This window comes from Prunus persica, chromosome G5 (assembly GCF_000346465.2).
Source record: "Prunus persica cultivar Lovell chromosome G5, Prunus_persica_NCBIv2, whole genome shotgun sequence".
NCBI classification, from domain to species: domain Eukaryota; kingdom Viridiplantae; phylum Streptophyta; class Magnoliopsida; order Rosales; family Rosaceae; genus Prunus; species Prunus persica.
This window is the reverse complement of record NC_034013.1, coordinates 6,227,308-6,282,831: the sequence shown is the minus strand read 5'-3', so window position 1 is coordinate 6,282,831 and position 55,524 is coordinate 6,227,308. Positions and strand designations below refer to the sequence as shown.

At 38.0% G+C, this 55,524-nt stretch overlaps 6 protein-coding genes and 1 long non-coding RNA gene across 14 annotated transcripts; 4 read left to right on the top strand and 3 right to left on the bottom strand.

Moving 5' to 3' along the window:
• On the top strand, window positions 9,705-16,478 carry LOC18776357 (CCR4-NOT transcription complex subunit 11). The gene is made up of 12 exons (XM_020564481.1): window positions 9,705-9,992; window positions 10,333-10,443; window positions 10,866-10,961; window positions 11,464-11,517; window positions 11,685-11,830; window positions 11,907-12,057; window positions 12,137-12,274; window positions 14,157-14,228; window positions 14,324-14,397; window positions 14,526-14,667; window positions 15,862-15,940; window positions 16,222-16,478. The coding sequence occupies exons 1-12, from the start codon at window positions 9,831-9,833 to the stop codon at window positions 16,317-16,319; spliced, it is 1,323 nt and encodes a 440-aa protein (XP_020420070.1). The 5' UTR covers window positions 9,705-9,830; the 3' UTR covers window positions 16,320-16,478.
• On the bottom strand, window positions 17,383-19,344 carry LOC18776254 (expansin-like B1). The gene is made up of 4 exons (XM_007209442.2): window positions 19,101-19,344; window positions 18,553-18,659; window positions 18,079-18,396; window positions 17,383-17,833 (listed from the first exon to the last, which is right to left on the bottom strand). The coding sequence occupies exons 1-4, from the start codon at window positions 19,234-19,236 to the stop codon at window positions 17,636-17,638; spliced, it is 759 nt and encodes a 252-aa protein (XP_007209504.1). The 5' UTR covers window positions 19,237-19,344; the 3' UTR covers window positions 17,383-17,635.
• LOC18777618 (ATP-dependent Clp protease proteolytic subunit-related protein 4, chloroplastic) lies at window positions 20,773-26,117 on the bottom strand. The gene is made up of 8 exons (XM_007209328.2): window positions 25,607-26,117; window positions 25,223-25,426; window positions 24,135-24,190; window positions 23,886-24,012; window positions 23,638-23,715; window positions 22,863-22,976; window positions 22,671-22,778; window positions 20,773-21,097 (listed from the first exon to the last, which is right to left on the bottom strand). Exons 1-7 carry the CDS (start codon window positions 25,868-25,870, stop codon window positions 22,704-22,706), a joined length of 918 nt encoding a protein of 305 aa, XP_007209390.1. The 5' UTR covers window positions 25,871-26,117; the 3' UTR covers window positions 20,773-21,097; window positions 22,671-22,703.
• LOC18776065 (ankyrin repeat-containing protein BDA1) lies at window positions 27,492-32,826 on the top strand. Its single transcript, XM_020563580.1, has 5 exons — window positions 27,492-27,574; window positions 28,221-29,731; window positions 29,987-30,171; window positions 30,474-31,050; window positions 31,984-32,826. Exons 2-5 carry the CDS (start codon window positions 29,138-29,140, stop codon window positions 32,725-32,727), a joined length of 2,100 nt encoding a protein of 699 aa, XP_020419169.1. The 5' UTR covers window positions 27,492-27,574; window positions 28,221-29,137; the 3' UTR covers window positions 32,728-32,826.
• LOC109949229 lies at window positions 34,541-35,547 on the top strand. The gene is made up of 3 exons (XR_002271778.1): window positions 34,541-34,677; window positions 34,847-34,948; window positions 35,156-35,547. It is a non-coding gene; the product is annotated as an uncharacterized LOC109949229 (long non-coding RNA).
• On the bottom strand, window positions 36,226-39,632 carry LOC18777236 (heptahelical transmembrane protein 4). Of its 2 annotated transcripts, none has more exons than XM_007209130.2 (4): window positions 39,067-39,632; window positions 38,270-38,507; window positions 37,752-38,073; window positions 36,226-37,471 (listed from the first exon to the last, which is right to left on the bottom strand). In XM_007209130.2, the coding sequence occupies exons 1-4, from the start codon at window positions 39,089-39,091 to the stop codon at window positions 36,818-36,820; spliced, it is 1,239 nt and encodes a 412-aa protein (XP_007209192.1). In that variant the 5' UTR covers window positions 39,092-39,632; the 3' UTR covers window positions 36,226-36,817. The 2 variants fall into 2 exon arrangements, with proteins under 2 accessions (XP_007209192.1, XP_020420074.1); XM_020564485.1 differs by having other exon boundaries at window positions 38,270-38,459.
• LOC18776331 lies at window positions 39,647-46,639 on the top strand. Of its 7 annotated transcripts, XR_002271840.1 has the most exons (6): window positions 39,647-39,767; window positions 40,171-40,254; window positions 40,400-43,887; window positions 44,454-44,522; window positions 45,164-45,682; window positions 46,181-46,639. XR_002271840.1 is itself a non-coding variant. In XM_020564484.1 (3 exons), the coding sequence occupies exon 2, from the start codon at window positions 40,438-40,440 to the stop codon at window positions 43,846-43,848; it is 3,411 nt and encodes a 1,136-aa protein (XP_020420073.1). In that variant the 5' UTR covers window positions 39,647-40,254; window positions 40,400-40,437; the 3' UTR covers window positions 43,849-43,887; window positions 46,181-46,639. The 7 variants fall into 7 exon arrangements, 2 of the variants coding, with proteins under 2 accessions (XP_020420073.1, XP_020420071.1); XR_002271842.1 differs by having other exon boundaries at window positions 39,647-40,254; window positions 40,400-43,869; XR_002271843.1 differs by having other exon boundaries at window positions 39,647-40,254; window positions 40,400-43,869; window positions 44,454-44,593.

Genomic DNA, 55,524 nt, shown 5'->3' with positions numbered 1-55,524 from the left:
TTTTTTTTAGGGAGAAAATACCATAATGTAAACGGGACCTTTTTTTGAAAAAGCCGACCCCATTCCCCCCCCCCCCCCCCCCCCCCCCCAAATAATATTCCAAATTACCCCTTCTTCATCCTTTTTCTTTTTCTTTCCCTCTCGCCACACTCATTATGTCGTTGGAAACACTTGCTAAAATATGAAAACTATGAGAGAATATTTGTTTGTGGGAATTTTTTGTGTATTCTTCTCCTTGTAGGAGGTCATATTTATAATACAACAAAACCTGAATGGGTAAGTAAATAATAAATTCCTAAATCTATTTACAGTAGGAAATCAGGAATTAAAGTAAATCAATTACAATTATAATAGGAATTCTTAGTGTGTAAGGAAAGTAAGTCAATATCCACAAGTCACGCCAACACTCCCCCTCACGTTGGTGCATAGATGTCGCCAATGCCCAACTGATCCAGTGAATTGTGGAATGCTTTACTGGAAATTGCCTTTGTCAAAATATCCGCCAATTGATCCTCGGATTTCACAAAAGGAAACTGAAACACTTTAGCCTCAAGCTTCTGTTTGATGAAGTGTCGATCCACCTCAACATGTTTAGTACGATCATGTTGAACCGGATTTTGTGCAATGGCTATAGCAGCCTTGTTGTCACAAAAGAGATTCATTGTGGATGTAGGTTTATACCCAAGTTCAGTAAGCAGCTTTCTTAACCAAAGAAGTTCACAAATCCCTTTAGTCATGCCTCTGAACTCGGCTTCTGCACTGGATAAAGCTACTACATTCTGTTTCTTACTCCTCCATGTCACCAAATTACCTCCCACGAATGTGAAGTAACCCGATGTGGATTTTCTATCTGTTACATTACCTGCCCAATCTGCATCTGAATAACCATCAATATTTAGATGACCATGCTTTGAGAACATAAGTCCTTTTCCAGGTGCAGACTTCAAATATCTAAGTATCCGAAGAACTGCATTCATGTGGTCTTCACTTGGAGAGTGCATAAATTGACTGACAACACTCACTGCATAAGCAATGTCTGGTCGAGTATGTGACAAATAGATCAATCTTCCCACTAACCTTTGGTATCTTTCTTTGTTAGTTGGAACTTGATCCGGATATTCTCCAAGATGATGATTCTGAACAATAGGAGTGTCCGCAGGTTTGCAATCTAGCATTCCTATGTCCGTCAACAAGTCCAAGACATATTTCCTTTGAGAGAGAAATATGCCTTGCTGCGATCGAGCCACCTCAATTCCCAAGAAATACTTGAGTCCACCTAGATCCTTCATCTCAAACTCAGTAGCCAAATAGTCTTGTAGCTGTGATATTTCCTGTTTATCATTCCCAGTAATAATCATATCATCAACATAGATTATTAATGCTGTTACCTTCCCTTTTCGATGTTTCAAGAACAGAGTATGATCTGAGTTGCACTGTTTGAAACCATTGTTCTTCATTGCCATGGTGAACCGTCCAAACCATGCACGTGGTGACTGTTTCAATCCATACAATGCTTTTCGTAACCTGCAAACTGTTCCACTCTGAGTAGTATTATATCCAGGAGGAATGTCCATGTACACCTCCTCCGTGAGTTCGCCATGTAGAAAAGCATTCTTTACATCAAACTGGTGTAGTGGCCAATCCAAATTAGCTGCAAGGGACAATAAGACTCTGACGGTGTTTAACTTTGCAACTGGTGCAAAAGTTTCTTCATAGTCTATACCATAGGTCTGTGTGTACCCTTTTACCACAAGTCTTGCCTTGTATCGCTCGATAGATCCATCTGCATTATGTTTTATAGTGAACACCCATCTACATCCGATAGTCTTTTTTCCTCGTGTTATAGTCTCCAATGTCCAAGTCTGATTTTTCTCAAGAGCTTTCATCTCCTCTTTTATAGCTTGGACCCACTTAGGATCTTTCAATGCTTCAGAGACCTTGGTTGGAATATGGATAGCAGACAACTGATGCACAAAAGCCTTGAGTGGTTCAGACAGCTTCTCAGTGGATACATGATTTGCAATTGGATACTTGGATGTCTTGCCAATATCAGGTGAATAACGGTTTGGTGGCTTCCCACGATTTTGCCTGAAAGGTAATTGATATCCAATAGTTTTATCCTCTAAATGCACAAGTCTAGTAGGAGTATTTACCTCAAAGATATTCTCAGGAGATTGGTTCGTTGGTACTGTTGAATGAGAGGGGGGGTCTTCATCTTGTTGTTCTGAGTTATCTGTAAGAGTATGACTCGCATCAAAAACATCTTCGCAAGGGTCAGGCGATCGATCGTTGTTTGGCAGAGAGCATTCGCACGTGCCAGACTCGGGACGATCGATTGTTATTGTTTCTTGGCCGAGAGCAATCTTCGTGCATAGATGAATATCCTCATGTTCCAAGCTGCTCCAATTGAGCTCTTCACTCGGTATCTCCCCCTGAAGAGTAGAATTGGATGCTGGGTCATAGAAGAACATATCTGATTCTAGAAAGGTGACATCCAAAGTGACATAGGTTCGCCGGGTAGGAGGGTGATAACATCGGTAGCCTTTCTGATGAGTGGCATAACCCAAAAAAACACAACGAAGCGCACATGGATCAAGTTTGCTTCGTTGATTTTTGTGGAGATGAACGAAAGCCACACAGCCAAAAATGCGAGGGGTAAGCACCAAAACAGAGGGCAGAGGCCCGTGTTGCGCGAGCACTTGTAATGGAGTTTTGAAGTTCAAGACCCCAGATGGCATGCGGTTGATAAGGTGGACAGCAGTGACAACAGCATCATCCTAGTGATGACGAGGAACATGGCCACCAATGAGAAGTGCACGGGCTGTTTCAAGGAGATGACGATTCTTCCGTTCGGCAACACCATTTTGTTGTGGTGTCTGGGGGCAAGTTGTCTCATGAATAATGCCATGTGTCTGGAAGTAAGTCTGAAAATCATGATTAACAAATTCTCCACCGTTGTCAGAGCGAAGAATCTGGATTCGAGCATTGAACTGTGTTTCCATCTGTTTGTGAAAAGATTGGAACACGGAAAATACTTCATTCTTATTTTTCATCAAATAAAGCCATGTCATCCGTGTACAATCATCTATGAATGTGACAAACCAACGAATACCGGAATGAGTAGAAATAGGTGAGGGTCCCCAAACATCAGAATGAATTAAAGCAAAAGGAATAGTACTTTTATTCATACTTAAAGGATAGGATGCTCTATGACTCTTGGCTAAAATGCAAGTGTCACATTTAAAATCTGAGTCCTTAAATACAGAAAACAATTCAGGCAATAAGTGTCTCATATAACCAAAAGATGGATGCCCCAAACGTCGATGCCAGAGCCAAATTTGTCGGTGCTTGTCATCAGACGGATGCTTCACACTATTGGCACGTCCCATACTGAAGTCATCCACATAGTACAGCCCCCTCTTTTAGTACCACGCCCAATGATCTCCTTGGTGAGAATATCCTGTAGTAAACAAAAATTGGGATAAATTAGTGCACAACAATTTAGTTGTTCAGTTGCCTGACTCACAGACATTAATTTATTGGACAAAGATGGAACGAGTGGAGTATTAGAAAGGGACAGAGAAGGTGAAAGGGCAACAGTGCCGGCCCCTGTCACAGGATAGGTAACTCCATTTGCATTGGCAATACTTGTGCGGCGAGGTGTAGTGGTGTGCAAAAAATCATTCGGATCAAAGGTCATATGATCAGTGGCGCCAGAATCAATTATCCAACCAGTAGTATCTCGTAGATCAGAAGTATGAAATGCATAACCACAGTTACCTGAGACATCCGGAAGCGCAGGACGATCAGGAGAATCTACCTGCGGGAACAAGGCTAATGGGGGTTCGGTAGAGACAAGAGCAGCACGGCCAGAATTACTAGCAGTTTCTTTGAGCTTGCGAACGCGGAGGTCCTCCCACCAATCAGGATAACCATTTAGCTTAAAACAGGTGTCACGGGTATGTTTGAGGTTGCCACAGTGCGTGCAACCACTTCCATCAGTCGGAGCCTTGGGACGGGAAGGTGGGATAGTTTTAGGAAGTGGCGCACCAGCAGCAGTAGCATATGACTGGATCTGAAGGTGGGCTGCAGTGGAGGAATTATGGGGCTGGCCGGCACGAGTAGGGGGACCTGATCGAGGCGCACTCTTGGCCGCTAAGCCAGCACCAGTGGCTCGATCGGATGAACCCATCATCACTGCTTGTCGAACTTCTTCACGGCGAACATAGGCATAAGCTTGGTCAACAGTAGGGAATGGAGTCATGTGAAGAACATCACTTCGGGCCTTATCAAGACGATCATCAAGGCCATCCAAAAATATGTAAACTCGATCTTCCTGCAGAATATCATTATAGCGCTTGATATCACTTTCATACTCCATCATATTTGGACGACGAAAATCAATTTCTCTCCATAAGCTTTGGAGAGTATTGTAATAGGTTTCAATGGAGCCACCAGCTTGTCGCATACGAGAGACTCGTCGTTTCAGATCATAAACCTGAGAAGTGTCAGTGCCATCATAGTAAGTTGTGGCAATTGGATCCCACACTGCTTTTGCCGTTGAAAATCGAATGAAATTGCCAATCAAGCTCTGCTCCAGAGAATTGATAAGCCATCCCTTCACAATAGAGTTCTCGGTGCGCCAGCGAGGAAACGTTGGAGCAGTCGAAGGAGGTTGCGGAAGATCGCCATTAATATATCCCAATTTGTCTTTGCCAGAGATATACAACTTTACAACTTGGGACCATAGGGCATAGTTGGTGCCATCCAACTTTATGCCAATCTGTGCAGCGGAAGCTTCATAGGTAATTGTCGTCGGAATCGTTGTCTGATTCGGGTTCAAGGTCGTCGTCTGATTCGAGGTCGGGGTCGTCGTCTAAGTCAAAGTCGGGGTCGTCTTGGTAGGATCCTGATTTAGGATCAATTTCGAGGTCTGAGTCTGCATCTGCATTAGTTGAGCCACCTGGGCACTCAACTCGGCTATGGTTGGTTGAGAAGGAGAGGAGGAAGCAGTGGTGCTACCGCCATGAGGATTAGAAGAGTCATCCTCCCCCATGGTGGCGGCTAGGGTTTAGAAACTAGAGTCAGCAATCCCAAGATCGCCGCTCTGATACCATGCTAAAATATGAAAACTATGAGAGAATATTTGTTTGTGGGAATTTTCTGTGTATTCTTCTCCTTGTAGGAGGTCATATTTATAATACAACAAAACCTGAATGGGTAAGTAAATAATAAATTCCTAAATCTATTTACAGTAGGAAATCAGGAATTAAAGTAAATCAATTACAATTATAATAGGAATTCTTAGTGTGTAAGGAAAGTAAGTCAATATCCACAAGTCACGCCAACAACACTCACCCGACTCTAGCGATTAACACAATTCGAGGTCGCATGAGGAATAAAAAGATAGAGAGAAAACACAGAACTATATAAGACAAGAAGAAAGAAAAAGAAAGGTATGTGTGGACGATAGGATCTTACGCTTATGGGAGACCGGCTCTATGCAAGCCACATCCGGTATTGGTGGGGAGAAGAGCGAGGCGATGGTGGTGAAAAAGGATGGGGTTGGTTATAATTATGACATATAATGGCTCGTTTGAGAGTGATTCTGGATAGGCCAATAATCACTTCTCCATATAATCAACTTAAGTGATTTTAAGTGATTATGAGAAGAAACACCTCCCATGTGCTTCTCCATATAATTACTCATGCCACCTTAGCACTGTACCCCTAAAGGACTTGTTACTAGTGAGGCTCCGTGTAATTGCTTATGAAGCTCAGATCGACCCAGTAGTTTACTGATAAGGGACTCACACGCCAACATGGGGTGTTACATTCTCCCCCACTTCAATAGCTGACGTCCTCGTCAGGGCCCATAGTCAGCTTGACAATCTTTGTCAAGATCCACACATGTGCCCCCCTGAGCCTACATAGTAAAACCAATTGGGTTGGCTCTGATACCATATATCACGACCTAGTTGCACGCCACTTCGACACTATATCCTAAAAGGACTAGTCACTATTGAGGCTCCATGCAATTGCCTATGAAGCCAAATAAACCTAGTAGTTTACCGATGTGTGACTCAACACGCCAACCTTAGGTGTTACATTAGATAATTTGCAATGGTTGTTCAATAGTTCAATTTATTGAACTATTTTGGCAACTATTGAATTGAACTGCAATTTTACTTGCAATGGTACAGTTCAATAACTTCAGTTTATTGGCATGTGGGTCCCATGATTAGCATATTGCAATTCAATAGAGGGTTCAACACCATTGTAAGTGAGATTTTACTGTTTTAATTCAATTTCATGCAATAAAATTGCATTGATCGTAACCATTGCATATGCTCTTGTTGGTCTATCCCCAATCACTATCAAACGAGCCCTTACATGTTACTGGTATTTGAATTATTCTCATTCTTAACTTTCCCATGCATTTACTAACACATACAAAATAAAAGAGTATGTGAATTCCACGTTAAAATTTGTAATCCAATATTGGAAAAGTAGGAATTAGATTGATTATGAGGGAATAGATAGTTAATTCCATACCTATTCTTGAAATTTTTTTAGTACAAGCGATAGTCTAAACTAGAGGGAGTGAAGATTTCTCATACACACACACACAACTATGATACCACGGGGATTCAAACCTGAGACTTCTGGTTTGCAAGTCAAGGCCCTTTCCAGACTAGATCCCGTTGGCTTATTCCTCACTTTTATTGAGTCTTAAATATCAGCCTTTTAAGTAACTAAACATGTCATTAGGCCTAAAGTTTCTGATCATACAACCACCACATTATGGGATGAGCCTTTTGCCATGTTAATAAGTTACATATGGTATCTAAAAATTTCTACATTCATGAAATACCAAATATATCGTTATTATTTAAAACACCAAGATAATATGATAATTGTATGGCGAAATGACAGTTTTGGTTACCTAGTTTGATCATGATTTCAATTTTGTCTATGAATAATTTCAAATCTAGTTAACCGAAACTGAAATCATAGACAAAATTGTCAAAGTCCATGCAAATATAACAAAAAGACTTCGAACTTCCTATAATAAAACTGCCATGGGTTTTTTAAAACAAGCCCAATCCAAAAACCTCATAAAAAAAAATCCAAACCACTCAATAAGGCATCAAAGTAATTTAAAAATCAAAATTAAATTCAATAAGGTCAACAGTCCTTTTTTCGGTGTTTTTTTGGATTTGTTTATAGAAATTAGATAGTGTAGGGTTTATCTATATTATTAGTGCTAAGATATAACTAACTATCTTTATTTTTATTGGGTTAATTACATAAAACCCTAAAAACTGTAGTCATTTTAAATTAGCACCTGAAATTGTAAGTCCCTACATGAAATCCCATAAAAATGAAAATTCAACATAACCGAGCAAGCCTTGCCAAGTTTGTCCTTTATAAATTCCATTGCTCACACCTAACGACGTCGTTCTGGCATAACGCAGTTTACAAGTTTCCAAGTTTGCCCATTAACCGTTACTTGCAAATCCATTTTGATGCGGTTTCCATTTGCTATACTTCTGCCTTACTGTTGTCCTAACTTTTTTACTAGTGTACGTTCCAAATCTCCATTTTGACCTCCAATTGCAATAAATTTATGAACTGTACCATCATCTTCAACCATCGGGAGCTGTGCATCACTCAGAAGATGAATCGACACATCGATTATGTGTGTTCATCGTCATCTCGTTGATATATGAGTTTTCTATTTCAGCTGGATGCTTTGAAACTATTCATACTTGAAGAAGATATTCAAGTATTTTTTGTTTTTTCATCTGATTATTTCAATCTGTAAATTAGATTGGGTTCCTTGGATTTTGGTTTCTGTTTGGGTACTGAGAAAGTAGTGGGAAAATGAACTAGATTACCTTATGCATCAATATTGAGTTGTTTGCATAGTTAACGTAGTTGATGAGGGTGATTTCGGCAATATTTATCAGATATCCTGAAATATGGCGAGATGGATGAAGAAATATGACCATTCTCCAACTCTTCATGTACAGAGAAGATGAAGGAGGCAATCACTGATTATCTAAATCTCCCCTTTGTTATATCCTTTTGTTAGCACTTTGGGATTTAATTAGGGTTTGGATTCTTGGGCGGTTTAAACATTGTCTTATAGTCCTGTGGATTATGAGATTTGTAGCTTTTACTCGATTCATTTTGTTGTTAGCACACTGACGATAGCTGTGTTCCTAATGATTACTATGGTTTTAGGTTTTTGAGCATTCACTACATTGGTTTTGGAGTTGGAATGGGGGTCGTAGAGGCAATGCAACATTTGTTACTAACAGTGAAGAAACAAAAAATAGATTGATTGTGAAAGTTATAAATCTGTTATATAATAAAGTAGCTTTTATTGTATTGTTTCAAATGGTTGAGATCTGGTATATGAACATTTTCTAGAACTCACTGGGCATAATTATTTCTTTAATTACTTTAGTTGTTACAATGCATTCTAAGAGGTCATTCTATGATCCATCTGTAGACAAAGTTATGGTGGGAATATAGTTTGCTTGAAAGGAGGATATTGATAACCTAATTTTAATGCAGAGCAGGAAGTTGGACTTCGAGTTGAAAGGATTTGGCAGCTTCATTTTTTGAAGGCCCAAGGTATCTCGACATGGCAACACATATCGGTAGCAAGATTTACATTTTAAACGATTTTGACCTGAAAAATATAAGAGTGAGAGCTTTCGGGGACAATGAGAAGGACAGTCATTTGAAGGTGGATTCGTAGAGAGCTTGCGTTGCTAGAAAGACATGGAAGTTATTATTAAAAATTTGTACATGGTTCCTGCAAATGCCATTGGAAGCACTTTATAACTCACTCAGAATACACTTTTAACTATTGCTGTCAAAGCTATCGAGATTTTTACTTTTAACTCACTCATAAGTAAAAATTGTGGTAATTTCATTGTACTACCTTTTATGCTGGGAAATAAAAATATTAAAATGTGAATAATTCAAAGAAAAAAGGAAAGGAATTAAGTTTCCATGACACATGTTTCTTTAATTTTTCCCTAAATCCTTTTGCTTTTTAATACTTTTTAGTCAATCTTATTTTTTTTGTATTTTCTCCTACATTAAGGTTTTGATAACTGAAATTAAGAAAAGTTAAATAAATAAATAAATAAAAACCCCCCAAGCCCACCCATTAATCCCGACGCCATTCCTATCCCAAGCAATCACCAACCCCACCCCCACCCCAAAACCCAGCTGCACCTGAAAAAAAAAAAACTAAATTTAATTTAATAGTTTATTTTTATGGTAAAGTTAAGAAGGGGAGGAAGTTTTTCTCACACACACTGGTAACGTGGATTTCCAACTAAAATCATTGTTGTACAAGTCAAACCCCTTTCTTACTAGGCTAGGCCCCGTCGACGATAATTAATAATTTTTTTAAGTACAAGTGATAGTCTAAATTACAGAGGAGGAGAATTTTTTTTTGTTAAATTGTTAAGGACTGGATTAAGGTGCTTTTTTTTTTGTTTAATTTTTTCTTCAAACAAAAGTTGATGAGTAGAGTACTTTGGGTTTTTTTTTGGAGATCCGAACCGAAACAGCCTCACCCAAATAGAAAATGGGTAGCCCGTTGAAAAGTGAACCAGTCCAGTTGCTAGGTTACACAGTGCACAAGCAATAAGACTTCCTTCTTCCCTTGATTTGAACTACACAAATAAAATAACAAATAAAATAAATAAAAAAAAGAACAGAGAAATTTTTGTTTCTTTTTCTTTTCGTGTCTGAGTCTCTTCTACGTGTGTGTGAGATAAGAGTTTGGTAAAAGCTCAAAGATGAAGAAGAGGGCGACGCTGGGGTTCGAAGAATCGAAGGCCGTGTTTGGTCTGCTGAGAGCAGAGCAACGTCCACTTGAAGAGATCGTCTCAGACTTCAACTCCTTTTTCTCCCATGGCCGCCAATTCATTCCCTGCTTTTCTATCTCCATTCTTTTACAGGTCTCTCTCTTTCTCGCTCTCTCTCTCTCTCTCTCTCTCTCTCTCTCTCTCTCTTCTTCCTTGTGCCTGCTTTAGAACAAGCATTTTGAGAGTTGCCCATTTTCAATTTTTTTTATTTACAAAAATGAAGGAAAACCCTAGATCCCGTATCATCACCCCTGTGGTAGGGTTTATGTGCAATTGGGTATGAAATTTATATAATAAACATGTATAATTGAGTGAAGACTTCAATTGGGTATTAACTGTTCTGGTATTTATAATTCTAATGTGTTAAAAGTATTGGTTCTTTGACATGTGTTGTGACGGGCAATTCTAACTAGTTGAATGCTATGCTTCTCAGGATAAGAAGATGCTGAGTTCCACTCAACGTTTGATTGCGTTCGCTATTCTTCAGCAGGCGTATTCTTCCCAGAAACCTTCTGCAAATCCGTTCATTAGTTTACTAATAAATGTAAGCATTGCGCCATTGTTATTCTAGCATTGGTAGTTCATTAGTGTTGGTTGCTTTAGCGTTCATAAAGGATGATCCGTACCTGATTGAAATCGGCTTCTTGATATTTCGTTACTATGCTTGTCACAATCAATATGAAAAGTTGTAAGGAATATCAATATCTTCCAAACAGTTCTTTTGGATCATTTATCATGTTATCAACGTCCTCCTCAATCTTTAGAGCACTCTGTTTGCCTAATATATGATAAATCCTCTTTTATCCCAAACTCTGTGGTCATCTAGACTTGTTTTCATATTTCTGCAATGGATATGATGCTGGTTCTTTTTCTGTATTCAAAGTATAATAGCTTCATTGTTTGTTTTCTTAAATAAAAATGAACTTCAGTATTTTCTAAGGCGTGCTTTTAACTCTTGGGTTACAGGCTGCATGTGATGTTGAAGCTGAAAAATATGAGAGGGCACTTATTCTTCAGCTATTACAGCTATTTGGCTCTGATGGCTCTAGTGGTGGCAAAGAGGTTCTCATTCTTGATTAACCTTTTGATCCGTGAAGTGGATTTATGTTGTTGATTTAGTTTTACCAAAATTTCCTTATCCTTTTGCTGCGAATACAACTGCAAACAAATGTCAATTTTGTAATTTTGGTCTTTTCCCCTAGGAATGTTTGTGGATTAAGAACAGTTCAATTAATTGGAGCTAACCTATTGGATGTGTGCGCTTCTTGGGGGCAATTAGCAGCAATTATGGCTTCTGATTTTTTTATTTATTAGCCTGTAGTATTTGGTACTTTTATATGTAATATCCCCTTTGGAGGCCTAAAAGAATACCCATGGTATAAGAGTATAAGAAAAAAAAAGAAGATTAAAAAGAGCCTTTCTATCAGAAACAATTTACTACACCAGTGTGAACTGTAACCAGCTGCTGTAATTATTTTACTTCATTTTGTTACTGCCTCATCATCTTATCTTGAATGCGTCTCTTCAATATTATGAAAAGCTGAAGGAGAATCTTCTGTTTCAGCTACTTAAACAGTCTGCTGCAGATTACATCAAAAGTTTTGATCCTTCAGTGCATGTAAGTTATACCCTATGTGTATTTTAAGATCAAATATGCTCATGATTTGGTAATTTTGTTCAAGCCTACAAAGGATTCCCACTTCATTCAGGGATTTTATTTACCAATGTATTGAGAAAAATTCTTAGTCCATGCCCATGATAGATATTTTTCAATTGTCTTGACAGGCCTTCCCGCAACATGAACAGTTGCAGCAGCAGTATGCTGATAAAGTCCATCCTGAACGATATAATTCTCCACTAAAGGATAGTTCAGTTAGAAATGTGATCGCAGATCCTGATGTTCCTCGCGGTTTTGATGTTAACTCATCAGAGTATGACCTTGACAATAGACAATTTCTTTCTTATTTGCTTCTTCTTCATTATATGACATTGAGGATCATGTTCTAGGTTTGATCTACAACCAGGAGCAAATCCTAAGCTTAGTTCTGGAGATAGAGATGAGACGGTGCTTGGTTTGCTGTCCAATTTAGCGCTCGAAGGGTTAGGTCCTCACTGGAAGAGGCCTATTCCACCAAGGCTCCCAGTACAGGATGATGAAGTAAGACTTAAAGTTTTATATATTGATAATTTGTAGGGCTTACTTGTTTACTCGATTTTTCTTGCAAAACATGTTTCAGCTAGTCTGGCTCAACCCTGTTGACAATCATGAACTTTTATGGGATGATGGTATGTGTGTTGATACTAGCAGAGGGGCAGCTGTCAGGGACTTGATTGCAAAAGCTTTGAAGGGACCACTTGCACCTGCACAACAAGAGGTGCTGATACATATATTTAATTGCTTTATAATCAGTTTAAATATACGTACACATGTGTATTTGTATCTATCAGTCCAAAATGTTGAATGATTTTTTTTTTTCCATATCAAGTTGTCATATGTCATGTGTCTAGGCAATTGGCTGGTGCGGGTCTTAAGATTTAGTGTATGAACCAGTCTGGTTGGTCTTTATATGGTTCTGGTACATACATGAATGAAATAGTATAATATATTATGACTGACTGCGGTAATATTGATGAACTATCTTGACCCATTTTCAACCTTTTCTATTTGATTCGGAAGGCTGAGAGGTACATTGCAAGGTTCATATTTGGTTTGCATGATTGCTCACAGGAAGATAATACTTATGATATTGTTTCAACAAAAAGGCGCAGTGATTTTATCTCTCTCTTGGTGTGTTATGTGTTTAATAGGAGTGGAGAATATTGATCATCTTTTCCTCCATTGCCCAATTGTCAGTTCTTTGTGAAATAATCTTTTTTGAGGGAAGACTGAACTGGGCACTCTGGCTTCTTGTGTTTCATTTTTTGTTGAGAAACACTTTTGGGGGAAAAAGGGCAAATGCTTTGTGGAATTGTTGTAATTTGGCTCTTTTGTGTGTAGTTCGTTACAAAGTAACATAATGTCGCAGAAGGAAGTGGTTTCATTGTGGGAGAGAGTACCTTTTTTGTCTTCATTGTGGATTTAATGAGTTCAGAGATATTCCATTCTCATTATTCATGGGTCAGTAGTTGCAAGTTATTCATCTTCTAGGCTATTTCCTTATTTTTGTGTTGTTGTCTGTGGTTATAGATAGAATAGCTTTGTATGGAGATAAACACAAGCAGCCCTATCGAAGTTGTTAGAGTTCAAAGTCGATTTAGGACCACACTGGATGCAGACAAGGCTGTTTTCTTGTGTAGAAACCCACTTGAGGCAGAGGGGTTTCAAAGATTATGGCCGGTTTTTTATTATTTTTTTATGACGGATTACTGTATCATTACAGATATCAGAGCTTTGGTACATTTCAGTTAGTAATAATTTGCCTTCTTTGGGAGGTTGATTGGGATTGTAGGATTTGTTCATTTATCCTTTTTGTCTCGAGAGATCTCTGAGTGATGTGGAGGCCTTTAGAGGTACATATAAGATAGAGGTTGTGCCAAATCTGTTTGAAGCAATAATTAAATATGGGAGTATAGAAAATGGGTTCCCCCAATGGGAGTTGGAGATCAATTGTAATGGGAAGAGATTTTAACTTGAAAATTTTGGGCAATTTCAAAGCTTTCTGATAATCTTGGTGGTATAGATTTTTGGTACTTTCATTGGAAGGTTGAAGAGTCTGTAGATATTGATATTGGGCCTCGGAGTCCCCAATCTATTTAGTGGGTAGGGGCAAAATGATTTGGGCCAGGCTTAAAATCATAGTGATATTGGGCCTTGAACAAAACACAGATAAAACTGAAAGGAGGTCCATCCCTTTCCGACCCCAAGGTTCATATGAAGTACGGATCTACTAGACCTGAAGTTAGTGGTAGGGCCAGGGAATGTTGGAGTCCAATTAGAACTGACACCGTGTAGGCACCTTTGAATTTAGTAATGTTTAACTTCAGTGATTTCTAGCGATTAATAGGTGGCTGAGGTATAGTCCAGTTAGTAATTTCACACGTCCTCTTAAGTGGTGGTCCTAAGTTATAATTTTCCTCTACGAAATATTGTAATAGTTAAAATAAATTATTTTATAAAAATTAGAGTTTGTTGAGGCCTTCATTTTTACATTACTTTCAAAAGAAAAACTGAGTAATTCATGTTATTTATTTTATATCGTGTTACATCAGTCATTTTGAAGGAAGAGATGACCCAATGCTTGCCCTTTCATTGTCCAGCAAGTCTTGTTGGAGTTGGCAAATGACCCGAAACTTGTATATCACTGTGGGTTGACACCAAGAAAGCTACCGGTATGTGTTATTTTAATATAAGTCTTAGTCAACAATGCAAGTAATTTTTTGTCCAATTTTTTTATCATTTATAATTCCTCAATTCTTGTTTTCAGGAATTGGTGGAAAATAATCCCCTCATTGCGGTTGAAGTTCTCACCAAGTTGATAAATTCCCCTGAAATCGCAGAGTATGTCTTTGGTTTCTATGATCTACTTTCTGTGTCTAATCTACAGAGAATCAGAGATGACTTTTTAAGCCTGTTCGCTTCCTCATTATAGATTTTTATGCTTTATTGTCATTTTATTTTGGCCACAGATACTTTACAGTGCTTGTCAATATGGACATGAGTCTACACTCTATGGAAGTGGTGAACAGGCTTACAACAGCAGTTGAACTTCCTTCTGAGTTCATACACATGTACATAACAAATTGTATATCATCGTGTGAGAATATCAAGGTACTTGCTTCACCTTGCCGGCGGTTATTAGTATTTCTGAATACATTGCCTGTGGTTACTAGTATTCCTGACTATGTTCTGAGATGCAAAGGCACAATTCAAATGTATATATAAACAGTCACATTATAATGGGTTTTTAATGTCTCCTTTGGTGGATCCGTGCATGCAAGACTAAGATGAATAAAAGTGGGAGGAGCTTGTTAGGAGAAGAAATAGTTAGTAGATTCGCTAGATTCAGTAGGGATGAGCATGGTGGTAGGTTCTGGGGATTTTTCCCCCACTCTACGTGATTGGCTTTTGTAGGTTAGTCAGTGCAGTGGCCTTGGTGGTGGCGGTTGCTGAGTGAAGTTGAAGTGGTGTGGGTTTGGGTTTGGGAAGAAAATCATGTGGCTGCTTGTTTCAATGCGAAATATGATGTGCCAGCAAAGTCCATCTAATTTTTTAAAGGTCTGTCAATGGAAAGGATTGAAGTATGAACATGACAAGGATGCTTAAGGATCAATTGGTGCATACTGAAGTTTAAGGATGAAAATGAGAAAGAGACTTTTTGAGTGATGAAATTCATGCAATTTGTGTTTTGCCTACTTGTAATAGCTATATGTTTTTTTAATTTTACAGGAGTGCTTGTGATACTTTGAATGCCAAATAAAAGTACGACCATAAATGATATAGCTTCTGTAATTTTCAGTTAACTAAATAGTTTTAAAGAATTCATGCAATCACAAATGCATTCTGATTTGTACCCTACTCATGCTATTTTCAGTTCCTGAATATAATGTAGGTCTTAAGATTTTTGTGGCATTTTCCTTTTGTTTGTTGTTGTCTTCGATTTAAAATCTGAAGTAGCGTTATCTGGAGATTCCTTGTCAAATAAGCGATAGACATGTTCTGCTTGTCTTTTGCATTCAACCAAAATATAGGAAGCTGCGAACGTGCAGTGATGTGTGAGCTCATAAGAACTCATAGTTGCTCCTTCCTCATCAGCAATTTCCGTTGCCATGTGTATAGGAGCTATATTGTTTATTTATCATAACATTTAAGAAGCTATGTAGTGAAATATTGCATGCCAGGGTTCAATTATACAAAATATTTAAGTAGAAGCCATTAAGATAATGTTTTTTATTGTTTGCTCTTATTACCAAACTCTTTTTAGTATTTACTAATGACTTGAAATTTTAAATTTCTTCCTTCCAGGACAAGTACATGCAGAACAGACTTGTGAGGCTTGTTTGTGTGTTTCTGCAGAGCCTTATCCGAAACAACATTATCAATGGTCAGCATCACTCTTTATTTGCAATGTGTTCTGTTATCATGGCCATATGATTGTGATTTAATGTGCGGACGTTAGTGGCTGCAATCGTGTCCATCCGCATATGCATATGTGCTTGAAGTGTGTTATTCATGATTATCTACTTGCTTTGCATGTTGAAATGGTTGATGGGATTCGAAGTTGAAAGGATTTTTTGTTGTTGTATGAACACCTGAATTCCCATTTGAACAAATTTTAATCTCAACGTTATGTTGCTGACTTTTGGTCAATGGTTGTCTTTGCAGTTAAGGATCTTTTCATCGAAGTCCAAGCGTTTTGCATAGAGTTTTCACGGATTAGGGAAGCAGCGGCACTCTTTAGGCTCCTTAAGTCATTGGAATGAAATATGTTCCTATTTTTTTTCAATTTCTTTTTAAATCCATATTACAAGATGTTACTCTTTTAGGTTAAGCAATTATTTTTCTTTCTGTTTCGACTGTTTTCTCTGCTTGTAGATTGTATCTTCATTTAGAGGTCATTTAGTGAATTATTCTTTTCTTCATGCTGGCAGTGTTGGTATTTTCCCTCCCTCATGTGCATAATAAAAAAAAAATTGTTATATTTATAATCGTGGCCATTCAGATGAAGAATAATTATAGCTCTTGCTGATGGAAATATTAAAGTTCCCTTCAAATCTGTTAGCCATGGAGATTGAATGTGCTATGGCGGAACAGATGGAAATATTGTATGTGCTATCCCCAAAAGGAAGGAAAGATAATCGGGAACTATTCAAAATACCCAAGTCAAATTGTCGACGCTCAATTCGCTTGTAGGATTTAGGCTTTTCTCCATGTCATTCATTCCACTCCCTGGAAAAAATGCAAAACCGGTTGTAATTTGTTTTAAAAGTTTTATTTAGCATTCTTTAAAGCTACTTCAAACAAAAAACCATTGCAAAGGACCTACAATTGGAGTAATTCCTCTCTCAAGCAAGGTCTTGAATTTGATTCTTAACATCCGTGTAGTGTGTATAAGTTTAGTATGTTATCGCTCCTCTTAATAGGAAAGGTCTTTAAAAAAAACATCGGGGAATTTGAATGGTGGTTTAAGCAAAATCTTACGGTGGATTTTTTTCGGGTAGAATCGCAGCTGTCGTAGAGTTAGGATTTAGGGCTAAGTTATTGAGTTCAACAATAAATCCCAAGCAATGAGGGGGAAGTTGAGTGGTAGAGCCATTCTTCTTGGTGGGGGCGGTGCTCTTCCTACGCCTGTGGAGATGTTGCATTCTTGCTTGGTCCCTCCCTGGTGTGGCACTAGCTACTCAAGTTGATTGAGATCTTCTGCCGACCTAGTGGTATGCTTCTAAAGAGTTGTATGTGTTGTGAAAGCACATATTGAAAGTACACCATCCCACTAGCTAATAATCATATTGGTTCGTGACACTATGTGTTGTGAAAGCACACATGGAAGGATCCAAAAAGTTGGAACTTTATTCATATTATATCCTCACAAATTGAAAGTACAACATCCCACTAAATGGGGGGGCAAGCCAAGTGCACTTGCTCCTACCCAGCATACAATAACAATAGTTAATACATCTCCTAGACATGACAAGCAAGCAACTAGCATTACATGGAATAATTATAATATATTAACCAACACGAAATTTCTGTTCTAATATTTGGATAAAAGTTTGGGATGATCTCAAAACATGTGCAGTTAATTGAGCTGAATGTCTGTCTCATAGGAAACCCCAGCTTTCCAGTCTCCAGGGATGACTTGGTTTGCCTGCACGAATTTCACCCCTGCACTGCCACTCACTAGGAACCTCAAGTTAAGGGAGCCACTAGGTGGGTTTGGAGTGTCAAAAACTGCTCCATATGCTCTGCGCATGGCCCTCCATTGTTTGCAATCCTCCTGCCCCAAAAAAAACATATTATATTAGACGAGTAATGCTATGTGTATCACATTTACGTACTACATTATAAATCGTATTAATAAATCACATTGTATAGAGATATTAAGTAAGTCTCGTCTATGTTAGAGATGCATATTCGGTTGTCAATGACCTTTTGGCCTAGTAACACCATGCCAGCTTACACTTTATTAGAAGAGGTTCTAAGTTTAAATTGAAGCAGCATTCCAAGTGAAGTATAGTTTACCTGCCACAACTCAACAGATATGATGTCATTTTGGCCAGCTACATATTGAATCACTATAGCCAAATAGTCAGGATATCTGCTCTGTTCATGGACTTTGAACTCAAGGTTGGCACGACCAGAGAACCGGCAGGGGATCCTTCTGTATTCAATTTCAACCACACCATAAGCAAATAGCCTTTCAGCTGCAGCTGGGTTACTTGCCAACTTTGCATAGGCTCTTCGGCTGAAGATGAAGTCTGTTCTGTCTCCTTCCCCATAATCTGTCACCACCGCATTCACCCCATCACTACTGCAATGTTGAGGTTCTCTGCACCTAACCTGAATCACAAGCGAAAGACTTGATTAAGCAAATTAATTAGGGTTACAATTAAATTAATGGAGCCACTTGTTTAATTGTTTAATATTGTTAGTGCTAACCAACATAATTAGTGTTCATCAACTTTGTTAAAAATGATCGAGTAGATTCAAGAGTACCTGGTAACATGCACCACAGCCAGTTCCATTCCGATACAGCCTAGCAACTGCGGCCACTTGGCCGTCGTTGACTGTCCTTCCATATTCTCCATAGCCACAAGCTCCAGCTACATGAGCATACCATTGCAATTAGTAACTACCCCATTTTCAAGATGATAAATACTATTTAGGAACTTTTAGTCGCTACTATCATTTTGCTACCAAATAGGTAACTTAATGTGTAGTCTTCGTGCATGCATGATAATGTTTTCTTTTCATACTATTTGACATCATAAGATGCTTATCTTGTTAAACTGTGAAAATCATTAATGAGGTTAGTTGTATCCAGACTACGTGGCCAAGTCCACAGTCTAGTAACAAAAGTATTTGACTCGAAACATAAGTATGACTAGAGAATATTTATTTTTGCAAGACAAGTTGCCGCGTCGGATCAATCAAGATCACGTGCTCAAACAATATTCTACTTAATAATGCTCATGATAAATAGTCTAGCAACATGACATACACATGAATGAATGTTTACATTTAGTAGGAAAGGTTATACATACTTGGGGTCCCATAGCAATCTGGGCTACCATAATAGGTTGCTCTAGAGCTTGTAAATGTGTCTTGAGAGGTACACAGTGCAGGCAAGAGCACCATGATACAAAGAAAACAAATTTTGTGCTTAAGGGAAAATTCCATGTCTCAGTGATGACAAAGTTTCCTAAGCAATGAGAGGAGGTTAATTGTAGAAAAAGGAAGCTGATCAAGTAGATTAAGCCAAAGGGTTTAGGAGGAGAGTTGTGAGAGCAAAGATAGCTGAGTCCAATATTTATAGTTGAGGCTGGGGTTAGTGCATGCTGAGGTGGTAAATACCTTTTCTTCTTCTTCCACTTTGGAACTACAGGGTACAAAAGAAATCGGAGCTGGAGGCTTGGGATTAGGTTGATTACGTGTACAATTTATGTGGGACCCCTTTATTGAGCCCTTATTATATAAAACAAAAATATTTTGTTAATGGAGGTTGGAGAGAATAGAATACATACTCACAAGAAGTGTAGTCCAACTTTTTCTCTCCTTCTTTGAATCTACAAATTTGATTAAATTAGGGTGTTCTTAGGTTATCATTACAATCGGGACCATTCTCTCTTTATTCTTCCATAGGTTGGACGAAAACCATTTCGTATTTTGTGTACAAATTATTGTAAATAAACAATGAGAAATCTTAGATTCATACAATAAGTTATCTCATTACATAACTAATAACATGACGAAAAAAAATAGATACATTATTGTATGAAACCGGTGATAGTAACAACTCTCTCTAATTACAACACCACGTGTGGATGCATTTAGCAAGAGAAAGAAGAGATTGTTTTGATAATCAATGTAATTTCTGCATTTTCTCCTGATATGAAATTAATCAAGAGTGGGTGGACACCATTTGTCTTCTTTGGAAGAAAATATTCTTCATCCGTGCAAAATACAAAGAAATTTTTTTGCACACATATTAAACTGTGATTGACAAAAATTATAAATCCGTACTTAACAGAGAAGGCAAGTATTTTCTGAAAACAACTCTCTCATTTGGCGTTGTAATGACTCAAATGGTAGGTTTCAATTTGGAAACTACTAGCTCCTCCGATCTACTTCAATCCACTAGGTCACTAGCCTTCTCTAGTTTATCTAAAAAACGCTATTACATATATCCTGGGGAAATTTAATTGGGCTTTCAAGTCAAATACCAAGAGCTATGGGATATACACAACTGGAGTAATTGAAACCCACCAAAGCCATCACCAGGTTTGGTTGTAACGCACTGAGGCCTATTAGACTGAGATAAAACTAAAAGCACATAGGTCTTCTTCGTGTCAAAGTTTAGATTAAAAGAAGAGCAAAAGAAACTTGTAACCAACCAAAAGAAAGAACCTTTATTGGAAAAGTTAATGTAATGGGGTGGACTTTGACATGTCTAAAACAGGTGAAGTCACGTTTAAATCACACGTTTTGTGTGTCCTGGCCAAAGAGGTTGATATTGGGGGTAGGTGAATCTTGATCCCCGCCCTCCATTTGGTTGCTTCCAAGCAAACCAGGCACGAGGAATATGAGCTTAATTAGGGATTATTGCCTTCATTATCCTAACCATTATCACAAACATTCTACCTTCAAGTATTTTCTTCAAGATTGTATAGGCATAAACAATAGAAATACCAGAATTGTACAGCCACGGGCGAGTCCTCCGTCGAAAATATGGTTTTCATTTAATAACAAATCAACAAACATCTTTAACAAGTGTAAATTAAAAGAAAATAAAAGAAAATAACATGTCACTTTTGTTTTTTCAACTGGTTTTACACTCAATCATGCTAGAACTAGATGTATCTTTGACCAAAGAAGAATACAATGACAGTTACTTGTACTTGATACAAATTTAGGTTATGTATTATGCATTCCTTTGCTGCACTGGAAAAATTTGTGTTACCAACTGCAGCTCTTGACTGGAAATATTAGTGCAACTCTTGTTCCAGAACTCTTGAAAGCTAATCGACACATAAACTTCAATCTGAAAAAGTTGGTTTGAAATCACAAGTTAAAATGCACAACTGGCATTGAAAAATGAGACATCACAGACCTCATTAATTTGGAGCATAACTACAATATTATCCTTTAAGCACCAATTTACAAACATGTAGAAATCCTATTTATATTTATATCAACATTGCACTTTGAGGTTCACTAGTCTTCAATAAAAGTAATCAGCATTTAGTGCGTAGACACCATTTGTTTTGTTATGACCTCAGCGAAAGCATTTTTTTTAATTAGCAATCGCAGACAAATAATTTTTCTAACTTAAGCTTCTGGATCCACATTTTAAAATAAAATTAAATAACTACTACCAAGATTAAATTCATCTACGCCATAATAACATATTTGTATCAACTACAAACGACGAAGACTTTCTATCATAATAACTAATTCATACTGTCATAATTCCAGGAATGTGACTTTCACAATAAATGGGGCTCAAAAATGACATCACATCCATAAATGGGACAACCACTTAGAGCGAATAATGGACGAGAAACTGTAGAGAGTGCACTGAAATATGTGTAAGGTTCATATCTTCAGATGTGCTACTTTGACACATCCCTCTCTTACACTTGTAACTTGGGATGACAGGAAAAGGGCAAAAGGTTAAGTTTTTGGTTAATGAAACCAAAACTACAAGCCACGAAGCATACCATCAACCAAAATTGCCTCATTAGTCATCTTCACTCCCAATTTTGGCAATCAACAAAAAATAAAAGGCAAATGTAAGCTGTAAAGCAAGCTAACCATATGGTCAACCCAACAACTTTAGACAGCACCTATTCCAGGTGTCGCTTTCAGAATCATAAGGAAAAATAGTGGTAAAGGTGGTATGGCCACGAAAAGAACACACATTTACATCCCAATTCCAGAATAATCTATACTCATACTAAAGCAATGTAATGGTTAATAATTGAAACTGGGAGTGATTGTGAGCACTAAAATGTTTGAAAAGCATAAAAACGACATTAGAGAGCAAATTTCTCAGTAAACAGAAAGTACATATCCAAACAACCCAGTTCCTCTTCCATACTAGCCTGTTGAGTTTAATAAAGGCCATCATAGCACAGCATATGTGGCGGTTCCAACATTACACTAAATATGCTAAAAAGAACTATAATGTCAATGTTGTGGAATGATGTGCTGTGGTACACTATCCAAGAACATGGGTTTCCAACCTCATCAGGGGGTTCATGTGGCTGAGTGAAGGGGACTTTCCACTCTTTCTCAACTACCAGAACTTTTTATGAAACCAGAACTTTACACCCTTTCTCAAATAACCAGAACTTAACGCACAACAAAGTCAAATCCTGTAGTTCTGAATGACAACCCAACTAACTGGACTCTCCTGAAGCCGTCAAAATTATTGAACAACAGAAAACATGCATTGCATAGAAGTTCAGAAAGTTTAGGACAATTTCTGACAAAATTCCACTTGATTTTCATACTCAAATATTAGCCATTATAAATTTCATGTAATGAAAATAAAAATAAAAATTGAACATCACTAACTTACAATCTGACAATAACTCATTATTTCCCTGTACCTGAATATTCCTTCTGAGGATCATTCAGTCTTCCTACGGAATAAGTTGTGCTTTTTTCAGGTCTGAGACAACTCCTCTGTCTTCGGTAGTCCTTTCATTGTACAGTACCTGGAAAAAACAATTGAAAATGGGTAAATATTGGTTTGGTATGAATTAGACTAAAAATGTAATAACTCTTTCTATTGGAAGTACCTTGTCTATGATGCCATATTCAACTGCTTCACTAGGACTAAAATATTTCGGACGTCTAATGTCTGCTTCAATTTGCTCAGTTGACTTTCCAAGATGCTTTGAAAAGAGCTTAACCTAGAACACAAATTAAACAATAAACATTGAGTTGATAAGTCACCTCATGTTCAAATGCATTTTATTGTTTGCATGAATGTCAAAATGCACATTCAAATGAAAAGTTCATAGAATTATTCACTTATGGACTCAACACACAGATGTTTAACATACCACCGTATGTTCAAAGAACATTTAATAATATATTTATTTGAAAAGGAACGAGGGGGATGCTCTCCGTAAAGAAGATTCTTTTTGTTATTGCTTGTTTTAATCAACGGATTTGTTTCATCTATTTGTCTATTCATCAATGAGGACTGAAGTAGAAGCTGAAGAAATAATGAAACCAGTCTTTCCTTTTTCCTTCTTTTTGTTTACTTTCCCATTAATTATTACACCTGAGCTAAATTCTGTAATCTTATACAGAGAGCAAATTGTTTCATGGTAAAATATAAATACTCCCAAACTCAACAAACATTCAAGAGAGTAAATTCTGCAAAATTAATAAACATGCTACAGAAAAGAGAAAAATGGAAGAATAGAACAGAAATGAGCTCAAGCAACGAAGAAGTCTGCGATTCTTCGAAAATTTTAAAACTCATAAGCAATCTAACCAGCATTCAAACCAGTCAATGAGAACACAGTGAAGAAAGGGAGACATGCTGGTGACCATCAATCTTACCAACTCATCTTTAACATTCCTCACTTCCCTTCTTGCAAGTTCAATATCTGTTGCTTGACCTTGAAACCTTGCAATTGGCTACAAATAGATAAAGAAAGAAGACAAAAGGTTAATGTAAAATTTAAACCATGTATAAGTTCCACTTAACAAGATAAAAAGTACTAATTCCCGCCTTGCAATAAAAAGTAAGAAACATGCCAGATAGTACACAATTTTAGAGCTAAAAAAATTTGTGATAAATATAGAACCTGCTTCATCATGATTGTTGATGAGGGTAAAGCAGAACGGTTTCCCTTCGAACCAGCAGCCAAAAGTAAGGCAGCTTCTCCCCAAGCGTTACCAACACAAAGAGTAAATATAGGTGGTTTGACATACCTGCAGCGGTTAGAAATTAGTTTTAATCTTTCGGGGAAAAATTCAGATAATCTCTAAAGTGATGGAAACTAGTATTGATCAACATGAATGCATGACCTAACAGAAGAATAGAGATGGATGACCTCATGACATCATATATTGCAAAAGCCTCTGTTTCGTAACCCAACTTCTCACCACCCTGAAGAATACAAGAGAAGAGTCATATAAAATGAACAACTATTGTATGGAAATAAAAGAAGAAAAACAAACAAGGCACAATTTTTTAACAATCTTCATTGTTCTATTAACAGTAGATGCAGAAGGGACGTAATATGAGAATTACTATACTTTACTTATATAGTTATAAAGCATCTACACTGTTTGTTGGTCAAAGTGAAAAGGATGAGCAGAAAAAAGGGCTAACAGCTAAAGAAGACAAGAATTTCTGTTTCTCCCAAGTCCTAACACACCTGCCAGCAAATTGATTAAAAATGTAACACTTGTCGCAAAAGAATTTGAATTACGACTGTGGAAGAAGCCCAAAAACTACCACACAAGAGAAAACTAAAAGTGTAGTTACAATTTACATATCATACATTCTTTAACTAAGTTCTTTCTAAAGAAGGTTACCTTATGATAATACTGCTGCAACAAATGTAGATATTACTATGAAATCCTTACAACCACCACTATCCCACCATGAGAATCAATCACAAACCTTCTCCTTTGCAACCACCACAAGTTGGAATCACCTATGATTGTATCAGAACCGCTATTTTAAAAGATTGGAACCAACCCATTAGCACTACTATAACTACCTCTGGCTCTAACACCAACATCGAAGCAACTGCTGGAATGAGCTATCAGCACAATTACCAAACACAATTTCTTTTCTCATATCTCACCATATATGCACAATCACGCAATAAGCATGCACTCTTAGCTACTACCACGTGATGCATTGACCGATACCATCAAAATGTAAAACCATAGATACGCATACAAAATTGACAACAAAGGCGAACCCATTATTGCCTCCCCAGCATCGACCTTTCATCTATGACCAAACATTGGTCCGGTCATGTTCTAGTTATATCGTACTATCATGACTTAATAATTAAAGGGTGCTGACTATTAAGTTTTGTCGTCCTTCAATCATGCCAATCTGTTAAACAAGCAGAGAGTAACACTAGAACTAGCGAAAAATAAATGAAGGGTCCTGAATGTTAACCTTGGTCGTTCCAGTGGAATTTACGTACAAGTAAATGGGCTTCGTTTCATCTTCATACTGAAGGTAGAGAAACTCCGCCAGTATCAACTCCGTCACTGAAGGAACAAGTGACATGCCCAAGTACACAATTCGATTTTTGTACAGATATGATGCCAGGTCTGGAGGCGGTTGCTCCCATGCACTTCCTCTTTGAAATGGAATAACCTAAACACACAAATTTCAAACTTCATTATACAATAATCAATAACAACACTACCCATTACCCAAAATCTCAAATTTATTGGAGGGTAATTAAAATTGAGCCTAAATTTATTATATTTAAAATGAAAAGAAAAAACAAAAGCAAAATTGAGAGTTAAAGTGGGAAGGTAATTGGGGGAGTACCATGGTGACGACACCGCGTTTGGGCTTGGAGCCACGGAACGACGCTGGGTTGAGGCTCGAGGGGCGGAGCTTGTGGCCGGAAAATTCGGAGGAGATGCTGGTGCCGGCGAAGGGAGAGAGGAAATTGGTGGAGAGGGAAGCTCTGGGAAGGGTAGGGGACGACGTCGTTTGGGTGCGGCTAGAGCTTAGGGCTCGGCGAGTGGTTGGCGATGCTAACATGCGCGTGTGAAGCGCGAAGCTTGAAGCCGTGGTGGCGACCTCCATTGATGGTTTGGAGCGCTCTTTAACTGGAGAAGGCTGTGGCCAACTGTAAGTATGTGAAAACTGGAAAAGAGAATAATGGAAGAAGATATTGAAACAAAATAGATTGGGCTTTTGGTTTTAATTCGGGTTAAAACAATCTTGAGCCCACAAAAGAGGGAGGCTCCAGCCCAATATATGTTCATTAAGGGCATTCGTTTGGACTGAAAAAAGAAATCAGCACATCGTCGATTTGAATTTCCTTACAATCTCTAAACACAGATGCTCGAGATTTCTTTTACATTGCTTCCTTTCCTTTGAAGTGAAAGCGATAGATTTATTTTTTTCCGTCACTTTTGGATTTGAAAATTTTCTTTAACAACTTGCTCAGTATTGGATTGCTTCCTAATTTGAACATTCATTTGTCACATTCGTAATCAATACGTAAATTGCATGTACGCATAACATTGCCCTTAACACAAACTTGCAACAATTGCACTCAACTTCATTATCATATTCGTGGAATAGAACTGTAAAATTTAAACTCTTTGTTTTCGCTCCGATCATCATACCTTTCCCCTTTAAAATATTAAATCTAGTATCTCAGAGGTACCTGACCTGACAAAAGGAACTAGTAGGTTGATGGATCATTACCCAAATGATATAACATAATACTGAATGTTTATTCTATCTCACATGATTGGTATGTAGTAGTTGGAAAATACTATGGTCGATGAGGACGAGGACGAGGACGACGCCAAGCGGGCTTCCAATAATTCCTGTTCCCTTAACTACCTGAAGCAACAGCTCCCGGTGCCCTGGTCCCATAATCCCCTAACCACCCTCAAGCTCATGATCTGCAACCTCTATGCTGGAAAACGGTACTATTTGGAAGCCTTCGAAACTGCCGCCTCTTGGCTCCACCACAACCACCCCAAGACTCTTGCATGCAACGCCGCCTCTACTGCCCGCTCCTTTGGCGGCTTGTATTTACTTGTCAACATTCTGTACGGCCTTCTACTTCCTCCTCCTGAGGAGGCTGCTTCCTGCTGCTGAAAAAGTACTTGGCGCCCTTGAAAAAGTACTACAATCGTCAAGGCAGGTTTAACGCGCGAAGGGTTTAGGGTTTCAGAAGCTTAGGTGACCAGTGAACCTTCAAGCAGCAGCAGCATCAGCTTCTTTTGCCTCAGACTCCTCACCTGTATTCCTTACTTGGCGATGATCTTAAGTCCAACTTGTCCTTTTTGAAGAGAATGGACTTCGGCATTGTAATGGATTTGGAAAAGATATTTGATTTGATTCTCCAAGTGGCTCTCAAGGAAGATTTGAAGCCAGAGCAGATGATCAAGAAGCTGTTTGTGTTCACCTACTGCATACCCTCAAGATTATATGATAGCTGCGCTTGGGAGACTAAGTATGAGGCCACAGAGAATGTTTAAGGACATAGGGTATGAGGATGATGATTCTGTTTTGGGATATTTCCAACTGGAATTCGCCATCGATTGATTTGCCTTTGATTGATTTGCCTTGTCCAGGGTTGACTCTGTTGCATGGCTGGTCCAACAATTTGGTCAAGTCCTTCTTGGACAATGGCGGGGATTTTCGCCCGCATCATCTCATGGAGGCAGCCATCGCTAACAAAGAGTATCAAACTCTTGCTGTGGTCGACTGACTCACTCTCTCCCATGATCTGATCATCCATCATCTCTTGCTTATTATAGTTTGCAGGTAGAATTTTAATTAATAAGTAACCAAGTTTCTGTGCACTACTGAGATGGGATATTGTCTGTCTCCCTGTGTGTCTTAGGTAGATATATATATATATATTCCTGAGCTTTATCTCTCATAATTAAGCAGCATTTGATATTGAAATAATCATATTTTTTGAATACCCTTAATTTTATTGTTTCCTAGGTCTTAGCTAGGTAGCTAGCAACATTCTCTGTTTCTGCTCTGCTCTGAAAGTGAAAACTAGTGTATATGTGGATGATTGAATACATATCGTTTACTGAAATTAAGCTTATTAAATTTTCACTTCTACTTTTGATATAATCTTTAGTTATGAGGTTTTGTGTTCGAGTTCCTCTAGTATCGCTTGTATAAAAGAAAAAGAACCAAGAAGTATGATATTATATATTTCTCAGTACTCTTGTTAGTTTTGAAGCAGTATGACTTTAGGTGGATTAGCCATTAGCCTGATTTCATTTACTACAGTAGTTGTTAGCAGTGTATAGTAGTAGTATAAGCTCAATGCTACGCGACACGTCAGCATGATTTCAATTCCAACTTATATGGCTGTCTTTTCCCCCCTTGATTTGTTTCATGCTTGTCTTTCTCATGCTATCAACCATGCTAAAGTCTTAATGCAATCCAGGTAATTGCGTAGTAGCAGCATAGAAAATATTCAGATCCTACTTCAGCATTCCAAAGAAAATTACCAAATATCTTCTCAGTTCCAACTCCAAGTAACAGTGCGTCTAAACGAATTTAAATATGGGTGGTTGCGAATTAATAGGCCGCCTTTACTGGCTAGTGATTTTCGTGTGGTTGCCTGGAAAGTTCTTTGAAAATCTGAGAACTGAGAAAGAAACTGCAGCTCATGTCGCTGTAGATATTGACATAATTGGGACTTGAAGAACTTGGTAATGGGAAACGGAGAAAAAAAAAACTTAAACAAAGAATTCTACGCCAAATTAAGAATTCAAATCGACGTGGGGAAGGGGAACTACAAGACCCTACAGTCATGGGGTGGACCACAGAGAACTAGGGAGTTTTCCTTTCCTGTTTTCTTCCATCCCACCAAACAAATCTTTTTATCTTAAGTTTCTTGTTTTGTGGTTCTTGTAGTTACAGTTGACTTCTACCTTGACGACAATGGACTTGATGACTCTTCCTGCTTTCCCAGCAATATACTATGAAGTTGCTTCTGAGTTTACACATAGCAGATTGGCTTCATGGTAGCTAATATATAGATACAGTGTTTAATTACACAAATATGAGAGTCAGTTGTCTTTTGTGTATTATATGAACTTCTCTGTGTTTAGCTGCCACCCTCCCTCTCTCCCCCTTTTGCCTGAAAATTTTGTGTTCTTGTGCATTTTTTGTTTGGTGTTAATTTATTTGTTAATTATTGTGTAATATCTTAGTCCAGTTGTATGGCTAAGGTATATCCTCAACAAATTAATTTACGCGACCCTCTAGAATCTTAGATGCTATACGGTTACTTTCAGCATAAGAAATTAGACAGCAATATCTTGAGCAGCTTGACTGTCACAATATCATTCTTTTAGAATGGATCCGAGGTTGAAGAGGGCTGCTCAAGCAGGTGATATAGACGTCATGTACACTTTAATTAAGGAGGATGCTAAACTTTTGGACCTTAATGGGGTGTCATTTGTTGATACTCCTCTACATGTAGCTGCATCTGAAGGGCATATATTGTTTGCCATGGAGATAATGAGATTGAAGCCATCATTTGCTAGGAAGTCAAACCAAGATGGGTTCAGCCCCATCCACTTGGCTCTGCAAAATGGGAACACCCAGATGGTGCTTCGTCTCCTAGACGTTGATACAGGGCTCGTTCGTGTGTCAGGGAGGGAGGGTATGACTCCATTGCACTATGTAGCCAAAGAAGGAAATATTGAACTCTTGCTTGTGTTTCTATCCACATGCCCCAAATCCTTTGAGGATGTGACAATTCGAAATGAGACTGCTCTGCATATTGCATTGAAGAACGGCAAGGTTGAAGCATTTGAATTGCTGGTGAGATGGCTAACACATGCTTGCTATGAAGGGGTTCATCAACTGGAGAAAAGGATATTGAACTGGAAGGATGATAAAGGCAACACTTTGCTGCACATTGCAACAATTAGAAATCAACCTGAGGTGAGTTCTCTTGTTTTTATTTTTCATTGAAATAAGGTGATGTGCCAATGGTTGATGTTAATTTCAGATATATCTTTTGCATGTTTGAATTTGGGCTTCAGAACTGATAGAGTGAAAATTACAGGAACTATACATTCTGTCAAACCATGGCAATAATTTGTTCATAATTTATAAAATCTTCAGAATTTTTAGTTTGGTTGAAGCTTGCAGCTTACTCAATGATTTTTTAATAAATTGGTTCATTCCATTATGCAGGAAGTTGAGCTTTTATTAAACTCTAAGGTAGACGTAAACGCCAAGAATTCGGCTGGTTTGACGGCCCTGGACATCATACAGCACCAAAGCTCGTCGGATAACATAAGAATAAGGACTATGCTATGTTGTGTTGGAGCTCAGGAAGGGGCTTCACTTCCTAATGTTGGCTTCACACACTACTTAAGGTTTATATTTTTTGTATTTTTATCTAAGCACACACTGCTTAAGGTTGAAGAAGTCAATTTGATGAAAAATTGGTGCTCTTAGTACTTCTAACATAGATACATAGCTTCATTAACATGCATCACTGCCTCAATAGTCAGTATGGACTTTGAAAATCTGAGAGTAAATTTAGGTGATTTCTAATTTCTAGCTTTGGCATACCGTACGTACTTCAAGATTTTCATTCTTTGTTGGTTAAATAGTTGCTCTCAATTGAGAACAGTATATAAGACTCTCTCAGCTGCCTACTTTTGTCACTTCTCAGAAAGGATCAGAGGCTGATGAAGGCTGCTCAAGAGGGAGATATTGATGGCTTCTATTCGTTGATACAGGAGGATTCGTGTATTTTAGAGCGCATTGATCAGGTTCCATTTGTTCATACTCCTTTGCACGTAGCTGCATCTGCAGGGCATACCCACTTTGCCCTGGAGATGATGAGATTAAAGCCACAATTTACAAGGAAGCAAAACAAAGAAGGGTTCTCTGCATTGCACTTGGCTTTGAAACATGGGAAAACACAGACAGTGCTTTCTGTCTTGTCCGCCTATAGAGACATTGTCCGAGTCAAAGGAAGGGAGGGTAGGACTCTCTTGCACTGTGTAGCTGAAATCGGAAACTTGGATCTTCTGGCTGAATTTCTAGCAGCTTGCCCAGAATCTATCATTGATCTGACAAATCAGAAAGAAACTGCACTGCATATTGCTGCAAAGAATGACAAGGCCGGAGCACTCGAAGTCTTGCTGGGATGGATTCAGCATGTTGATATGGATGAGGTCTTGCAGTGGACTGATGTTGAAGGCAACACTGTATTGCACATTGCAACAGCAAGAAATCAATTCCAGGCAAGCTTTCGTCCCCTCACTCCCTAACTGTGATAGAGTAATATTTTGCTTCAGGTTAGTAGATGTCCCAAATTTACTCAACCTGTAAGCAAACATATATGTAATTGATTTTTCAATTTTTTTCCCTTTGCTCTTTCATTTATTTCTTTGCTTGTCTTCTAATTTTTTTATTACCAACACAAAACACAAAGATAGTAGGACAGTAGCCTTAGAAGTTAGTTTCTACTAATAAGCTTCAAAAATATGGTAGAGCTGATTACAAACTCAAAATAGTAAGCATTTAGCTCTTCTACATAGATGAAAGAACCAAATTGCAGAAGACATTTAAGTGATACTCTAACCGGTATCTTTGACCTTTTTCGGTATGATTTTCCTGAGGGATATTTGTTGAAATGTCACCTGAACTTATACCTTAGTTTCAATTTGTCACATGAAATTTTTTTTTAAGTGAAATGTCACCTAAATTTTTCAAAATCCATGATTTGTCACATGAGTTTAACATCATCCAATTTTCCATTTATTTTTAAGGGTATTTTAGTCTTTTTATTTTCAAGGATATTTTAAAAATGGAAAAAATTATTATTAAAAAAATAAAGCTTAAATGCAAAAATGGTTGGGGGTTAAATGTGAAAAGATATGATTTTTCCATTTTTAAAATACTCTTGAAAATAAAAAGACTAAAATACCCTTGAAAATAGTTGGAAAATTGGATGATATTAAAGTCATGTGACAAATCAAGGATTTTGAAAAATTCAGGTGATATTTCACTTAATTTTTTTTTTCTTTTTCAGGTGACAAATTGAAACTAAGGTATAAGTTCAGGTGATATTTCAATGAATATCCCTTTTCCTGAAGAATATGTTTTCATTTTTGAAAACAAATACTATTTTGCAAGAAGTTAATTATAGATTTTTGCATGCTAATATTATGCAGGTGATGAGGTTGTTAATAAAAAGGGTTGACCTAAATGCCAAGAATTTGGAGGGTTTAACAGCTCTGGACATCTCATTGCAAGGACCAGATAACAACACAGAGATGATAAATTTATTATGCCGAAATGGAGCTTTGGGAGCTTCCTCACTTCGTAGAGTATCTTCTCTTGCAGACTCTTTGAGGAAAGAGATGTCACTGACCGAAAAATGGATACTACGAAGTTACCTCGCAAAATGTTGCATGCCAAATGAAAAGCGCAACGCTCTACTAGTGATAGCTGTGCTGATTGCAACAGCCACATTCCAAGCTGTGCTCAATCCCCCTGCTGGTATCGAGAAAGGTTACTCTGAAACTCCTCATAATTTTAAAAGGAACTCCGCAGCCACGACCAGTAGCGCTGAAGAAAATGCAGTATCAAACTTTGCATTTCACTCCGCTGCAGCATGCGTTTCTTTCTTGGCTTTTAACACCATGGCCTTTTTGACATCTATTTCTGAGATATGGTTTCACCTCCCACAAGGCCTTTATTTCTTGATAAAACTGGGTTTACCTCTATTGTTATGCTATATGCTTTCGTTGAGTCTCACAGCACCAGTATCAAGTGTGACACCGTTTTACGTGGTTCTGTTATTTTTATCTCAAGTGAAAGCAATAGTTAGGGTCATGTTTTTTAAGAGGACATTGGAACTAAAGCTCTCCCTGTTGAAACATTGTCCCAGTTTACATAGAGAAATGGAATCATGACCTCTGTTTATGTGGGAATTTCAGTGCAATGCCGCATATAATTGAACTTGTGGATGTGCACGAAAAGGATATACTCGAGAAGTGGAATACCATAAATCCTGCCATGTAGAAATAAGCAGAAATATTGTTGAATTCCTCAAGCTGTATTGCATATATTTATAAGACTTTGTACAAGTAGAGATACAAGAGTTTGGAGTTAATACCAAAAGCTTCTCCATAGCCAGAGGTTAAGACCCTAAAATCGTTTGAGTTATAAGTCCCTTGCGAATCGTGTGTGAAAGTTTTAAACATAGAACTTCTATCAAAATGAATTGGAGCTCATGGAGTTTTAAACATAGGTCTTCCATCAAAATGAATTGGAGTTCATGGATTGGGGTCAAATTCACTAAATTATTTATTTCTAAAACAACTTTATCTGAAAGATTTTTGAGGAGCTGCTAATTCTGGCTGAGAGCAAGAGAGATGCATAATTGGAGGCCCACATAATCTTGGATTCCCTTCAAAGCTGGCGATGGTAAAATTATCAAACTGGCCTCCAGATGGTACAAGGCCCTGAAGGTCATTGTATGCCACACTGAAAGAGGAGAGGAAATGTAAACTCAACCCTGGATTTGACCAGACTGTGAGAGAGAGTAAATCTCTCTAAGTTGGTGAGGTTAGAAATCTGATTAGGGATAGTATCAAGAGAGCCTTATGTCAGAGAAGTTGTAAACCATAAAAGAAAACAACTCTTTTTCAATGTGGGACTAAGTGAAAGTGTATTTTCCTATACAAACAACATATTTTTTTGGCCGAACCTATACAAACAGCATAAGTCTCACAACAACAGTATCAAGCGTGACACCATTTTACTTTACTTGCTTAATTTTATTATTTTTATCTCATTTGAAAGCGATTGTGAGGGTCATATGTATTTCTTAAGAGGTCATTGGAACTTAAGTGTGGAAACACGTGTACCTAGTAACATTCCAGACTTATGTTATCAAACAATATATATATATATACAGTCCTGATCTCTTGGACTACAGGGGTCCAAGAGATTTGTGGTCACTCACCATTGGATGTAAATTCAACGGTTCACTCACTCTTGTATTCCTTTTAAAAAACTTTTTTGAACCATTGGATTAATATCCAACGGTGGATGACCACAATCTCTTGGACTCCTGTGGTCCAAGAGATCAAGACTGTATATATATATTATCAAACTGTGAATCTAGACTCTGCATTCGCAAAACGATCAACATGATAAACAGTCCAGATTTATAGTATGGCAATATAATGCATCTTCTAATCACAAGGTGTGGTGCAGTTGGCAAACTGCCACCTCTAGCTGGTGAGCTACATGGTGTCTCAATAGCAAGGGTTCGAAACCCGTTGGAAGCACTTTTAGCTAGAAACAAGCCAAACTTCGAGCGGAGATTAATCCTACCTTTCAAGTGTGGGGACACCTCATAGTATTTTCCAAAAATATAATGCATCTTCTTTTGATGTCTGGTCTGGCTAGATAACTTTTTTTTTTCCTATAATAGTACGTGCAAACAATTAAAGGAATATATAGGGTCTTAATGAAAATAGTTTAATTAAGTTTGCAGACTTTCAAGGAATATTTATACCTAAATGGCATCCTTAGAAGAAATTAAAGTCAACTTGTAACATCATTTGTCTAACCTTTAAAATATGCATCTCGACCTAATTCCACTTAACCCCATACATCACGCTTTGTAATTAATTAATTAATTAAATCGTTCACAGTTACTCAACTCAGGCACTCACACTCACTATATAATTATCATAGGGGCATAGTTGTGATCAAGGGGTAAGAACAAAGTTCCAAACAAGAGCTAATTTTTATGTAATCAATGGCTGGTCTCTCTTCCTTCGTCCGCTTTCTCATTATGGTTATGTTCATTGCATCCATCTTGCTCATGCATCCATCTCAGATTCATGCAGGTTCGGTTCGAGATTCAGAAACAGTTTCCGAAATTTAGAATTCCTTTTGAGAATTTGAGTTGTACTCTGGTTTTTTTTTTCTTTCTTTCTCATTTCCTTTAATTTTTACTTTTATTAGCAATTGTTGATCAAGGATACATTATGTTATGTGTTTTATGTTTGGCTACAGATTTGAAGGTGAGCAAATTTGGCCGGAAAACCAGACCAAGCCCACCCCCTCCTCCAGCAGGAAACTTTCGGAAGCAACAAAGCCCACCACCTCCTCCAATGGGTGCACCTCTAATCTAAAGACCTGCAGTCTGATCCATTTTTCTCAACCACCTTCTTACTTTCAATGTTTTAAAGGAAATCAGCAAATAGTTTTTCAGTTGTGTGATTTGTATTTTGGCCAGATTGCTAAAAGTGTTTGGGGTTTTAGGATTCTCTGCAATTTGGGTTAATCTATTCTATAGTAATTGGTTATGACTTGTATTTTCAGTATTGACCCTGTGGCTAATTTATTGTCTGGGGAAACTCACACACGGGTATCATGGGACTTGAACTCAAGAACACTTGGAGCATACCAGAGACCTGCGCCAATCCAACGAACACCCCATTGATTGTCCTTTCCTCTTCATCATCTGTTAGAAAAATAGTCTGTTCTGCAAAAGGAATACATCAGACTACTTGTATAGTCAGTAGATGATTAACAGCCCAATAACTTCTCCAAAATTTGCAAGTAACTAACATGTCAAAACCAACAGCTATAATCTGAATGAGAGATACACATTAGTTATCACCAACAGCCAAAATACGGTAGAAATGTACAAAGGGATATCAACAACTATAAAATTGAAACTAAAGATCTGCCACTTATTTGACGAAAAAAAAGTGTGCCATTTCACAGTGATATAATTCAATGATCAAACAATTTCTGATTTGGAGTGAATTCCTCAATCTGTGTGAGGTCGTCTTGCATATATTTATAAGACAACGGACATAAGAGTATTAGTGATGGTGCATCTTCAGCCGTGCAAGAAGGGATATAAGAGTCCTAGTGATGCTACATCGGTTACAAGATGATTAAAGTACATTAGATACCAAACCAAAGTACATTAGATACCAAACCAAAACATATTATTGCGTATTCTTAACAATTCATTGACGGTGAGGCTAATTTGGATTGGAGTACAATTTAAGTAAAAACCGAATTAAGGAACCGCCACAACTAACCCAACATGACTGAATGACACACCAATAGAAAATGTAGGAATGACCATCGTCTTCAGGATATTTTAATTTCCTCAAATATCTTTAAGTAAAAACCGAATTAAGGAACCGCCACAACTAACCCAACATGACTGAATGACACACCAATAGAAAATGTAGGAATGACCATCGTCTTCAGGATATTTTAATTTCCTCAAATATCTCAAAGATTTGATCAGAAAGGAGTAAACATTAAAGTGAACATATATTCATCTCAGAAACTTGGTTTATAAAAACAAGATATCCTCAAATATCTCAAAGATTTGATCGGAAAGGAGTAAACATTAAAGTGAACATATATTCATCTCAGAAACTTGGTTTATAAAAACAAGAAGACATTAGAAATGTACGTACATATAAGCACACACACAAAGTACAAGCTTTTTGCATAAAGTGGTGAACAAGAAGTTCGTGAATACAAGTACAAAACTGATGACTTTTAGTCACCAATTTCACCTTTATTTTGTTCAATTTTTGGAGCACAATTGGGTTCTTGCTTTCCCTCTTTCAACTCATTCCAAAGGATCAACATAACTGTCACCTCCAATGAAACTTGAACCATTTACTTCAAGGCTGCCCATTCACGCAAGCCCCTTGGATGCAAATTGAGGGGATTTGTCCTAACCTGCTAAACTAGGTGGAGCCTATACAGGTACACTTGTAATTACATAGCTGGAAGGTTTTGATCAATAAAAGAAAAATGTCCAAACTTTCAGACCAAAGACCCTACAAACTTTATTATGGCCAAAGAGAAAAAGTAAAGCCACACCTTGATTCAAATTTTCAAAGGTTTTCAAACACAAAAAGAACCCAACCCCAATACAGAAGAAGGGCTAGAAAAGACCCACTTACTATGATCAAATTCTGGCCCCAAAGTCTCAATAGTAACAAGTTAACAACCCTCTAAGTCCCTCCATCTTAGGTACACCAGCCCAGCACGATAGTGTGTGTAAGCTGCCGCCACAACCAAGATATGGAAAAGCTGGTGACTCTGGCCAGCAATATCAAACTTCCCTGGTCTCCACCGCTCCGGTATCCTTGTGGCATAAATCAAAGCCCCCAGTCCATAAAGAACCCCCATTAACACTTCAAGGCCGGTTGTCTGAATGGCTTCTGGTTGATTCCTGAACACTATGAGTTTATGAACTAAAGGAACGACACCAGACACGCCCATCCCAAAATAGAGAGAAGCACGAAAACTACGGAACTTGGGTCCTTGAAAAAGTGGGAGGAGGGAGAAAACAATGGTGGCGATACCTAGTATTGTTATGAAGCCCAAGTAGAGGTTGCAAAAGAAGGGGTTGCACATGAAGGAGTAGTAAACAGGAGGGTAAAATGAGGTTGTGATGAGTGCAGCGATGCCTGCATAGTCACATCTAAGCACAATGTAGGAAAGGCGCGCTGAATGGCAAGCAAGGAGGTGGCATGTGCTGCTGGCTAGCAAGCAGAACATGGCTCCACCTAGGAAGACAAAGAAGGGCCACCTTGTAATAGGTCGATACATAAGGGGGGCCACCATGTTCATCACATCATCTGTAACTCCATGCTGAAGTTATGAAACAAATAACAAAGGAATCAGGCTGTGAACATGGAAACAAAAGGATGACTTCAAATTAAATAGTATGTTCCCATAAGTATATAGAACGGCTTTTATTGAGAAACTTAATAGAAAGTAACGTGTATAAGGTAGATTGGTAAAATATTCATGAATAAAAGGAAGATAAAACGTGATGTAAGAATTTTGAAAAGCACCGGATGACAGTTTTGCAAGATATTACAGCATACAAACAGAGTTGCATTTCATTATCAAGGATGCAAGACAATACCAGAACAGAATTCTCTGTTTGATAGGCATGTGAGAACCGCTCAGGCAAGCATTTGGCGAGAAGTTCCCTTATATTCCCTGAAACTGAGGAGATGAAATCCATAGAGGGCAAAGATGGCTTCAATTCGTCTTTTAATCTATAAATATCAGACAGGTTGGGTAGTGAAGGGAGGCAATTCAACAGTTCTGGATGAATTTTGTAAAACTCAGCTTTTCTAATCATGTCAGGCAAACGTTGGAAGGAAGAAAGATCCATGATGTCTGGAGCTTTTGTTGCTGTGTATATGGTTAGGAAAAGGAAAAGGAAGAACCCGATCAAATGCCTACAAAAAAAGGATTTCTCAGCAATCAATGTTATTTTTATGAGAGGCACAGCTTCAAATATAATGTCAATCATGTATCACAACGCAAGTATTGACCGCGTGCATAGATGTATAATAAATAAGAACGAGAGAAAATAAAAACATAATAAGCATTGGATTATAAAAACGTAATGTGTTTTTGAGCTAAAGTACTTACGTCCACACATTGAGAGTCTCATTATGAATGGAGAAGATGCTTAGAAACACCTGCTTCAATGGCCATTCTGATCGGTAATAACCCAGAATGAACTCGTTGTCCCTTAAAAAGCTAGGCAATGCATGGTATTCAATAAGCTGATATTTCACTTTCTTCCATAGCCTCGTTCCCTTCCCTTCCTTTGAAGACACTTTGTTTCCATTTTCACAGTCAAATTGATTATTTAATGCTCTCATCTCTACAACCCAGAAACAAGAAGCATTGAGGAGCATCCTCATACTAAAAACAAGACTACAAACTAATGTCTCATGAAAATTTGAGGAAAGACACCATAAGCTAATACAATAGGCATTGAAGGACAAAAACGTTTCTTCGAGAAACAGAGTTATACAAGGGAACATGCATCACATTCACATAATCTGAGCAAATACCAGAGGGGTTCATTTCATTACTGATACGCACATCATTCCATATTCTTGTCTTGCTTATATCATTTCGGAATTCGCTCTAATATCGGCATATGATTAAATGTTGCCTATATACCTTTTATATTACACAAAATTATCCAGACTAAGGTTTCAAAGACATCACAAATTTATTAACAAAACAGAACAATTCTCAACACATTGAAAGCTTTCCATACAATTCTCAACAAAACAGAAAATATATGCAAAGTAGTTGAGCCAGGCCACAATGTAATCGATGTTTCATATACCGTGATTAAGATCAACAGATTATTAAATAACACAAAATTCGACGATAAAACATAAGATTTAGAAGGCAAATGAGAAAACCACCTGATATTGGAGAATCACCGCCCATGATCAAAACCCAGATGAGTTTTTTATTATTTTTTATTATTTGGGTTTCTTTTATGGAAACTACCAAAGAAAAGCGTCGATAGAAACAATGGCAGCTCTAGATACTTTTTTTTTTTTTTTCTCGGAAAAACTATCTTTCCTGGGAAAAAAATATTCCAGGGAAAGAAAATTCCCCGAGAAAAGTAGAAAATTCAGCAGAAAACAGTGTGGTGAGAAAGTGCTGTCGTTAAATACCAGGGAGCGTTGAAACGACATCACATATCGTTAACTCTTCGATTTTAAAATATTTAAAATTAAAAAATAAGGTAAAATAATAATTAAATAACATTTTATGCGAAAAACTCTCCTTCTCTCTCCTCCCCTTCCCGACGAGACCCACTCTCTCGCTCTCAACTCAACCTCCTCTCCCCAAACCAAATCTGCAGCCAAGTTCTTCGCGAGATCTCGCTCTCTCAGTCTCCCGCTCTCCCTCAGTCGCTTGATCTCGCTCTCTCAGTCACTCCCGCTCTCTCTCAGTCTCTCCCTCTCTCGATTTTTCTCTCTTTGAGGCATTATCTCTGAACCCTAATTTTCTGTCTGTTGTTATTTTGTCTGACTCTTGTGATTTTTGTTTTTCTGAAAGAATTGATTTTGAAGGCTAAGTAAAGGATTGGCTTGCTGGTTGTGTTTCTTTTCTGGTAATTTTCCGTATTTTTTGGTTGTTTATGGTTGCCGCTTTATTTGTAAGGAGAATATTATACTCCATAATAATGTGCTGGGCGTGATTCAACTCATATACAGTTGAATGCGTAAATTATATGATTCAACTTTATTTGTAAGGAGAATATTATACTCCAAAAACTTGACGAATAGTTGAATGAATAAATTATCACCCATATACAGTTACTGAATAAGGAACACCTCACAGTTCTGTTGTAGATTCTTATTTTCAGTACAGTTTTCTAATTGCATCATAGTCTTGCTGTCTAATGCTAGCTTAATGTGCCTGTTGAGTATCAAATCATTGTCAATGATGATTTTAAATTAAAGATCTGGCTTGCTAATGTTAATTTGGCGATTGGATCTCTTGTTTGGGTGGAGGGTCCTGAGGTAGTTTGGATGGATGGAGAAGTTGTAGGAGTTAATGATGAAGAGATTGAAATAAACTGGACATCCGGGAAGACGGTCAGTGCTGCTTTTGTTTTTAAAATTCTTATTAAGCCTTGCATATTAGGAGAATGTTTAAATAACATAGTATACCCACAAAAAATTAATAAGGTTCTTTATTTACTAAGGATAGCTGTGTTCCTAATGATTACTATGGTTTTAGGTTTTTGAGCATTCCACTACATTGGTTTCGGAGTTGGAATGGGGGTCGTAGAGGCATTGCAAAATTTGGAGTCGTCGAGAACAATTGCTTCACTTAATGGTAGTCATTCTGATGTAAGATTGGGACGATTGCCCATGGAAAATGGAGAGTGCTCTTTCCATTCCCAGTCACCTAAGTTAAAGAGGCGCATAATCTCTGCTGTTCGTGATTTCCCCCCGGGATGTGGACGATTTGCTCAGATAAACAATTTGAGACCTGATAAGGAGGCGACTTCTGTGGTTGAGAGTGTACCAACAGAAAGTTTGATTCGTGGGGATAAAAATGGCGATGGACATGGGGTTGATAAGATGATGCTCTCAAATGGTCACGAAGATGAGACTGACTTGAATCGCAAGGACATCGATACTGTGGAGACAATTGAATCAGTAACAGCCTTAGAGCATGAAATATCTGATTCTCCGAAGAATCTACATCAGTTAAACAATTTGAGATCTGTTGAAGAGGCCGCTTCTGTTGGTACTGCTGAGGCTTTGATTAGCAGGGGTAAGAATGGTGATGGGCATGGGATTGAAAAGCTGATGGTCTCTACTGGTCAGGTGGATGAGACTGTCTTGATGAATGGTAAGGCTGCTGGTACTCTGGACACAGTTGAATCTTTAACAGCCTTAGAGCATGAAGTATCTGATTTGTTGAAGAACCCAAATCAGCTTGGTGTGGCTAGTCCAAATGAAGATATGGTTGCTGTTCTACCAGATATAAATGTTTGTTCACCACCTGTTTCCAATGGCAATGGTGTGGACAAGATTGCAGTTAAAAAATATCCTCCTCGAAGAAGAGTATCAGCTGTTCGGGACTTCCCTCTTCTCTGTGGAAGAAATGTTTCTCTGGAAGAAAGGAATTTTGGTCAAGAGAGGTCGGCTGTAGGTGACAAACCATCATCATCGAACACACCGAAAACTAGTGTGAAACAAATAGGAGAGGATGTTCAGGATGACGAGTTTCACAAGAGCGATTTGGAAGTGAATGTTTCTAAAGTAATTGGGGAGGTTCAACCCAACTGTAAGGAGAATCCTGTTCAAGAAATGGAGAAACAAGATGAATGTAAGGTAAATTCTAAGATGAATGTGATTTCGAAAGATACAAAGAAAAAGTGCATTGAACCTTCTCAAGAAAGCAATGGATGTCAAGGCGTGGGGGATGTTGGATATTCGGAGGAGAAAGTGGGGAAGGAGATGGTAGTATACCATGAGAAGGAAATTCCAAGTGAGAAATGTTTAGATGAATGTAAGGTAAATTCTAAGATGAAGGTGGTTCCAAAAGATACAAGAAAAGAGTGTATTGAACCTTCTCAAGAAAACAATGGATGTCAAGGCCCGGGGGATGTTGGACATTCAGAGGAGCTAGTGGGGAAGGAAATTGTGGTATACCATGCAAAGGAAAGTCCAAGTGAAAAATGTTTAGATATATCTAATTTTCATAACCAATTGCATGAAGAAGATTTTGAAAGTTCAGAACTTACATCGGATAGGGTGATGGTGATGGGTTTGATGGCTGCCTCAAATTGTCCGTGGAGGAAGGGAAAAGAGGTCTGCAAGCGTAAAACAGAAGGTGGTATGAGTAGAAGCAAACGAAAGAAACCTGATTTTAAATGTCAGCTAGAAAGATCTAAAACTGCGTCCAGGAAAATAGTTGACTCGGACATTGGAGGAAAGTCTAAAAAGAAGGTTCATCCTATAGCACGAAAGAATGCTTACCAAGGCTCAAATCAGCTTGTTATATGGGATACAGAGAATTCTCTTGAGAGTGACCAGAAGGAAGACCTTCATAAGACTCCAAGATCACGTTGTTCTGATGTATGCCCTCCTCCTTTTGGTCTTAGTAGTTTAACTAGCAAAGTTCATGATAATGACCGAACTGTCACCCGAAACAAGGTGAGGGAGACATTGCGTCTGTTCCAAGCTCTTTGTAGGAAGTTCTTGCAGGAGGAAGAAGGTAAGTCAAAGGAAGGAGGAAGTTCTCGCAGGAGGATTGATTATGCAGCGGCAAAGATTCTGAAGGATAACGGAAAATATGTAAATATAGGGAAACAAATCTTGGGGCCTGTCCCAGGTGTTGAAGTTGGTGATGAGTTTCATTACAGAGTGGAACTTACTATAGTTGGTCTTCATCGCCAGAGTCAAGGTGGTATAGACTATGTGAAGCATGGTGGCAAGGTCCTTGCAACTAGTATAGTTGCATCTGGTGGTTATGCTGATGATTTGGATAATTCAGATTCCTTGATTTATACGGGCCAAGGAGGAAATGTGATGAATACTGATAAGGAACCTGAAGATCAGAAGCTTGAACGGGGAAACCTTGCTTTGAAGAACAGTCTGCATGAAAAGAATCCTGTTAGAGTGATCCGTGGCTCTGAATCTTCTGATGGAAAAAGTAAGACATACGTCTATGATGGATTATATTTAGTAGCTAAATGTTGGCAGGATGTGGGGTCTCATGGTAAGCTTGTTTTCAAGTTTCAACTGGCCAGAATTCGAGATCAACCAGAGCTTCCCTTGAAAGAAGTCAAGAAGTCCAAAAAATCTCGAGTACGGGTAGGTCGCTGCAGTGATGATATTTCACTGGGGAAAGAGTCAATTCCTATTTGTGCTGTGAATACCATAGATGATGAGAAACCTCCACCATTTGTATACATAACCAACATGATATATCCTGATTGGTGCCGCCCAATCCCTCCCAAGGGTTGTAGCTGTACTGTTGCATGCTCAGATTCTGAGAAATGTTCTTGTGCAGTTAACAACGGAGGTGAGATCCCATATAACTTTAATGGTGCTATTGTTGAAGTAAAGCCACTTGTGTATGAGTGTGGTCCTTCTTGTAAGTGTCCTCCTTCTTGTTATAATAGAGTTAGCCAGCGTGGTATCAAATTTCCGCTTGAAATCTTTAAAACTGAATCAAGGGGTTGGGGAGTGAGATCCCTAAATTCCATTCCTTCAGGAAGTTTTATATGTGAGTATATAGGAGAGCTCCTTGAAGACAAGGAAGCTGAAGAAAGAACTGGTAATGATGAGTATCTGTTTGATATTGGGAATAACTACAATGACAGTTCTCTTTGGGATGGACTTTCAACCCTCATGCCCGATGCACAGTCAAGTTCTTATGAAGTTGTGGGGGATGGTGGATTTACCATTGATGCAGCACAATATGGCAATGTGGGAAGATTTGTCAACCATAGTTGTTCCCCTAATCTCTATGCCCAAAATGTCCTCTATGATCATGATGATACTAGAATTCCTCACATTATGTTCTTTGCCGCCGAGAACATTCCTCCCTTGCAAGAGTTGACTTATCATTACAATTATATGATAGATCAGGTTCGTGATTCCGATGGCAATATAAAGAAGAAGAGTTGCTATTGTGGTTCTCCAGAGTGTACCGGCAGGCTGTATTGAGTCAGACTTAAGAGGACAATTGTGAGTTACTTACAAGAGGTGGTTTCTTGCTCCCATGTTTTTAGATTCTAGATAGATTCCTGCCTTCTATTTTGTATGCAGCTACTCACACACGCATGTAAATGTAATTCTGTGTTTGTGTGCGCATTTGTGAAGCATGTGGGTCCTGCCCTTCAAACAGAACATGCAACTGGAGTAATAGTTTAGTTTTTCTTTTTCTTATTTTCTATAGAGTCATTTGTATCATATATTTATTCTTATTATTCCTTTGGTTCTTTGGTTTTCAAAATTCTTCTGATTACTATTATTATTTTTTTTCATCATCATCTCTGATCATCTGAGTGGAAAATAGAAATAGAAATAGAATAGATAGAAATCAAGGAAATTTGGTTAAATATTTGTTGCTGACAGTGAAGAAACAAAACATAGATTGATTGTGAAAGTTATAAATCTGTTATATAATAAAGCAGCTTTTATTGTATTGTTAGAGATGGTTGAGATATGGTATATGAACATTTTCTAGAACCCACTGGGCATAATTATTTCTTTAATTGCTTTAGTTGTTACAATGCATTCTAATTGAGCATTCTGTGATCCATATGTAGATAAAGTTCTGGTGGGAATATAGTTTGCTTGAGAGGAGGATATTGATAACCTAATTTTGAAGGCCCAAGGTATCTCGACACGGTGACACATATCGGTAGCAAGATTTACATTTTAAACGATTTTGACCTGAAAAACAGGAGTGAGCAATTTTTATTGTGTTCTAGTGGTAAATTCTTGATTTGTGTTATAATGGGTAGTTCTTGATTTGGTTCCATTGATGAATTCTTGATATAAGTTCCAATGGGCAATTTTTAATTTGTGTTCTAGTTGTAAATTCGTGATTTGGGTTCTAATGATGAATTCTTGGTACAAGTTCTAATGGGCAATTCTTGATTTGATCAAAATCTGATCCTACACTTTTCTGCACTCCACAGAGTTTGTTTATTCTAATTCTCTAACAAGCTGTGCACATATAGAGATACTATACACTCATTTAGTCAATAGAAACAGATGAAATATTCCTATAATTATAATGTTCTTAGGAGCATCGACGAATCAAATTCTGGTTTTTTTTCTTCCTACACATTCGTCAACAACAAAAAAGAAAAGCAATTGCTGTTATTGGTAGAAAAAGAAATATCCAGCTAATGAGTTATTCATTTGGTTTCTCAATTGTTCTTGTGGTTGTAGTGAAATCATGCTAGAATTGTAGTCTCATTTTTTCCCTTTTTTTTTTTTTTTTTTTTTTTTTTTTCTTCTCGCATTGCAGGTTTTTAATGGAGTAATCTTGTTCGTTTATGTCAGTCTTGAAGTTGGACCATCTGCTGTACTTTGGATTTGACATCTTTGATGGTGTTTGTTTTGCTGTCATGGAACTTCTCAATCAAGTGATCATGTTTGTAGTACTTTTTGGATTGGATATAAACTTCTATGTTTAGATGATAGTTCTTGGGGCCAACTTGTGCAATTTATTGAAGTTAATAATCAATTTAGGGCATGTTTGGTAGGCTTCATTAGGATGAACTATGCTAAATAAGCCTTGAAGCCCATGTTTGGTAAAATGGGGGACTAAGTTAAAAGGGATTGTGGAGTCCAACAGTAAAAAAACCTCCTCACTCGCTCTCCTTATACAGAGAGGCTGAAACTGCCTTCGCAAAATAAGCCATTCGCTAAATTGAAACAGCGAGTCCGGCTCTCTCTCTCTCGTTCGCAACTCCGGCTCTCTTTCTGTCGCGACTCCAGCTCTCTCTCTCTCTCGTTCGCGACTGCTTCTTCGAATCTTGACCAGGTAAGTTTTCTGGTCTCTCTTATTCCTTCTTCCCTTTTGGGTCAAGTTGGGACCTTTGGGTCAAGTTCGAATCTTGACCCAGTTAGTGAAAGTTTGGGTATAGCCATTTGTGTGGTCAAAGCTCTGGTTATTGTCAAAGTCTCTTATTCCTTCTTCCCCTTTTGGTCAAGTTCGAATCTTGACCCAGGTAGTGAAAGTTTGGGTATAACTGTTTGTGTGGTTTTGCTTTGGTTATTGTCAGAGTCTGGGTATAGCTCTGGTTATTGTTAACATAAACTCTCTCTCTTCACAAATCTTGCGATCATAACAGAATTAATGGTTTGAAACTGTTCTGTATGATCTGGAATGGTATGTTTCTTTTAAGCCCTCTCGTGTCAAACATATGGATTTTTGTGATTCATCTTGTTTTCTCATGGTAAAGCACAAAGTTGCATTTAGTTTCCTACAATTTTCATATCAGCACTAGCTAAATTGTTTTTTAATTGTAAATTGTTCCAGGTGGAGGACAATTTCTATAGACCCGATTTGAAGAAAGCAGCCCTTGCCAGGTTGAGTGTTGGTCACAGGATTCTCAAGGTCTCCAAGTCTGGTGTCAAGAAGAGGAGTAGGCAGGTTCTCAAGACCCCTGTTAGGAAGTGAGATAGTGGGGAAGATGCGTCATCTTTCTACTATGCTCATTTGGTGTTTTTAGTTTTACTTTTCCAGGTTCAGAGAGACATGATTTCCCATATTATACTTATCTCTAGAAGAATGTGGAAACTTTTGCCCTTTTACTGAGAAAGGGAAGGTCCCTGTTTGTTTTTTATCACCTAGTTCTGCTGAGGATTGTTTTGGTAATGCTATGCTCTAATGTGTAGTTTTCAGAAATGTCTTAATCAGAGTTTCGGATGCAACTCTTATTTAAATCCTAATTCTAGTTTACCAGGTTAAATGCAAGATATAAAGAATGTTTGCCTATATTTTTGTCACAATTTCCTGGGTTTTCCAATTTATCATTAGCCAATATATTTTGGTATAATCACATAATATCACCCGGTAAAAACTCAATTAATCAAATTCTTTGTGTTTCCATACAACTAAAGACTCAATTATACATAAACTTGATGGAATTTATAACTTTTAACAACAAATAAAAAGCCTTTGGTTTGGAGGAAAAAAAATGTACATATCAATTTGGTAATTATAATAACAGAAAAAAACTTACATTTAATTATTTAAAAATTATTAATTTTAAATATTAAAATAATTATTTTTTAGTCCGACGCAGCATCAAATATAGGTCAGTACTTAATCTATCTTAGGCCAATCCGAGTTAATCCGAGATAGTCTCAGAATTTAATACAGTCCATGATAGTCCGCCGTGCCAAACGACCCCTAAGAATCACCTGCTCTCAAGCAATTCTGTGTGAAAAGGCTATTTGAATACAAGGCCAACCTCCTTATCTCAAAGCCGGTTCCATTTGATATATGACGGTTTATACCATTCAGTTTTATTTTTCATTAATGTTCTCCAAAATGATCATACCATTCACATTGTAGAATTTCTCATTGATAAAAAGTTATGGGTACTGCTTTCCGTTCCATATGTTTTTTCTCTATTGAATTGAATATTCCTTTTGGGCGATGTGCTTTGCTTGTTTCTGCACGAAGGAGGTGTGGCCGTGAAAGGAAGTTAGCAATCTTATAATATACACATTGTGAAACTTAACTTGCTTCCGATTTTAGTGAGCAGGTTGCAGCAACTTGTAATGCCTCCAATTTATTATTATTTTCCAATTTGTGCTAAGTCTAATATTCTTCGCCGGGTTCTCATGAAACTAACCCATTGACAATGATAGGAAAAACTTGACCTCTTCACAGCAGTCTAGAAACATTTGAATAGATAATTATGAACAATTTATTGACACTTGAAAATTGAATTTTGTTTTACATGTACATGATAAGAAAAAACCTAAACACTTCCTTGTAGTGGAAGGAACAACATCCAAATTTGACCAAAAAAGAACACACATCTTGTGTTGTTGCAGTTGCAGACACCTTGCTAGCCATGTCCTTGTCCGGGTTTCCTGCATTCACACCATGAAATTAAACAACACCACAAGGCCTGCAACCGATACATTTAAAGAAAGGAAAAAACATAGACTTGTAGAAGCAAACCTCATACTTCTACAAGCAAGAAGTTGTGAATATGAACCCTGAACTTTTTTCCTTGCTCTAACAAGAAATGAAACTAGCACCCCATTATATTTACCTTTACTGAAGAAAAAGAAACAAGTTACTGAACCTAACAAAATTCTTCTAACCAAAAAACTTCATACTGTCCAAGAAAAGACTTCATACTTCCAACGAAACTTCATACTAAATTAAGCACAAGACTTCAATTGAAGTCACGGTTGTATACAAAATATGGAAACAAATAATCTACACAGCAAATGGTACAAACTATTAATCACACATTATTAGAGCCACATCATTAAACTAGAAGCAACAAGGCTAACGGTTGACTTCACAACCTTCCTACACTTCTACATCTCCACAAAGTTTGTAACAACATTTATTCTGAAATTCTTAATCAATAGAAACATAAGAAATATTCCTATAATGATAAAATTCTTAGAAGCATAGACGAATCAAATTCTTATTCTTTTTATTTTTTTCAAATCAATTAGGAGCAGAGACTTACCCATACCTATTTCGCACAGAAATCTTGCGAAGGAGGATCTTCTTCAAAACTTATCACAGAACCCCAAAATCAATAACCCATGGCTCAGATTTTGAAACAACCATGCCTAGGAATACCCATACCTATTTTGCACAGAAATCTCACGAAGGAGGATCCTTCTCTTCAACTTGGATGTTTGATTCTCTTGCTTCGTGTCTCTTGATTTTTCTCTTCTGCTTGGTTTCTGCTCCAAACGTGCTTGCGTAGGGCGTCTTTTGGTTTCCCAGCATAGGCGGGTTTCTAGCAAGTCATTAGAAAGGAAACAGGTTAAAAGGTTTGAATCAATCTTAGCCACACAAGCTCATTATAACAGATCCAATGGTTGAGCGTCCCATCCCTCAAATAACACTATTTGAGGGATCCTTCAATTGACGGGGACTATATATATATATATATATATATGATGGGTTTCCCTCGTTAGTGGAGGAGAGAAAAAGAAGGAAAATAAATATTAAAATAAAATAAAAGAAAGGACGGGAAAATTTGAAGAAAACGAACGGAAGAGAAAATGAGAAAAACTCTCTCGCATGCAAGGCCATCAATTTGTCAGGAACGTTGGCTATAAAAGCAGCTGCCTTCCTTCAGTTTATATCATCCTTTAGAAAACCAAAACATAGAGAGTTTTGAGAGATAAGAAAACCTCACTTGTGTGAGAGAGAAAATCCTCTTGAGAGAAAAACCAAGAGAGAGTTTAGCCACCGGTGTTTGGTGAGATTATTTTTGTATTCCCATTATTTTTCTTAGTGGAAGATAGAGTGTTAATTTTGTCCATTTTATTTACACAAGGCTGGGAGAAGTCAGATCCTGGGAGTGCCATATTTATTTATTGGCTCTTTGATTTTTCGCAATCTTTCCCAACAAGTGGTATCAGAGCTTTGGTTCAAAAATTATATTCTTGTGTAATTTAAGATGGAGGAGTCATCGTCATCATCATCAGCAACAATGTTAAAATTGACTGCATCCAATTACTCCATTTGGAATCCAAGAATGGAGGACATCCTTTACTGCAAGGATTTGTATGAGCCCTTTCAATTGCTGGGACAAAAACCAGCAGGGAAGTCAGACGATGCATGGAGCATTCTGAATAGAAAAGTTGTCGGACAAATCCGACAATGGGTGGATCAAAGTGTGTTTCACCATGTGGCACAAGAGACGGATGCATACAAATTATGGACAAAATTGTCGTCCATGTACGAGCAGAAGACCGCTCAAAATAAAGCATCGGTTATCCGACGGTTGGTAATCCTTAAGTACAGAGATGGTCGAAGTGTTACCGAGCATCTCAGTGACTTTCAAGGTTTGATCAACCTGTTGACGAATATGAAGATGGTGATTGATGATGAGTTACAAGCACTAATGTTACTCAGCTCTTTGCCTGATAGCTGGGATACACTAGTAGTATCCTTAAGCAATTCAGCTCCTCAAGGCGTTCTTACATTGGACATAGTTAAAGATAGCATGTTCAATGAAGAAGCAAGGAGGAAAGAACAATGTGTAGTAGCCGAGTCAGAAGCCCTCGTCTCAGAGTATCGTGGAAGAACTAACAATAGAAAATTCCACAAGCGAGACAAGTCAAAGGGCAGGTCAAGAGATGGCGCGAGAGGAAGGTTCAAGACAAGAAAGGACCTAGAATGTTACCATTGTGGCGGGATAGGCCACATGAAGAGAGAGTGCAGGTTGTTTAAACGAGAGCAAGATAGAGGTAACGAAAAGAGTGATGCCAGCTACACGACCGCAACTACCTCTGGTGGAAATGAGGTAATTATTCTATGTGGTGATGGTTTTATTAACTTTTCCTCTCAAGATACGTGCTGGATAGTGGACTTTGGTGCATCATTTCATGTCACCTCACGGAGGGACTTCTTTACATCTTACACCAATGGAGATTTTGGTAATGTAAGGATGGGAAATGACAAATTGTCCAAGATCGTGGGAAGAGGAGATATTTCCCTTGAAACCAACACAAGTTGTCACTTGGTCCTCAAGGATGTGAGACATGTTCCAGACATGCGCCTCAATCTAATCTCCACTGGATTACTTGACGATGAAGGATACACCAATGTCTTTGCTGAAGGGAAATGGAAACTCAGCAAGAACTCTCTTGTCCTAGCACGAGGGAAGAAGGAGAACACCCTATACATGACAAATGCAAAAGTCAGTAATGGGTACGTAAATGCTCTCGCAGAAGACTCAATCGAGCTATGGCATAAACGGCTCGGTCACATGAGCGAGAAAGGGCTGCAAATTCTAGCCAAAAGAGAGGCACTGATTGGGATGAAGAAAGGCATGCCTCTAAAATCATGCACGCATTGCTTGGCTGGAAAGCAGCATAGAGCTTCGTTTCAACATGGTCATGCACAAAGAAAACCCAATGTATTGGATGTTGTGTACTCTGATGTTTGTGGTCCTATGACCACTAGTACTCTTGGTGGTGCAAGATACTTTGTTACCTTCATTGACGATCATTCCAGGAAGGTATGGACTTACGCACTTAGAACAAAAGATCAAGTGTATGAAGTTTTCAAGCAGTTTTATGCTAGCGTTGAATGAGAGACTGGTAGAAGCTTCAAATGTATTCGCACCGATAACGGAGGAGAATATATGGGGGCGTTTAGAAACTACTGTAGAAGTAATGGAATCAGGCATGAAAGATCTGTTCCGAAGACTCCTCAGCATAATGGCATAGCTGAGAGAATGAACAGAACAATTGTTGAAAGAATAAGAACAATGTTATCTCATGCCAAGCTGCCCAAAAGTTTTTGGGGTGAAGCCCTGATGACTGCGGTTGATCTAATCAACCTTTCTCCTTCAGCACCTTTGAATGGTGATGTCCCAAACAAGTTCTGGTCGGAAAAAGACGTTTCCTACAATCATCTGAAAGTTTTTGGTTGTAGAGCTTTTGTTCATATTCCTAAAGACGAGAGATCCAAGCTCGACGCAAAGTCAAAAGAATGTATCTTCGTGGGATATGGGAATGAAGAATTCGGTTACAGGTTATGGGATCCTGTAGCTAGAAAAATTATTAGAAGTAGAGATGTTGTCTTCTTTGAAGATCAGAACATTGAAGACATTCGAAGAGGTGATAAACCTAATAATCCTAGAGAATATCCAGCTAACTTAGATCCAGTTCCTTCCCCATTGGAGCACAATGACGAGCGAGATGAATCCAATGATACTGATGATCTAGCTAGTGATCCTATTATAAATGAACCAGTTGATAGTGACATGAGTGATGGTCATACAACTGATGGTATAATAGATGATGCAGCGGATGAAGAGCTAGAAGCACAAGCCGATGAAGAGCCAGAGGCCGAATTCCAACCAAGAAGATCGACGAGGGTACGGAGACCTCCGAGTAGGTACTCTCCTGATGATTACGTTCTCCTAACAGACGAGGGAGAACCAGAATGCTATAAAGAAGCATTGACTCATGATCAACAAGATGAGTGGTTGAAAGCCATGCATGAAGAGATGCAATCTCTGCATGAGAACCACACATATGATCTAGTGAACCTACCAAAAGGTAGAAGAGCACTCAAGAACAAATGAGTGTATCGACTGAAGACGGAAGAAAACAACTCTAAGCCCAGGTTTAAGGCAAGGCTAGTTGTGAAAGGTTTCAGTCAGAAGAAAGGAATTGACTTTGAAGAGATTTTCTCACCCGTAGTGAAGATGTCATCCATACGGGTTGTACTCAGTTTGGCTGCAAGCCTGAATCTCGAGATCGAACAGCTAGATGTGAAGACAGCTTTTCTTCGCGGAGATCTTGAAGAAGAAATCTACATGGGGCAACTAGAAGGATTCAAAGTCAAAGGAAAAGAAGATTTGGTATGTCGGCTGAAGAAGAGCTTATATGGACTCAAGCAGGCGCCTCGACAATGGTACAAGAAGTTTGATTCCTTCATGATTGAACATAGATATCGAAGGACTACTTCAGACCATTGTGTATTTGTGAAAAGATTTGATGATGGTGAATTCATCATACTTCTTCTCTATGTCGATGACATGTTGATCGTAGGACAAAACAGTGACAAGATTAGCAAGCTGAAGAAAGAGTTGAGCAAGTCTTTTGCTATGAAAGACTTAGGACCCGCAAAACGAATCCTTGGTATAAGTATATCCCATGATAGAAAAAAATTGGAAGTTGAGGTTATCACAAGAAAGTTATATCGAGAAAGTACTAAAGCGGTTTAACATGGATAAAGCAAAACCAGTTTCTACTCCATTTCCTAGTCACTTCAAGCTTAGTTCAAAGCAGAGTCCCACATGTGAGAAAGAAAAAGAAAACATGGCTATGGTGCCATATTCCTCAGCTGTTGGTAGTCTGATGTATGCAATGATTTGCACGAGGCCAGACATAACGCACGCAGTTGGCGTTGTAAGCAGATTCCTGTCTAAACCAGGCAGAGAGCATTGGAATGCTGTGAAGTGGATTCTCAGATATCTCAGGGGTACTTACAAAATGAGTTTGTGCTTTGGAGGTGGAAAACCTGAATTGATTGGCTACACAGATGCAGACATGGCTGGAGATCTTGATTCCAGAAAATCTACTTCAGGACACATGATTACATTTTCAGGGGGAGCAGTTTCGTGGCAATCAAAGTTACAGAAATGTGTTGCTCTATCAACTACAGAGGCAGAGTTTATTGCAGCTACTGAAGCATACAAAGAAATGCTTTGGATGAAGCGATTCCTATAAGAATTAGGGCAAGAGCAGCACAAATACATTTTGCATTGTGATAGTCAGAGTGCGATCCACTTGAGCAAGAATCCGAGTTTTCACTCGAGGTCGAAGCACATTGATGTGCGATATCACTGGATACGTGATGTGTTGGAGTCAAAGCAATTACAACTTGAGAAAATCCATACTGATGACAATAGTTCAGATATGATGACCAAGTCCTTACCTAAGGACAAGTACGAATTTTGCAGAAGAGCAGCTGGACTGCTGGAGCCCTCCACCTAAGTCGGGAGGGGGAGATTGATGGGTTTCCCTCGTTAGTGGAGGAGAGAAAAAGAAGGAAAATAAATATTAAAATAAAATAAAAGAAAGGACGGGAAAATTTGAAGAAAACGAACGGAAGAGAAAATGAGAAAAACTCTCTCGCATGCAAGGCCATCAATTTGTCAGGAACGTTGGCTATAAAAGCAGCTGCCTTCCTTCAGTTTATATCATCCTTTAGAAAACCAAAACATAGAGAGTTTTGAGAGATAAGAAAACCTCACTTGTGTGAGAGAGAAAATCCTCTTGAGAGAAAAACCAAGAGAGAGTTTAGCCACCGGTGTTTGGTGAGATTATTTTTGTATTCCCATTATTTTTCTTAGTGAAAGATAGAGTGTTAATTTTGTCCATTTTATTTACACAAGGCTGGGAGAAGTCAGATCCTGGGAGTGCCATATTTATTTATTGGCTCTTTGATTTTTCGCAATCTTTCCCAACAATATATATAGGGTTTTTAATTGTAGAGGTCCCTGAATTTTACCTCGAGTTGTAATTGGGTCTCTAGACTATATATATAGGGTTATATAGGGTTTTCATGCAAAATGTTTGAATTTTTCTTTTTCAAATTTTGAATTTGCAGAGAGAGAAAGAGAGGATCTGGATTTTTGTTTATGTGGATTTCAATGTCAAGAAGATTACGAGGGCAGCCATTGAGTGTGCAACAGAGGATGAATGCAAGTTGTCTGAGATTGAACTACTTCAGTCTCGGCTTTCGAAATTGCTATAGTAGAAAAGATGCATGATTGTGTTAGATGATGTTTGGACGGAAGACCAGGATTATTGGGACAAACTAAGACCTTTGTTTCGAGGGGGTCTTGATGGATGCAAAATCATTGTCACCACCCGCAGTCAAAAAATTCCATTCATGATGGACTTCCCAAATTCATCATTTTAACATCATACCAAATTCACCATTTCCCAAAATCATTGTCACCACCCACAGTCAAAAAATTCCATTGATGATTGTTGGTCTTTGTTCAAGCACCGGGCATTTGGATAAGGAGAAGAAGAGAAGTATCCAAATCTTACACGGATTGGAAAAGATATTATCAAAAAAGTTGGAGGAGTGCCGTTAGCTGCAAAAAGTTTGGGAAGCTCAATGCACTTGAAAAGAGAAGAAAAATAGTGGTTATTTACACTACTACAAAAAAGCAAAAAGACGACGGTAAATCACCGTCGTGTATTTGGTTTTTCAATGGTCGTGGAATCCACCGTCATCTTTTCCCTCATAAACCACGACGCTAAATAACCGTCGTTGTTAAACAATACAACGTCATCAAAAAATACAAAACGACGTCTTTGTACTGCAAAAAGATCTAAAAAAAGCAATCGATGATGATAATAGACGACCAATTCTCTAAAAAGACCGTCGTTAAAAAGGGAAAATATGACACATATTAAGAGAACAAGGCCGCAAGATAGACATACAACGACGACAATAAAAATACGCCGACGTTAAATATAATTTTCACGACAATAAAAAATATGACGTCTTTAAATACATTAGAAGACGACGTTATTGATACCTACTACGTCGCACATATAAACACAACCGTCGTACAATTAATTTTCCACTTCGATTTTTCGATAAAAGATGACGTGGAAATAGTTGTCAGTGTCATTATTTACGACGTATGTGTTTCTATAGTAGACGTTGAAAAACTAAACAACGTCAGTTACAAATATATGAGAGTCGTATTAAAAAATTTATACGTCCTATTTTCAGAAACAAACAACGACCATAAATATTAGACGTTGTTAAATACAACAACGTCGGAAAACAATAAAAACAGACGTGTTTAGTCTGCTAAAGTTCTACAACGTCTCTTATTTACAAAAAACCGTCGTGAAATAAATTTTCCACTTCGATTTTTCTAAAAAAGATGACGTGGAAATAGTTGTCAGTGTCATTATTTACGACGTATACATTTATATAGTCGACGTTGTATTTATATGTATTCATTACTCACGACGCACTTAATAATATAGACGACGTTGAACGTCTAAACAACGTCGGTTCCAAATAAATGAGAGCCGTATTACAGAACATATAGACGGCGTAGATTATGATGGGAGCCGTATTACAAATAACGTCGTTTAATTGTTATTAGACGGCGG

Excerpts from the sequence above, each read along its gene's own strand:
- LOC18776357 (XM_020564481.1), top strand. The coding sequence starts at position 9,831 with ATGAAGAAGAGGGCGACGCTGGGGTTCGAAGAATCGAAGGCCGTGTTT. Across the intron at positions 11,831-11,906 it reads TTTGATGTTAACTCATCAGA|GTTTGATCTACAACCAGGAG; the intron begins GTATGACCTTGA and ends ATCATGTTCTAG. Across the intron at positions 15,941-16,221 it reads CCGAAACAACATTATCAATG|TTAAGGATCTTTTCATCGAA; the intron begins GTCAGCATCACT and ends TTGTCTTTGCAG.
- LOC18776254 (XM_007209442.2), bottom strand. The coding sequence starts at position 19,236 with ATGGAATTTTCCCTTAAGCACAAAATTTGTTTTCTTTGTATCATGGTG. Across the intron at positions 18,397-18,552 it reads GCTGTGGTGCATGTTACCAG|GTTAGGTGCAGAGAACCTCA; the intron begins GTACTCTTGAAT and ends CTTGTGATTCAG. Across the intron at positions 17,834-18,078 it reads TATCTGTTGAGTTGTGGCAG|GAGGATTGCAAACAATGGAG; the intron begins GTAAACTATACT and ends TTTTTGGGGCAG.
- LOC18777618 (XM_007209328.2), bottom strand. The coding sequence starts at position 25,870 with ATGGAGGTCGCCACCACGGCTTCAAGCTTCGCGCTTCACACGCGCATG. Across the intron at positions 25,427-25,606 it reads AACGCGGTGTCGTCACCATG|GTTATTCCATTTCAAAGAGG; the intron begins GTACTCCCCCAA and ends TTGTGTGTTTAG. Across the intron at positions 22,779-22,862 it reads AATATGGCATCATAGACAAG|GTACTGTACAATGAAAGGAC; the intron begins GTACTTCCAATA and ends TGTTTTTTCCAG.
- LOC18776065 (XM_020563580.1), top strand. The coding sequence starts at position 29,138 with ATGGATCCGAGGTTGAAGAGGGCTGCTCAAGCAGGTGATATAGACGTC. Across the intron at positions 30,172-30,473 it reads GGCTTCACACACTACTTAAG|AAAGGATCAGAGGCTGATGA; the intron begins GTTTATATTTTT and ends GTCACTTCTCAG. Across the intron at positions 31,051-31,983 it reads CAGCAAGAAATCAATTCCAG|GTGATGAGGTTGTTAATAAA; the intron begins GCAAGCTTTCGT and ends AATATTATGCAG.
- LOC18777236 (XM_007209130.2), bottom strand. The coding sequence starts at position 39,091 with ATGGGCGGTGATTCTCCAATATCAG. Across the intron at positions 38,508-39,066 it reads CGGTGATTCTCCAATATCAG|AGATGAGAGCATTAAATAAT; the intron begins GTGGTTTTCTCA and ends TCTGGGTTGTAG. Across the intron at positions 37,472-37,751 it reads AAACAGAGAATTCTGTTCTG|CATGGAGTTACAGATGATGT; the intron begins GTATTGTCTTGC and ends TCATAACTTCAG.
- LOC18776331 (XM_020564484.1), top strand. The coding sequence starts at position 40,438 with ATGGGGGTCGTAGAGGCATTGCAAAATTTGGAGTCGTCGAGAACAATT.